At 35.5% G+C, this 60948-nt stretch overlaps 5 protein-coding genes across 5 annotated transcripts; 1 reads left to right on the forward strand and 4 right to left on the reverse strand.

Moving 5' to 3' along the window:
* Nucleotides 1-3910: 3910 nt before the first annotated feature.
* On the reverse strand, nucleotides 3911-4855 carry LOC100757681 (olfactory receptor 8B3). Its single transcript, XM_027412249.1, has one exon. It carries the CDS (start codon nucleotides 4841-4843, stop codon nucleotides 3911-3913), a length of 933 nt encoding a protein of 310 aa, XP_027268050.1. The 5' UTR covers nucleotides 4844-4855.
* Nucleotides 4856-15883: 11028 nt separating this feature from the next.
* LOC100771730 (olfactory receptor 8B3) lies at nucleotides 15884-16816 on the reverse strand. Its single transcript, XM_027412250.1, has one exon. It carries the CDS (start codon nucleotides 16814-16816, stop codon nucleotides 15884-15886), a length of 933 nt encoding a protein of 310 aa, XP_027268051.1.
* Nucleotides 16817-28080: 11264 nt separating this feature from the next.
* On the forward strand, nucleotides 28081-29028 carry LOC100772019 (olfactory receptor 145). Its single transcript, XM_027412251.1, has one exon. The coding sequence runs from the start codon at nucleotides 28081-28083 to the stop codon at nucleotides 29026-29028; it is 948 nt and encodes a 315-aa protein (XP_027268052.1).
* A 9280-nt stretch (nucleotides 29029-38308) lies between these two features.
* LOC100772302 (olfactory receptor 8B3-like) lies at nucleotides 38309-39241 on the reverse strand. The gene has a single exon (XM_027412252.1). It carries the CDS (start codon nucleotides 39239-39241, stop codon nucleotides 38309-38311), a length of 933 nt encoding a protein of 310 aa, XP_027268053.1.
* Nucleotides 39242-50914: 11673 nt separating this feature from the next.
* On the reverse strand, nucleotides 50915-51879 carry LOC100772889 (olfactory receptor 147). Its single transcript, XM_027412253.1, is given in 2 exon segments — nucleotides 50915-51504; nucleotides 51507-51879. Coding segments are annotated over 2 exon segments (945 nt in total). The 5' UTR covers nucleotides 51862-51879.
* Between the last annotated feature and the right edge of the window lie 9069 nt (nucleotides 51880-60948).

Consider the following 60948-nt stretch of genomic DNA (forward strand, 5'->3'; position numbering starts at 1 on the left):
TGTATAATAACATTTTTAAACATTTTTACAGGAAAATGTTTATAGGTGACACAATATCACATACATAGATAATACATAATGAAAATTTGAAAAAATTACTTTCTTAAATACATTTCAAATAAAATATCAGACTTCAGTTTTTTAATCTGAATAATCTCAATAGCTACTCAAAGTTCCCTACTCATTTTAATTTGTTAAGGAAAATTTAGTTGATCAAATGTCCTGGATGTCACCAGGACAAATGTCAAAGAACCTAGGAGTTTTCTCTCAAGATTCTGGGATGACAGACTGAAGAAGGATTAGGCCACCTCCATCAGTCTCTCCCAATCTTGTTTCCACATTTCAGTTAGGGAAGAAATCCTTCAAGATACTTACAGGTGACCCACTGACTTGCCTGCTGCAGAAATGGAGCAAATTCAACCCTCTTGTACTTAACAAGAGATCATTAGTCTATTTTATAAACCTGTGTATGGGTAAATACCTTCTAGATCATAAGGAAAAGTGGTCCCAGCCTTTTACTTCAATGTAGATATATTAAAAGATGATAGATACAAAGGTAATGTTTTTTTATAGTTTTATTTCTATTACACAGTTTTCATTCTTGGTGGTCAGTAGTAGTTGAAAATATATCCAATATTCAAAAGTAAAAAGATAAATCCAATGTGAAGACCCATAAGTTTTAAATGCCTAATCTAACTGGATAGAAGTATATTGAGATATCTAGACTTTGGGTTTGGTTAATTTAAGTATGTTTTTTTTCCCAAGTTTTTATGATAAAGCTATTATTTTTAATTTTTAAAAATAAAAATTGATGGTAGAGGGTAATTATGGTAGAGACATGATAGATATGTAGTAAAATAAATAATTATGGCTTCGTAAAAAGAGTTTGACAATGTCCCTTCTTCTTCTATTGTGTGGAACAATTTGAAGAGTACTGGCATTAGCTCTTGTTTGAATTCCTGGTTGCATTACACACTGAAGCCATCTGGCCCTTGGCTTATTTCTAATTTGAACTAACAAAAAGTAATTTCTTGGAAAAATAATAGTTATGTCATTTTATAAATGTCTGTAGACTCTAACAAAATACCTTCAATTCAAAATCTACTTTCCCCACAAATATCAAAGTACAAAACTCTTTAGGGAATGCTATGACAATACCTTCACTGTGTGTACCTAGTAGTTGTGGGATTCCAACTAGATAATGTAAAAATAATAGTTCTGTTAATAATTCAGATTTTTCAGTTAACATCGCTTCTCATTATTATTGTCTGTCCTGCCTAAAATGAGTTAAAAATTCTTTACTCCATTTGCTTATCCATTCTTTTTGTGTGTTGGGGGGTTGGAACATTCCTTTTGTCCATTTTCCTTTTTTGACTAGTCTTCAGAATTTCTCTCTATAAATACATAAAGGACAATTCCCTTAAAAAGAATTAGATTTCAGCTGAACTTTAGTCACATGTACAACACACATATCAATTAATATCTATCACTTCATTTATTCTTTTTATTTGCAGGAGGAGTTGAAACGAAAACTTAAGGGCGTTTTTCTTTTCTTCCCTAAACATGAATCATTCAAGTAAAACCAACTTAACTATAGAAATTAGCAAAGTAAGGGGAAGTAGCACTCTTTTCATTCCACATGGGGGAGGAGACATGATTCAATTGTTGAAAACATTTACTGCTTTTGCAGAAGACCTGGGTCCAGGTCAGTTAACCCACATGGATGCTCATATAAACTTAAGTAACTCTAGCCCTGTACTTCTCATGCCCTCTTCTGGTCTCTGTGGGCTCTTGAATGCCCATAGTGCACCTAAATTCAAACAAGCACATAAAAATACTTTTAAAAATAAAAATGATAAACAAAATAAAACACCAAACAATATTTTCCTATATTCATTTCATATCTAATATATGTAAATATATGCATGAAAAAATTGTTAAGGAAAAATCAAGCAGGTTAATATTTGTTTCAGGTGGATAACTGGATGGTTTTTCTGAAGTATAAATCAAGAATTTAAAAATGACAAGAGACAGACAGAATAGAGGAGTGGATTGCTTATGTTAAAATTCAAAATGTCAAAATACATGTAAGGGTTAAGGGAACCTACTCCAGCCCTACCCAGTGTTCCACAGGTGAAATGGTTCTCAGGAGCAAAGGAGGGGGTAAAAGATATCTATAGTAACTTCACAAACAATCTGAGGGTCATTCTTTTATGTCATGTGCTCTTTGTTGTTCTCTTTCAACTTTAATAATCCTGACCTACCTCTAACTTCTCTATGCTTCTACTTCTAGCTTCTTCTGCTCTAAAAACTCTTCGCCTTCAGGAGCCTTGAAGTGATAAAGAAATTTTATTCATTAGTCAAAAGCAATTCCTAGAGCAAAGGATAAGGAGCTGAACTATTTATGATGGCAACACAAGGGTCCAAGGTCATAGGAACAAAACCATGACCACACAGAAAGGGCATGATGCCAATGATAACTTTAAGACACAGACCTACTGCTAATAGCCTGGCATGTGAAGAATTACCATGCTTTTCTTAGTAACCTTGCTAGAAATCTGTAACTCTGACCTTGTGCAAGTTGTAAAATTTTCTTTGTACAAAAAGACTTTAGTTTAGTTTGAACTTGCTCGGAGGTAAAAGTGAACTAATTGTATGTAGCAGTCTGAGCGAGAGAACAAGGCAAGGCCTTAAGAGTCCATAGTCCTTGTGGGACAAATAGATCTAACTATAAAGTGTGCCACAGTATATATTCTATATATCAAAGCTACAATTCTAAATGAAAATTAATCTTCCAGACCATCCACAGAATATGTGCTCAGTAAACAAATAACACACTGCAGTGCTGTGGGAAGAATCCCCAAGCTGTAATGTGAAGAAAAGTACTCTCCACACAAGACTCTGCAAGGGGGACAGCTGGCACATTCAGAAGACAATATTCTTTATTGACTTGCAGCAAAGGTTGAGATATGCAGACCTGGTTGACAATATTCCTCATTGCCTTGCTAAATGAATTTTGTCCTTCAAGAGATAAACAGTCTCTGATGGATTGACCCCTGAAGTATGAGCTGAATTCTCACTGCATAATTTTGTGTTGCCTAGCAATATGTAATGAAATTTAGAAAAATGAAATGATAGCAAAATATTTACAAATCATCTTTAAAATGTTTAAATTGAAGTTTGATAACATCAAATTTATTCTCTTAAGGTAGCAATGTTTTTCCCTTTTAAGAGTAAGAATTAAGCATCCTATTCTATGAAAAATATCATCATAGATTAGCTTATTCTCCAAATATTTTTTTCAAGTTTAAACTCCCCATTTTGTCCATCATTTCAAAACTTTTCTGGCTCAAAACTACTCCAGAAAACTACTCCAGAAAAAAAAGAACAGATTAACTAAGTGAGCTCTTTGCTGAAAGATGTTTAGTTAATGGTGTTTACATATATGAGTGAGCAACTTGAATTCTACTGTGGATATGTTCATTTGTGATCTGTATAGGGGATGGAATGACCAGAGAACAAACATACTGTAACTGAATACTTCTGAAGGTCACTAACATGTGAACCACCACTCAATGTGTCATCCTTGATACATTGCAAAATGTAGTCATTATCAAACATTAATCTCTCTACAAAGGAAAAAAGGTGAATATGATAATATTTTCAGATACCTAGATTTCTCCACTAAAATTCTTAATACATATGTGAAAGAAGAGAGATAAATTATGCATGCCAATGCTAAGGAATGAAAGTCATTATCTTTAAAAAGCAGAAATAAATTGAGATTCATATTTTCTTCACCCTATTAGCAGCAAAAACAAAAATGAGCAAGAAAATGGACACACAAATGAAACTAATGAAACTGACTTTCCAAGTCCTGTCACTATGTGGCAAAGGACAGTCTTTCAGATCAACACTTTCTGTTACTCAGTGTCTTTCTCAAGGCAACTTTAACATCTTTGTTCCTCAAGCTGTATATTAAGGGATTCAGCAGAGGAACTGTATTGGTATAAAAAACTGAAGAGATTTTACCTTCATCCATTGACATGGCATCAGATGGTTTGAGGTACATAAATGCACCGGATCCAAAGAATAGAGAAAGAGCAATTATGTGGGAACTGCAGGTGTTGAAGGCCTTGGACCTACCCTCAGCAGAGCTGATATGGAAAATACTGGAGAGGATGAAGCCATAAGAAATAAAGATGGTGATGCTGGGCACAATGATGTTGATGCCAACAACAACAAAAACTTCCAGCTCGTTGACATAGGTGCTGGTGCAGGAAAGCTGAAGCAAAGGGAGGATGTCACAGAAGTAGTGATTTATGGTGTTTGCATCACAGAAGGTCAGTCTCAGCATACATCCTGTATGAGCCAGTGCACCAAAAAATGCAATCATATATGAGCCAAGCATAAGGTTCAAACATAATTTAGGAGACATGACAATATTATACATGAGTGGATTACAGATGGCCACATAGCGATCATAGGCCATTGCAGTCAGCACATAACACTCAGAAATGCCGAAAAAACTGAAAAAGAAAAGCTGGGTCATGCATCCTCTATAGGAAATAATGTTCTTCTCTGATATAAAGCTCATCAGCATTTTTGGTGAGAACACAGAAGAATAACAGAGGTCGACAAAGGACAAGTTACAGAGGAAAAAGTACATGGGGGTGTGAAGGTGAGAATTCAGTCCAATCAAGATGATCAAACCAAGATTTCCCAACACAGTGACCACATACATCACCAGAAATAGGATGAAGAGTGGACACTGGAGATTCGGCTGCTTTGTTAATCCCACCAGAATGAATTCAGTCACTGAAGAGCCATTTTCAGGGACCATTCTTTAAAGGGAAGCCAAAGAGGAATCATGTTAGAGAAAAATACAGCCATTCCAACAACAGCCTTTGATGAACATAGACTGTCACTAACAGAATTTATTCCTTTCAATTGATGATTCTCTTATCTAAATTCTTCTTTCTCACACACATATAACATTATTTCATATGTGTTTTATTCATACCCCCCTCACCTGCCTACTCTAATTTGTGCTTTTTACAATTCCTTATCAGACTAAAATCTGTTTCCTATACATTCTCAGAAGTGTGGCCTTCCATTGGAGACTACCCTCTTAGAAAGACAGACTCTCCCTCTCCCAACAGCTTATGCTTGATAACAGCTCTTAGTCAAGGGCTGGACTTCTTGACACACTCCCCTTTCTATGCTAGGATTTATTCTGGGTTAGTTTTGTACAGGTCCTATGCATGTTGTCGCAACTACTTTAAGCTTGTATGTATAACTCTCCTGTTGTGTTCAGAAGACACTTTTCCTTTGTATTCATCCATGCTCTGACACTTATTCTCTTTCTGTTCAATAATCAACAAGACAAGTAAAAAAGTACAATATCAAGTCCATCCCATATATGACTGTCAATACTCTTCTATGAAAACACGATTACTGAAAACCAAGGGAAAAGAAAGGAGAGAGCTGAACCATGAGAGCATGATCATCTCCATTACTGTTTTTTCTTTGTGTTGAATCTTCCAAGTAGTGATGAGATTGGAGCTATGTATCTTGGCAAAATATGTTGACCTCTAATACAAGTTAGACTATGATTAATTGAAATCAGCATAGAGTTCTAAAACAATTTGGAATGACTTCAGAATGTTATAGATAACTCTCTTATCATAAAAACTAGCTGTGAATGGAGAATGGAGGTTCTGTTTTAGGAAAAAGTACTGCTTAAAGCTTCCTTTGCCTTCTCTAATTTTCCCAATGTCTCCTTACCACACTTTGAACATATTCTTATACCATTTTCACTTGAGTCTCAATACTGAACAATATGGAAAATTATGACTTATACCTTAGATCTCTGGAATTTAGTTTCAAAGGAAGATAATAATGTAAATTGATTTCACAATTTCTCATTTATTACATAAAAATACAATGTTTCCTCATTGATTACCTACTTAGAAGGTCCTCGAAGAGTGATTACATCACAGATACATTTCTGGTATCTTCAGCCAGTATCATCAAACTGGAAATCATAATTTATTAATATAACTTAAAGCTATTTCAAGCAGCAGAGTGAAATTTTTATCACATAGATTTTTGATAAGAGTTTTAATATGCAACTAATATTATATTCTCAGTTATAAACAAGATACATGATCGCTCAAACTCCTCTAGGGAATAGTTTCTATGTGTAATAGGGAGATAATTGGTTTACAGTTACACGTTGGACAATAATTATCATTATTTCCTTAAGGGCTTGATGTTTTACTCAAGTATTCCTTCCCTTTAGGAATTGGACATCCTACAGGGAGAATGAAAACTAAATTATTTCTAATTCATCAAGATGATGAAGTAGGAAATACAGAATCCTACTTCATTAACATAACAACTGAGCTATGATTATGAATTCACTCAATCCATGAGGAATCTGTCAGGAATCTGAAAATTAGGCATGAGGTCAGAGGCATCCTGATCTGCTATGAAAACATCTTCACTGTCTGATAGTGAAAACAATCTACCTTTTTATCATGCACTATTCTTGACATAGCAACACAGAATAAGGATGAAATCCTACCTCTGGAAAATGAATTCCATGCACATACACATATCCAATACCCTATTTTATTCAGGAGTTATCTATAAGGTTATTTTCTATGTAGCTTATACACAGGTTTTTTCAGGACAACGTAGCATATATGCTGATCCTAAATGCCAGTGAGAAAAGGATGGTGGCTGAGACTGGCAGTCTACATAGTTAATACTCTCAGGTCAATATAGGGGTAAGAGTTGAAAATACTACTCTCCCCTGGTTTCTCCCTATAGAAGAAAGAGGTACATGGTACTTCCAATGCTCTACTTTCTATGGGGGTTAACCAGATATTTAGCTACTCTCTAGAGTGCTATGCTATGGCAAAGTGTTGAAACAAATACTTAGTCAGGTTTTCAGTCCCAGCAGGAATAGACATGTAGATGTGGACTGGTGATCACCACAGCTCCTATCTCCCAAAAGACATAAGACATGAAAAGTCTTAGCCGTATTACCCCTATCATGTATGTCATCATGTCATCATGCAATTTATCTTAATATAGATGTATGGTCTGTCTTGTATCAGAAAACTGACTTTGCCATATTCTGAACACATGGCAGGCACCTGTCATAAAACAAAACAGTGAATGTTAAATTCAAACATACACAAATAATTAATACCATTATTTTTCAAACATTCCTATAAGTTGAATATGAAGAGAAGCAAAGACATCAGAATTCATTTTAGAAGTCAAATGTTACTAAGGTCAAACAAAAAGAAATCCTCCCATGGACATCTTTTAATATTTTCTTGAACTCAGATAAGCATGTATAGGTTAATTTGGACATGGTTGTTTTATAAATATTGTTCTTCACTTGTTTGGATAACATTGGCCCAAGATATTTTATGTTGTTTGTAGCTATTGTAAAGGGTGGTATTTCTCTGACATCATTTTTCAGGGCATTTTTCATCTATATATAGCAGGGCTACTGATTTTTTAGTTAATCTTGTATCCCACTAATTTTTGGAAAGTGTTTATCAGCTGTAGAAGTTCCCTGGTAGACTTATTCTGGTCAATTATGTAAACTAACATATCATCTGGAAATAGTGAAATTTTGAGTTCTTCTTTTCCAATTTTGTATTCCCTTGATCTCCTTTTGTTGTTTATTGTTCTAGCTAGAAACTCAAGTTCAATACTGAAGAGAAATGGAGAGAGTGGACAGCCTTGTCTTGTTCCTGATTTTAGAGGAATAGTTTTGAGTTTTTCTCCATTTAGTTTGATTTTGACTGTTGGCTTACTGCATATTGTTTTTATTATGTTCAGGAATGTTCCTGTTATTCCTGATCTCTCCAGGACCTTTATCATGAAGGGGCGTTAGATTTTGTCAAAGGCTTTTTTGGCATCTAGTGAGATGACTGTGTGGTTTTTATTCTGTTGCTTTATATGGTGAATTACATTGATAGATTTTTTGAATGTTGAACCAACCCTGCATCCCTGGGATGAAGCCTATTTGATCATGGTGGATGAATTTTCTGATATGATTTTGGATTTGGTTTGCCAACATTTTATTGCATTTTTGTATTTTTGCATCTATGTTCATGAGGGATATTAGTGTACAGTTCTCTTTCTTAGTTGTGTCTTTGTGTGGCCTGGGTACCAAGGTAATTGTAGCCTCATAAAAAGAGTTTGGCAATGAACCTTCTGCTTCTATTGTGTGGAACAATTTGAGTAGTATTGGTATTAGCTCTTCTTTGAATTTATGGTACAATTCTGCATTGAAGCCATCTGGCCCTGGGCTTTTTTTGGTTGGGAACTTCTGATAACTGCTTCTATTTCCTTAGAGGTTATAGGTCTGTTTATGTTACTTAACTGTTCTTGATTCAATTTTATTTAGTGATATCTGTCCAGAAAATTGTCCATTTCCTTAAAATTTCAAACTTTGTGGAGTATATGTTTTCAAAGTATGACCTGAAGATTCTCTGAATTTCCTCATTGTCCATTGTTATGTCCCCCTTTTCATTTCTGATTTTGTTAATTGACATGTTCTCTTTCTGCCTTTTGGTTAGTTTGGATAAAGGTTTGTCTATCTTGTTGATTTTCTCAAAGAACAAACTCTTTGTTCCATTGATTCTTTGAATTGTTTTCTTTGTTGCAACTTCATTTATTTCTGCCTTCAGTTTGATTATTTCCTGGCGCCTACTCCTCCAGTGTTAATTTGCTTCCATTTGCTCTACAGCTTTCAGTTGTGATGTCAACTCTCTGGTGTGGCTATTCTCTAGTTTCTTCATGTGAGCACTTAGAGCTATGAATTTTCCTCTTTGTACTGCTTTCAAAGTGTCCCATAAATTTGGGTATGTTGTGTCTTCATTTTCATTGAATTCTAGGAAGTCTTTGATTTCTTTCTTTATTCGTCCTTGACCCAGGAATGGTGCAATTGCGCGTTGTTCAATTTCCATGAGTTGGTAGGTTTTCTGCAATTTGTGTTGTTTTGAATTCTAATTTTAAAGCATGGTGATCTGATAAGACACAGGAGGTTATTCCAATTTTTTGTACCTGTTGAGGTTTGCTATATTGCCAAGTACGTGGTTGATTTTAGAGAAGGTTTCATGTGATGTTGGAAAGAAGGTATATTCTTTTGTGTTTGATGGAAAGTTCAATAGATGTTTGTTAATCCTAATTGGGTCATAACTTCCATAGGCATCACCATCCCTGATTTCAAGCTCCATTATAGAGTTATAGTCCTGAAAACAGCTTGGTATTTGGCAGAAAAATAGACAGGTAGACCAATGGAATAAAGTTGAAAACCCTGATATTAACCTGCACACCTATGAACACCTGATATTTGACAAAGAAGCTAAAGCTATACAATGGAATAAAGAAAGCATCTTCACCAAATAGTGCTGGCATAACTGGATGCTGGTATGGAGAAGACTGCAGATAGAACCATGTCTATCGCCATGCACAAAACATAAGTTGAAACAAATCAATGACCTCAACATAAACCCAGCCACACTGAACTTATTACAAGAGTAAGTAGGAAATACCCTTGAATGAAATGGTGCAGGAGACAGCTTCCTTACCATAACACTAGTACCACAGACACTGAAATCAATAATTAATAAATGGGACCTCCTGCAACTGAGAAGCTTCTCTAAGGCAAAGAACACAAAAAGAAGACAAAATGACATCCCACAGATGTGGGAAAAGATATTCACCAACCCCACATCCAACAGAGAGCTGATCTCCAAAATTTTCAAAGAACTCAAGAAGCCAGTTTCCAAAACACCAAATAATCCAATTAAAAAGTGGGGTACAGAACTAAGCACACAAATCAATAGAGGAATCTAAAATGGCTGAAAGACAGATAAGAAAGTGTTCAACATCCTTAGCCATTAGGGAAATGTAAATCAAAACAACTCTGAGATACCATCTTACACCTGTCAGAATGGCTAAAAGCAAAAACACCAATGACAGTTTATGCTGGAGAGGATATGGAGAAAGGGAAAACTCATCCACTGTTGGTGGGAGTGCCAAATCATACAGCCACTTTGGAAATCTGTATGGTGATGCCTCAGGAAAATGGGAATCAGTCTTCCAAAAGATCCAGCAATACCAATCTTAGGCATATACCCCAAAGAAGCACATTTATACAACAAGGATATCTGTTCAATGAAGTTCATTTCAGTATTATTTGTAATAGCCAGAACCTGGAAACAACCTAGATGCCCCTCAACCAAAGAATGGATAGAGAAAATGTGGTACATTTACACAATGGAGTACAACTCAGTAGGGAAAAACAATGGAATATTGAAATTTGCAAGAAAATGGATGGAACTAGAAGAAACCATTCTGAGTGAGGTAACCAAATCACAAAAAGAGAAACATGGTATGTACTCACTCATATGTGTATTTTAGACATAGAGTAAAGGATTGCAAGCCTGCAGTCCACACTGACAGAGAAGCTAGAAAACAAGGAGGACCCTAACAGAGACATACATGGTCCCCTGGAGAAGGGGAAAGGGACAAGATCTCCTGAGCAAATTGAGAGCACGGGAAGAGGGGGGAGGGAACTAGGAGAATGAGAAGGAGAGAAGAAAAAGGGTGAGGAAGACATGATGGGGCAGGGATGTTGAGTTGGGGAATAACAGAAGAGAGCAAGGTAAGAGATAATATAATAGAGGGAGACATTATAGGTTTAAAGAGAAATCAGGCACTAGGGAAATGTCTAGAGAGCTACAAAGATGACGCCAACTAACAATCTAAGCAACAGAGGAGAGGCTACCTTAACTGCCCTCTCCTGATAATGAGATTGATGACTTATTCATATTCCAGAGTATAGCCTTCATCCAGCAGCTGGTGGAAGTAGAAGCAGATACCCACAGCTAAACCTTGAACTGAACTGAAATACAGTTGCAGAGAAGGAGGACTGATGAGCAAAGGGGTCCTTACCAGGCTGGTGAAACCCACAGAAACAGCTGACCTGTAAACCTAAATGACTCCCTCTATTATGGTATCTCCATTCTTGTTACCTTCTAATCTTCCCCTGACTCAACCTTTCTGCTCCTCTGCATCCCTCCTCTTTTCCCCCTCTTATTCTCCTAACTCCTTCCCCCCTCTTCCCGTTCTCCCAATTTGCTCAGCACATCTTGACCCTTTTCCCTTCTCCAGGGGACCATGTATGTCTTTCTTAGGGTCCTCCTTGTTTTCTAGCTTCTCTGACAGTGTGAATTGTAGGCTGGTAATCATTTATTCTATGTCTACAATCCGCATATGAGTGAGTACATACCATGTTTCTCTTTTTGTGATTGGGTTACCTCACTCAGAATTGTTTCTTCTAGTGCCATCCATTTTCCTTCGAATTTCAAGATTCCATTGTTTTTCCCCACTGAGTTGTACTCCATTGTGTAAATATACCACATTTTCTCTATCCATTCTTCAGTTGAGGGACATCTAGGCTGCTTCCAGTTTCTGGCTATTACAAATAGTTCTGTTATGAACATCGTTGAACAGATGTCCTTGTTGTATGCATCATTGAACAGATGTCCTTGTTGTATGAATGTGCTTCTTTTGGGTACATTTCTAAGAGTGGAATTGCTGGATCTTTTGGTAGACTGATTCCCATTTTCTTGAGGAGTCACCATACTGATTTCCATAGTGACTGTACAAATTGGCACTCCCAACAACAGTGGAGGATTGTTCCCCTTTCTCCACATCCTGTCCAGCATGAACTGTCATTGCTGTTTTTGATTTTGGCCATTCTGACAGGAGTAAGATGGTATCTCAGAGTTGTTTTGATTTGCATTTCCCTGATGGCCAAAGATGTTGAGCACTTTCTTATGTGGCTTTCAGCCATTTTAGATGCCTCTATTGAGAATTGTCTATTTAGTTCTGTACCCCACTTTTTAATTGGATTGTTTGGTGTTTGGGGGACTAGCTTCTTGAGTTCTTTGTATATTTTGGAGATCAGCCCCCTGTCAGATGTGGGGTTGGTAAATATTCAAGTTACATCTTCAGCTCTGATGTTAAACTTTTGTGTAGCTTCTCAGCTTTCTAGTGACTGCATGAAATTTATATTCTTGTAAATGTGGATGTGAAGTTCTAATATGCTGAATTATTACCAATACTTGTTTTGTCTGTTTTGTTTTGTTTTTACCAAGATCTGTAGAATTGACCTTTGATTGTACCTTTGGTTTAAATGTTCATAGTGACTAATTATCGTGAGCACTGTTCACTGAATATTAATATGTTTCTCTGTAGACATGTATATACAATCCAAGTCTCTTTTCATTAGCAGGTTGTCATTGTTGGGTGCTAAGACTTATCTGTATATTCTATGATCATGAAATATTTTCTTCTCCTCAGGGCTATACCAGTTACTTTTCTCACTGCTGTGACATAATATATGATAATAACAATGTAAAGAAAAGGAGGTTAATATTTGGCTCACAGACCAAGATAATGTGTGTCATGGGAATCAAAGGGGAAGAAGTGACAGGCAGCTGGCCTAACTGTGTCCACAGTCAGGAATGAGAGAAGATTTCAGTCTAGAAAGACAGCCCATGGAATAGTGCACCCTAGAGCCAGGCTATACCTTTCTTACTCTACTAAATTGATCTAGAAACTCCTGGACATCATGACCAGGAGGTTGACTCTCTGGTGATTACAGGCCAGCTCATGTTGATGATATTAACGCCAATAAATGGAAAATTTTAGCCATGCTGAGACTGCTCTATTTTCTATGGCTGCCTGTGTTTTCCATGTCACTGTACAGAAGTCATCACCACATGTGGGGCTATGAATTTTTGGCAGTGTAAATACTCTTATTTTTAAATCTTTTCTCTGTGTATTTGACCCACTTGGAGTAAGGGATATAGAGTATCTATAAGGGTCCAATATATCTTTTTAATGTCTACATTCTTCAATTAGGATAATAGTTATCCTAATTGAAGAAAGTATCATCCACCCCCCCCAACAGATGGTCTTAGGAAGTTCTTCAAAACCTTTATTTTTAAACCTTTATCTGAGCCCTTGTTTCTGGGCTCCCTTATATCATTTATATGATTATCTACCCTTATTTTCATTCTACACTGTTTTGATTATCAGGTTTCTAAAGAGTTTTGAAATTTGGATGTGGGAGTAATCAAGATTGCCTTGCATATTCAGAATCTAATGATATTCTATATGAATACTAATATTAAATTGTAACTAGGATGTGATAAGGACAGCACTGACACTACAGATGTCTATGGAAATTATTGATACCCTAATAGTGTAAGCTTTCTGAGCAGTCAAGAAAGGTTTTGCCTTTGGGTGATTATATCTCAATTTCTTTAAGTAGTGCTTTGTTATTTTCTTCAACAATGTTTTCAGCTGTATGGTTAATTCTTCAGTATTTACTTTTTGTATGGGGAGTGGATTTGCATGGGTGCACAACTGTATGCAGACACACAAAGATTTGTAACAGTGTTTAATGAGAAAATATATATATATGTATATATTATAATGGTTATATAAAGCATGCAGTATAGAAAATTTTGTTGAAATAGGAAGTTTATAATAATCACCTGATTATGTAAATAAAATATGGCTAGTATTCTCCTTATTTTTTTTCTTCAATTTTTGTGGTACTCAGGTTTTACCCAAAGGAATAACACATATTAAGCAAAAACCCACCACCAACAGCATTTCCTCAGTTTTCCTTATGTATTTTGCAAAATAACCCATGTTGGCCTTGACCTACTAAGTGCTTTCTTTATGAAACATGAACACATATAGCTTTTGATGATTATCCCATCCAGCAACCTTTAATCTGATGTTTAAACAACTTTCTGGCTTCCTTTACAGCTTCAGGGACGAAGTGATACCTCATTATCTCCATATTGCAAAAGCAAGGACAAAGAAATAGTAAAAAGGGCAAAATCTTGTGTTAGAATGGTGTTTGTGTTGTCTTAACCTCTCATGGGACATATCACTGCAACTAACACTGGCAAATGCCTGTTCTGCAGAAGTGTACACAGTCATCTCTGCCTGATGTCATAGGAGTTTGGACCATGGATTTGTTTTACTACTGTTCATTAATGCTACACTGATATGTGTAATATCATCATTCCCCTTAGACAGTGGGAAACTTATTTTTAAAAACTCACAGGATTCTACTGTCCTCCCACACAGTGTGGGGGGACTATATCCATAATGAAAACTCATGTCATTGTCATTGAAATATTTTATGTTTCAGATGAATAATTTAAAATGACTTATAACTACAAATACTTCATCTACTCTTGTTGATTTACAGAAGAGAAAAAGCCAGCTCTCCAAGAGTTATGCGGCAATAGCATCTGTCCTTGATCCCTTTATTGTGGCAATAAAGTCCATTTTGGTGATATTATGTTCATTTAGCAGAGAAATTCCATGTTGGTAATCACATATGAAAGTCAACCACAACAGAATGATTTTCTCATCCCCAGATATAACTTTAGGTTAAACTCTTCTTTATTGTAAACTATCTTGAGATTTTTTACCCTCTTGAGAGAGGTGCTTCACTCCTCACAATATTCCCAGCTAGTTACATAAAAAGTAAAATAAGATATAGAAAGAGACTTCCACTACCTGCCATTCACTGTTTGAAGCCTTCTTCCTAACTAGTGTCACAATGACTGCTTGCTCTTTATTCCTTGACCTTCTCTCCTTACTCTACTTGGACCCAACAAATATAGCCTGTATCAATTGATTTCCTAATAAAACAATCTTCATTACTCAAAAGCACTACTAATGCACAGTTATGGTGGGTATGAATTATATATGATATTAATAAAGCAAGGGAATATTTACAGTGCTATAAATAAGAAAGTTAGATTCAGACAGTAATGTGATTTTCAGAACCCCTCTGAGATTCTTTGCAATGAAAGACTCTTATTTCCTCAGTGTGTGTCTTCTTGGATCCCAATTTAATAACTATTGTTGGCAATATTTCTGTCTCATATGTTCTTTTTCTTTAATTACCAAGCCCTTAAAACATTCATATTATTCTATTTTTTGATTTTGTAAATGAACTCCAATTTCTACCAAAAAATAAAAAATAAAAACAAAAAATCCAAAATAAAGTAACCACTGCAAAACATGAGGCACATGTGTATCCCACAGATAAACAAAGTTTAAACATACTATTATGTTCATACTTTGTAAATAATAACAGTAAAATATGTAAAATATATGTGAATTAATAGCATGCTTGAATCTTGGAACCATTAGGTAAGTCTTCCCTTCTCATTAAGCTACTGATTGCCAAAAAATCATATCTGTCACATTGGCAGCTGAAAAAGATGTTAATAGGTTGCTTTCCACTGGAAGATGTATAGAAAACAACAGAATCAAATGTTTGAATTACACACTCAAAGATACTCAAAATGAGAAAACCACATAGAGTGGATAATGACATCCTAATGTAACTTCATTTGTCATTTTAAAAATCTATTTTAATTTATTAGAGGCAAAAGTAAGTTTGTAATGAATGGGCATAATAGGTAAGCCCTATTAGTGGAATTATTTTTAAATAAATAGAATAGAAAATGTTGGAAGTGACTAAAAAGAGAGTAAAGTATGAAAATATTAACATAAAATCTAGAAGATTCAAATTTCTTTTTATGATTGAAAGGGGATCAGATTAATTTTCATAATTAAGACAAGGGTTTCTGTCTGTACAAATCAAAAAAAGAACATAAAATAACAAAGTAGAATGTTTTCTACACAAGAAGAGGTAAAGTCTTCTGCTGAAATATTTTCCATTAATAGAAACTATCTCTGTGCCCAAAATAAGAGCCATAAAGACAACCCCATATAATCAAAGGTTCCTACTGTTCAGGCTTTTCATCAGAGCAACTTTAATATCTTTATTCCTCAAGCTGTAGATTAAGGGATTCAACATGGGAACCACATTGGTATAAAAGACAGAAGAGATTTTTCCTTCATTCATATACACAGCTGAAGAGGGTTTGAAATACACAAGAGCACCTGAACCAAAGAACAGAGAAACAGCAATGATGTGGGAGCTGCAGGTGCTGAAGGCTTTGGACCTGCCCTCAGAAGAACTGATGTGGAAGATGCTGGAAAGGATGAAGCCATATGAGACTAAGATAGTTGAAGTAGGAACGATGATATTGATGCTTGCAAAAACAAAAATTACAAGCTTGTTGACATACGTGCTAGTACAGGAGAGCTGGAGCAAAGGAGGAATGTCACAGAAGTAGTGGTTGATGATGTTAGTATCACAGAAGGTCAGTCTCAGCATGCATACAGTGTGAGCTACAGCATTAGAAAATCCAATAAAATAGGAACCAAACATAAGGTTCAAGCATAAATTAGGAGACATGACAACATTATACAACAGTGGATTATATATGGCCATGTAGCGATCATAGGCCATTGAAGTCAACACATAACACTCAGAAACAACAAAGAAGCAAAAGAAAAAGACTTGGGCCATACATTCCATGTAAGAAATGATGTTCTCCCTTAATATAAAGTTCATCAGCATTTGGGGAGTGAACACAGAGCAATAGCAGATGTCTATAAAAGACAAGTTAAAGAGAAAAAAGTACATAGGAGTGTGGAGGTTAGAATTTAGCACAGTTAGAATGATCAAACACAAATTTCCCAATGCAGTGATCAGATACACTGCTAGAAACAGAAAGAACAAGGGCATTTGGAGTTCAGGCTGGTCTGTTAATCCTACCAGAAAGAATTCAGTCACCAAGGAGATATTTACAAAGTCCATTCTTCTCTAAGAAAATCTGTGGACACAGAAAATAGAGCTGCATTAGACGATGATCCACACTAGTCTTGAGTACTTTCCATTCATGATGTTGGGAATATTTTTGGTAGCCTCTACTTATTGTGTAGAATCAGCTAGTGCATCCACAAACTATGTTATATAAGAAGGCAATTGATATTGAATTTCATTGTGATTTCTGAAAAATATCACAAGATAAAGAATGCACTAAGAAGGATTCAAACTTCTCCCATCTCCTGGTTTCCTTCTCTAGAGCTCTCCCTACAACAATAAAATTAGAAGTAGATATCTGAAAAGTACAGTGCTGGTTGCTGCTGTAGATTCACCTTTGCTTTGATATGAATGAGAAACATGTGCCTGATCTGAACTAAAAGAAAGAGAAGGGCACTGAGAGAATGTTTCTTGTCCCCATGTCACAGTGTCATGAATCTGAAAGGTTTGAGTTCCAACCATGCAGAAGAACTCCATTGATGATGCTGCAACTCCAGTGGCCAACACCTCCTAACACACTCTGATCTCTCTGAATGTTATCTAATTCTGCATTTACTTGAACCTTATTTTGCCCAGGAAAAGGAAGAAATTGCTGAAGCACATCATATATTGATATATTGAGGAACATAAAGGGTGTGGATGCAAATGCAGAGGGAATGCCAAAGATCTCAGAGGAACGTGGGGGACAGTAAACTGTAATGAGAATATATTATGTGAAAAATGTCTTCAATAAAATAAAAATAAGTGAATATTCATCAAAAAGAAACAAAGACAGAGGAAAGAAGGAGAGCTATTAGTATACCTGGAATTCAGACCTCATACTTGTCAGTCTAAACCTTAGCGCAATCTTATCTTCCTACTTACCTGTTTATCTCTTTAAATATTACAGATTAAAATGTGTCAGATCTTTCAATTTATAGAAGATATACACAACACTTAATTTTCATGGACCAATTTATGAACTGCAGAACATTATTTGTTATTAAGACTTTTGAGTCTTTTCTGGAGGTAGAGAAAATCTCTTTAAATGTAGGATGTGTGTGATCATAAGCAGAGCAGTAGAATGTCCACACTCTTCCTCTGAGGAAAGGGTTTATATTGAAGAAGGAACTGAGGAAATTGTATTACACCCTGGATCAAGATTCTAATTTCCTGAGAGACCCACAATTATACTCACCCTTTCCATTCACTCTAGAGAATGTATAAGCCCCAGTGTAGATTGAGAGATAGACTGTTGCCTCCCCAATTATCTTTAGATCTGAAGGGAAATCTGAATTCGGGGTTCTTCCTCTCCTGCTTCCTGCAGTTAAGTGAGAATTGCCCACAGGTCCTGACTAAATTCTATGTTTGGAAGTCATAGAATGTTGTATTGAGTCATCTGCAGTTCTGAACTTTCAGAAATATCACAGATGCTATTTAAAAATACATTCCCAAACAAAGGTGACACCAGGAGACATGCTAACATAGAAGGTAGAAAACCCAAGTGGCCTCAACCCCTGACAAAGAACTGAAGATAATTAAAGACTACTGGGCTGATCTCCAAAATATACAAAGAACTCAAGAAGCTAGTCCCCCAAACACCAAACAATCCAATTAAAAAGTGGGGTACAGAACTAAATAGACAATTCTCAAAAGAGGAATCTAAAATGGCTGAAAGACACATGAGAAAGTGTTCAACATGCTTAGTCATCAGGGAAATGCAAATCAAACAACTTTGAGATACCATCTTACTCCTGTCAGAATGGCTAAAATCAAAAATACCAATGACAGTTTATGCTGGAGAGGATGCGGAGAAAGAGGAACACTGCTGGTGGGACTGACAACTTGTACAGCCACTGTGGAAATCAGCATGGCGACTCCTCAAGACAATGGGAATCAGTTTACCACAATATCCAGCAATTCCACTCCTAGACATATACCCAAAAGAAGCACATTCATATAACAAGGACATATGTTCAACCATGTTCATAGCAGCATTATTTGTAATAGCCAGAAACTGGAAGCAGCCTAGATGCCCCTCAACCAAAGAATGGATAGAGGAAATGTGGTATATTTACACAATGGAGTACTAGTCAGCAGAAAAAACAATGGCATCTTGAAATTTGCAGGAAAATGGATGGAAGTCAAAGAAACCATTTTGAGCGAGGTAACCCAATCACAAAAAGACAAACATGATATGTACTCACTCATATGTGGACCTGCTTTATGATACATAGTAGTGACCATGCATTATCAGAGCTGTTTTTAATGATATTGCTCAAAATGGTTTCCTCCCAGATGATGACTGAGAGCTAATTTAAAAAAAAATGGTGCCAAGTACCACAAGAGTAATAGAACTGCGCTGTTTTTCAGGATTTCGTTTTGTAATTTTGTTGTTATTGTCTTGTTTTTTTTTTTGTTTTGTTTTTGTTTTTTTTGTTTTTGTTTTTTAAATGGAGTGTGCTGAATGTCTCTACAATTTTGTTCAAATGACTGCAGAACCTGGAAAAGCTGTTGCTGCTATTGATGTATAACATATTGCCATTATTGATATATATATATATATATATATATATATATATATATATATGCTAATTGAAACTCAAATATGTGATGAATCCAAGGTGTTTCAGTGAGTGCTCACCTGTGCATGCAAATTTGGATTAATCTTTAGTAAGTAGTAAAGTTATATGCTTGCCAAAAAAAAAATAAGTGACACACTGGAAGACAAATGTCACACAATTTCAATTTTATGTGTAACCTAGAAATGATGAACTTATGGGAATAGAGAGCAGAATTGTGGCTTTTAGGCTTCAATGTGGATCTTTTAACAATGGGGAAACAATTGGTTTAAATATATAAAACTGCAGTTGGATAAGAGGCATGGACTCTCTGAAGTCTTGAGGTCTACTGAGAGCATGATAAATATGGTTGATAACAATATGCTATATTTTAAAAGTTGTGAGATAGAATACTTCAAGTGTCCTCAAAACAAAAATGATGAATATGTGTGATATAATATGTTAATTGGTTTAATTTAGCCATGCCATTGTGAACATACTGTATTTTGTATCATAATTGTGCATGACTTTATTTATGAGCTAAATAAATGAATGGAAAAAAAAGAATATTGGAAGTTCTACAATTGGTCTTATTTAGCCAGGAAAAACACTGTAGGTGGTTAATGAAAAAAAAAATAATGCAGTGGTCAGTCATGATCTCATAAAAGCAAGTAAGTAATTACAGGCACTGAGAGGTTGTATTTACATATTTAGTAATATATATGAATAATATATAAAACAATTAAGGAAATAGAAACCCTGAACTTTAGAGAAAACAAGGAGGTGTGCATGGGAAGGGTTACATGCCAGAAAGGAAAATGAAAAAAATATGTTATTGTATTTTAAGTTTTAAAATAAAAATAAATAGTAACTCTAAAAAGCTTTAATAAAAAGAAAAAATACAGTATAAATGAATCGTTTCATGTTTACTTTCCTTATTCCAAGCATTCCTCTGTTCACCAACTAACTTCTCTCCAAATTAATTAAATTAGTGACCTCTTTTTTTATTTTTATTGATACATGTTGCAAAAATGTGTAAATCAGTCTGGTCTCAGTAAGACTAACACCATTTTTCCTCCTGGTTGTTAATAGATTTTATGCAAATGCATGAAATTTCAAATGTAAATATTATATTAATGTACGAGAACAAAGATGCCTAATAAACACTGGGGTGTAGATATGAAAAATGAAATGTGAACAGGTTTGGTGGAAATACGATCAATGAGTTCGTTTTTTTATGAAAATATTCTTATGTTACATTACTAAATGTTACATTACATTAATAAATGGTTACATTATTACCATTTAAAATAAATATACACAATGCCAATTTTGAAGATTAATAATCTGATCCCAAGTTATATATTAAACAGCATTACACTTAATATTCATATATAAAATTTCAACAACTTTTATCTAATATAATATATCTAAGGTATTAAAAAATAAACCTTTCAACATTTGAAAAATAACAGAATTTCAAAATGTCTGTGTGTTCTACCAGGGAGTCTGGTAGACAAACATTTTATATTTGGAAACAAATACGAACAGAATGTATTAGAGGTTTACCCATCTCACATACAATAAAAAGTACGTTAATCAGGATATACAAGTGCTTGTATGTTCTAAGCTGAAGGACATTTTTGTCTCTACAGAATTAATAAAGCCATGACAGTTAAACTTGGCCTTTCCACTGAGAGGTAAATAATACAAAATTAATGATGACACTGGTTGACAGGTGGCTTGTCTATTTTATGAATCATTCCAGACTTCTTCAAGAAACTTTTATGTTTTCATTTATATTTTGAATAAAGCTTGCTCCCTGGTTATTGGCTGGACTGCTTGGCCAGTCCAACTGAGACTGAATTGAAATTAAGAGAGAATATGAAACATATGTTGGACTTCATTCATTATAAAGAGTATCTAAATTGCTTCAATTGTCGTACACATTTGGATGAAGCATTTTAAATAAAAACATATCCATTTGTGGATTATTGAGATATTCTTGGAAAATTGTATTACTACTTTAAAAGTAGTAACTTCAAAAGGTGTCCTTTCTTGTGCAATTATAACTGCATCCCAGTGAATGCTGCTGTGGTTAGAACGTACACCATTAGCCACCAAATGTTTGTCCTCTGTACTCACTTGTCCTGCACGAGACTCTTCTAGGGTTGCAAACTTTATAGATGTTCCAGGCAGAAAAATTAATAGTTTCAGCCAAATTGATCAGCTGCATTTGAAATGTGTTTGCTCCTTTTAAAGACTTATGAATCTTAATAGCTAATGAAGGTCCCTTACTAGTTTTACTGTGTAAAAGAGAATTAATTTGACCAAATCAAGACACCACCATCTTAAACTTGAAATCATAGAAGACTAAGAATTATTTGGGTTAACTGCAGTCCCAGACATTTTGTTCAATATAGATAAACAGAAACATTTATTGGTAACCAGATACAGAAACATATACACAGATAAATAGATATGAAGTTATATTATATCAGTTTATTAACATCTGGTAACTATCAAACTTAACATTGACTTTCTCTATATAGTCAATGTACACATCCTTTCCAGTATAGATAAGCCAATACCTGCACCTTTTAGGACTTTCTAGTATTTGTGGGTTTCCTACCCTATATAAGAAAGGTCAGGCGGATCTTCAGCATGCTCAGTCAGCGACTCCCACCATTCTCAATGAGGACATGTCTACCCTATTAAAAAGTAAAAAAGATATAAGATCTTCCTTGGTTTCATTGTTTTCTACAGTATCTTGAGAAACTATGGTACATTAGAGCATTGGTTTTTTTTGTTGTTGTTTGCTTCTAATAAATATATGCTCAGGTGTTCTCTGTATAAGTAATGAAGGTTCAGTCACTCAAATGATTTTCACAAGAATCAGCTTTCATTAGTACTTTATTCACTGTGACAAATCTGCATCAACACAATCTGTAATGCGGCCAGATGAAGTTACATCAAAACTTTGCCATTTCCACAAATTCCCATTCTATGTTACATTGGTAGTATTTTAGAATCATGTTAGTAAAATACTTGACTGTCTGTTTTCCCTCATTTTCATTAAGAACATGAATATATATTTTTGGCAAATAATGGAAAATAGTTCTTCAAATGATCAAGTAAATCCACACTAGAGTTGTATTTTCCATTGTTCATGTGGTTTCTTATTTTGTGCTGGTAATGTGTCTTCAAAAGTGTAATTTAGAACATCTGGTCTGTTCTGTAACCTTCCCCTGGAGTGCAACATATTTCCTTTTATTGCAAACTTAACAAATATGTCAGACTCATTAAAAAAATCTATCACAAATATCCAATTTTGCATCTGCATGCAATGCATTATATTTCTGTTGGGTGGGTTTTGCATGTCTAGATGCAACTATACCAGTATATGTTATACTGTTACCATCTGCTTAAAGTATGTGAGGAAAAAGGATGGGTATACAGGAGTTTTAGAGGAAAGGCAGGGAGGGGGAAATGATAAAATCATATTATAATATAAAAATAATTCTTAAAAATAAGTCTTCATATCTGCTGTGAAGAAGCCGAAGGAGATACGTTGACTTCAACAGGAAGTGTGCAGAATGGAAGAGCATCTGTTCCAAATGATGCTACGAAGATACATTACAAAGAAAATGGGAAACCATGCAGACAACATCAAAAGCTGCACTTCTGTTGTTTTACCTGGCCATTTGCAGGACTTATTTTCATTACTAGGGAAAGAAATATAAGTTTATAATTACATTATCTAAACAATGATATTTCTCTTTATAATTATTTTTAAATATTATATGATACAGGCATATAGCATTGTATAAATGGTAAAGAAGAAAAAAAATGACATACCCCAGAAGGATCATAAAGAAATTTTACAAGACAGTTATTTCCTCTATTCTGATAGAGAAGACATAAGGTTAGTTTTCATTACCACATGTATTTGTGTCTCAAAATATCATGTTTTATATTTTAAATGTCCTTCATAATACTATTGATTATGTAACTTGTAAATATTGAGAATTTAAAAGTAAAATGGATATAAAGAACAATGAATAGTGTCTGCGTCAGATTCATGGATGCTACCTGATTGTCCTTTTAGTCTCTGTGAGTCCTATGAACCCAAGTGAATTGATCCTGTGAGTTTTCTTGTGGTGTCCTTGACCCCTCTGGCTCCTACAATCCTTTCTTCACCTCTTCTGCTGGACTCTCCAAATTCCAGCTAATATTTTTTTATGGAACTTTATTTCCATCATATGCAAGATGAAGCCTGTCTATGACTATTGGACTAGACACCAATCTGGTCACATGAGATGGCCAGTTGAGGTTAAATATCTTCTATTGCTAGAAGTCTTAGATGGGGTCATCCTTGTAGATTCCAGGGAGATTCCCTTGTGCCAGGTTTGTAGCTGACTCCTAAATGCCCCACTTCTCAGTCTCTTTGAGTAATCTCCCCCTCCATGTCCCTCAACATGATTGCTTATGTTCCTATCCCCACCTGCCTTGAGTTAACTCACAAAATCTCTTCTATTTCCCTTTCCCACAGAAATCTGGAGCCCCCACGAACCCTCCTTGTTGCCTGATTTCTCTCAGTCTGAGGATTGTAGCATAGTTATCCTTTATTTTACAGTTAATATCCACTTATGAGTGAATATATACCATGTTTATCTTTCTGGTTCTAGGTACCTCTCAGGATGGTTTTGTTTCTGGTACTATCCATTTGCCATCAAATTTCCTGGTGTCTTTGTTTGTATTAACAATGAACAGTCTGAAAGGAAATTTAAAAAATAAGTCTATATACAAGAATACTAAAAATAATATAATACTGTGGCCAGAAAAATAACTTTCAGTAGTGTTTGCTTTGTCCTTTGCCTTCCGTGTTAGATGTGAAACCTGAACCAGCCATCTTTCATAGCATGTCAAGGTTTCCAGTGGATGGACTGGGACACCAGCAAAACTTGTGATTTATAAAGGGTCCTGTGTGGAATGGGTAAAGGTGGTGCAGAACTAGTAGGAGTGGCCAACCAGTGACTAATCCAAATTGAAACAGATGCCATAAGGCGGATTCAATTTCTTCCACTGTCTAGAGGCCAGGAACCAGAGATTACAAAGCCCATAGAGCCAGGATAAAACAAAACATGAGCTGGGAATACTGCCCTTGGAAGAAGGGAAAGGTGGAAAAGATGTGTGGGAGAGGGGATGTGGGGGAAAGGTAGTTAATAAATAAATAAATAAACAGATAGATAGATAGATAGATAGATAGATAGATAGATAGATAGGTAAATTAATAATAAAACACACAAAGTCAAAGAATGTTTGTATACCTAGTGAGACTCTTGGAAAAAACTAATTTCTCATCATAAATTATTATTAATTATAGATAAATTCTGAGTTAGGAATGGTGGCTTATATCTATTTCTGTATATGTTGGCACCCTAGATAGTACAAACCCATTAAGGCCCTGTGCATTTTACCGCAGTCTCTGAGTTCATATGGGAACTGGTCCTACTGTGTTTAAAAGGACTTGTTTCATTGGTGTTCTCCCATCCCTTTTTGATCTTAAAAATCTTTCTGCATTCTCTTCTGTAGGGTTTCCTGAGGCATAAGGGGAGAGAGTTGAATGAGACAGCCCAATGAGAACTGAGTGTTCCAATATCTCTCAAACTTTGCACCTTGTCCAGCTTCTACTCTTTTATTTCTTTTTCTGTCTCCTCTCAATTCAAGCTTTTAAATATTTCCCTGATATTTATTTTCTAATACTGCTTGCTCATATGTTTATACTTTGTATAACTTCTTGATAAATATATAATATCATTATGAAATTTCTCATTTTCAATTCATAGTCTTTGATTTAATGTCTACTTTGTCATCTATTCCTATAGCGTTTTATGCTCCTGTTTGTCTTCACATTCCTTCTATATGTGTCTGTAGGACTGAGGTTAGGCTCTTTTACATACAATATAACACATCTTGGTCCTGGTATTTGGATCATTCCAACTTCTCTATTTGAGGCATCAAGGGTATTCATTTTGTATGTTACTGACAAGTACAATATTTCACTACTATTAATATTTGACTCTCTTTGGGTGATTTGGCATCAATTTATATCATATAATTTAATGTCCAGCATGTTTTTCTGTTTCAATTATACTTGACAACAGCAACACTCTATTGTATACATTGAATTTAAATGCACTTTCTATATATTTTTTTATTTTCAATATATGAAGAATTAATATGGACCAAATCCTTTCATATATCTATGAGCACTGGTACTTTCAGGTGAGATTTTTCTGTTTTTAGTTTACAGGACTTTACTTTTTCCATTTTGCTTTCCTAAATTAATCACAAATATCAAATTAAGTGTATACTTTATCATCTCTGATTTTTAATAAGTAGAAGCTTTGTAGAGAAATATTAAGTAATTCTCCCTCATGTATTATATTAAGTATCCAACTCTTTTACTTCCATAATTTTCTATAAAAAGTATAAAAAATGTTGACTTGGATTGTTAAATATTGTGTTTAATGACTAAAAGCATTTGATATATAAGTGCTATTTTCAAGAAATATTAAAAGCAAAATATATGCATCATGTGAAAATTAATTTATAGGCCTGAGGAAAGCAATTCTATGTTTGAACTCTGGTATAATATTCATGTTGATTTATGATCATTGTACAGCAAACAAAAGTAAAACAAATTAAACATGATTTTGGAGAATTATCAGGGGAAATTATAACTGCAGTATTACTATACTCCTTGAACAATTTTTATGAAATAATAAGAAAGCCATTGGGCTTCTTTTGTGGTACTGTTCTGGGACAATTTGGGTAACAAGAAAGAAACAAACAATGGATTTCTGTGAAGAAGGTGATTAGGTAATGGGAGTTTCATTTTCCCTCAAGTACTAAGTATACACAATCCCAAAAGACCAGGGCAGGCATTAATTAAATCTCTAAGGCACTAAGGATACATATTGGTCTAACACATACAAGCCATCACTTCAGTCCTTTTTTATCTGTCTTCAGGCACTTGGAAGAGCTCAAGGAATCTCCTGGAGTATAATGAGAGTGCATTATGAATAAAATCCATAAGAAACTGGATTTTCAATTGGAAAATGTGAAAAAATAAAATTGGTTTATTTTCCTTTTGTTGTTTTAATGGGTTAAGAAATAGCATTAGAAACCTGGGGCAATAATTTAGAAAGATATCTGAGAAATGCATGAAAATGTCTATGTTAATCATTCTCATAGAATCAAAGCAATCAAGGACTCACTACCTGTTATAGGCTTTCTAAGACAGAAAGAATAAATAAAAATGACATTGAGTCCACCTTTTCCCTCTTCTAAATGGGTAAGTTTTAAAATTTATCTATATTAATATTTTAATTTTTATTTAATGAATTTGTAGAATTATTACTAATGTGAAAGATAGTATATATGTCATATAATCTTGGTGTTTAGGCCAAGAAATGCATTGCTGAAGTGACCCAGTGATAAAGCTAATTAATTCATCTATGCCTGCTGTACATTTTTTGTTTTTATGGGAATAGATGTGTATATATATGTGTATACATATACAATGCATATATATGTATGATGTATATATATGTGTGTATATATACAATGCATATATATATATATATACATATATATATATATATAAAGTGATAGTGTAATTTTTAAGCACACATAGAAATGCAGCACTAATAACTTGTTTATCATCGCTGCACATTTGAAATCAAGAACGTAATTTTGTTCGATAATTGAGTATTCTTAACTTGGCCAATCCTCACCTGTTTTACTTTCCTTTGGATTCCAATAAACATAGCTGTTTTTCTCTCAGATTATGAGCATTGCAAATTTCACATGCAGGGAAGATTATACCATTTCCTCTGGAATGTGTTTCCTTTTCTGTTTGCACAGTAGCTTCAGCTTGAGGCTAGTTCAAGTATCCATATTGTGCTCCTTCCTCTGTTTAGCAAAGGCTTATGACTCAGGTAAAATTCCAAGAAGAATGTGTGAGAAGGGTGAATTGACACTATGCAAAGATACAGTAGACAATTAAGTTGCAGTGTCTTTTTTAGTAATCTACTTCTCCATTACAGATTTAAGATTCCTCCAAATTGTGAAAGTTCCTGAGTATCTTAACTATTCTTAGATCTGGTTCTTTTGTTCTGTGTGGGAACAATGCTCATGATTTGCCCTCCACAGAACACAAACTGTGGTCACTACTAGGTTGTTATATCTTCCCTATATATTCCAAATGGGTAAGAAAATGAAGGATGAAAAGAGAGTTGAGAAATTCTGTCCTGTTTCATTCCACTCATTTTTTTTCTATGATTTTTTTCTAGGAGTTATGTTAGAATTAGAGTACTTACATCAGTTATATAGACTACTTGTGATTTTGAGGATGCTTGTCTGTGCATGTGTGTGTGTAAGGATGTGTCATTTTTTCATAATTCTGTAGACTAGGCTGACTTTACACTCAAAGAAGACTATCTGCTTCTGTTTTGCAATGCTAGGATTAAAGGCAGGCATTATATTTATTTATTGGGGATGAATGTCACTTTATATCATGGTAACATCGAATTTTGTTCCACTGTTTTCAAGTGGGTCACTGTATTCCCAGTACATTTCCCAACATTGTTATCAGTTGTGCTTTTTCCTGCAATTTTGCATTTTTGTCTCCTCAGATTTCCTTGGAGAACAATGGCTGTGAAAAATGGCTCTTTGGTTACGGAATTCATTCTCTTGGGGATAACAGAAGACCCTGATCTCCAAGTACCCCTCTTCTTCCTCTTTCTATTAATATACATGACAACCATATTAGGAAATTTGACTTTGATCATTCTAATTGTACTGAATTCTCACCTTCACAGCCCCATGTACTTTTTCCTTCTTAACCTGTCCCTCATAGACCTCTGTTATTCTTCAGTAATTACACCAAAAATGTTGATGAAGTTCTTTCTGAAGAAGAATTCTATCTCTTACATGGGTTGCATGTCCCAGCTCTTCTTGTTTTGCTCTTTTGGCATTACTGAATGTTACATGTTGACAGCAATGGCCTATGATCGTTATGTGGCTATCTGTAATCCACTCTTGTATAACATTTCTATGTCTCCTAAGGTATGCTTGTATCTTATGCTTGGCTCGTATTTGATGGGGCTTTCTGGTGCCATGGTCCACACCGGTTGCATGCTTCGGCTGACCTTTTGTGATGGAAATATCATCAATCACTACTTCTGTGACATTCGTCCTTTGTTACAGCTCTCCTGCACCAGCACCTACGTCAATGAGATAGGACTGTTTACTGTAGCAGGAAAAGACATCATTGTGCCCACAGTCATCATCTTTACCTCTTATGGCTTTATCATCTCTAGCATCCTTAAAATAAGATCCACTGAAGGCAGGTCCAAAGCCTTCAACACTTGCAGTTCCCACATAATTGCAGTTTCTCTGTTCTTTGGGTCATGTGCATTTATGTATCTTCAGCCCTCCTCAGCCTGGTCTATGGATGAGGGGAAAATTTCGTCCATCTTTTATACTATCGTGATTCCCATGATGAATCCCTTAATCTATAGCTTGAGGAACAAAGATGTTAAAGTTTCCCTGAGAAAAACCCTGAGTAGGAGAATTATTAATCAGAATTCCATTTAACCTTTGCTTGTAGTTAAACCTCAGAGAAGTTATCAGTGCCTAGTACTGTTTGAATGCAGCTTTTTTGTTGTGTTTCTACCTACTATGTATTCATAAGCTTGAAGTTAGATTGCTTGCATGCTCTGTATTTGTTTTTTCTTTTTTTGTTTTTTTGAGACAGGGTTTCTCTGTGTAGCTTTGGGGCCTATCCTGACACTCATTCTGTAGACAAGGCTGGCCTCAAACTCACAGAGTTTTGCCTGCTTCTGCCTCCCAAGTGTTGGGATTAAAAGCGTGAGCCACCAATGCCTGGTCTGCATGCTGTGTATTTTTAAGGTATGCTTTATTAACTTTTTAAACATGCTTTGTCCTATAATACAAAGATTATTTCTTCCATCTTTGAAAACAATGCTATCTATGTTGCTAGTATGCCTTTGTGGAACAACAGTCTTGCCTGCCTCCTGAAATAAAATATGAATCTACCATAAGCTTGTGCTTTTCCTTCCTCCCCTGGGCATGAATACATCATTTTCAAATTTTGGTGATTTATATATACAGCTATCAGTGCCTTGACTGTTGCAGGTGTAAAGAGTATGTCATTCATTCTTCAAGGTCTGAAATGTTTTAAAAGAAGCAATTGCATTGATTTAGTTATCACTTGATATCATATATTTAGGATCTTTTCAACAGTAGATAGCGAAGTCTGGGGTCCTTTACAGTTGGGAATTTCAAAATCTTTATTTTGTTGTTCATTGTGTGAATTGAAATAGAGAAAATATGAAGAAAAATGATTATGCTGAAGTTGTTCCAACTGAAAATTACATTAGAATTAAATTTACCTTTGACAAACTCTCCCATACACCTCTACCTGCTCTCCTTCAAATTCATAAGCTCTTTATTTGGCAATTGTTCATATATGTATGTTTGTGCTTGCATATATATAGATGATTATTTGGTTCTTTTAATTTGCATTTGGAGGATGGACCTGCATTTTTGTGGTATGATCTGTGAAGACAAGTACATTAACAGAGGTGGATGTTATAATTTATTGGGAAAATTTTGACTTCTTTTCAATAATAATATGAATTCTAAAGATGGTTTCCTAATAAAACTCTGGATTTGATTAATTTAATTTTTTTGATGTTAAAGCTGAATACCAGAGAAGCAAAGCAGCCAAGCTACCACAAACTTCTCACCTCTACCGATGTTTAGACTGAAGGGGCGATCCTCCAAAGCTCAGATTACATCTCCAGACTGCACTGCTCCTCACCAAATCTCAGACTGCTCCTGAATCCAGACTGCATGAGCCCTGTTTCCCTTTTATACCGATTCACTGAATTTTTAGAATGATTCTCTGCTCAAAATTAGTGTTGGAACCAGCAGATGTATTCTGCAAGAAGGCTGATTAAATAAGAATTAAACAGGTGTGAATGTTAGTCATGGTATTTTAAGACAGTGGTTTCTCTTAAGCCAGTAGAATCTTACAGATTGAAGGAATTGAGCCACAAATGACAAAAGAAAGAAAGAAAGAAAGAAAGAAAGAAAGAAAGAAAGAAAGAAGAAATTTAAAAGTTAGCCATGATGTGGAGAAAAGAGAACATTCATAACTTGGTTTTCAAATTGCAAAGTGACTATTGGTATACTTAGAATACTTATAAACTTGTCAAACTTTTATCATTGCATAATTTCAGAGTTTGTCATCATCAGTCAGATGCATTCCAGATTAATTTGATGTCATGACTTATTCTTCAACTCAAATCATCTACCAATTTGTAGCAAAGGTAAATTTTACTATTGTTTTATTTCAAAGTATTTTCTTACTGTGGAAAATCAATAAAGTTAAAAGATACAGGTTGGATTTAATCATTATTGTAGCAATATGTTTTCAAAGTTCATTCACCCTGATTGAGCACTTGTTGTTTTAAAGCAAAAATAAAATTCTTATGCACGACTATACCATAATTTTTTCATTCATTAACTTATGCATAATTGGATTAATTTTACTCTTTATACATTAGGAATGATCATCTTATAAACTCTATTGATTTGTGCTCCTATATGTTTGACTTCTTAGTTTATGCATAATTGCCATATCATGTGATAATTATATTTATACCCATTTATAGAGCTAAAGATTATTTCACAATCTTGTAGTAACATTGGCTGCTTCAAAAAGTGGCTCAAACATTTTTTATTCCTAGAGTTACCATCAAATAACCTAAAGTGACTCAAAATTTGTCCTTAGATAGAAGTAATAGTTAAAAACCTCCCAATTTAAACAGCCTAGAACCATACACAATCAGTGCATAATTCTACCTTACAATAAAAAACCAATCTAACACTAATGCTCTTCAAATTATTCCATAAAAAGAAATTCAAGGAATATTTCCAAATCCTTTTATGAAGCCAAATTATTTCCCTGATACCAAAATCACACAAAGGCTCCTGAAATGTAATATTATATACCAATATTATTCATGAAAATAGATAAAATTTCTCCATAAATATATTAAAACAAAACTCAAGAACACATAAAAATTATCAAATATGATCAAGTTGAATTCATCTCAGAAATTCAGGGATGGTTCAATATATATTAATCAATAATAATGCATGACAGAAACTAAACAGACTAAGAGTAAAGCAAACCAAAACAAAACCAAAACAAACACACATGATTGTCTCAGAAAATATAGAGAAGACCTTTGATGAAATCCAATGTTCTTTCATTACAAAAGTCCTAGAGAGACTGGGATATAATGTACATACCTCAGCATGATAAAGGAAATTTACAGAAACCCCACAACCAATATCATCCTAAGTGGAGAAAAATTCAAATCATATCCACTCAAATTATGAACAAGACCATAAATCCACTCTTTCCATACCTCTTTAATATAGTACTCAAAACCATAGCAATAGAACAATTAAAGAAGTTTAAGTTGCTAAAAATAGGAAAGCAAGAAGCCAAAATATCTTTATTTGCAGATAATATTTCATGCATAAATGACCCTGAATACTCCAAAAAAAAACTTCTGCACCTGATAAATAATTTGTGAATAAAAATTTGGCACACCATACCAGTGACTTTCATATATACAAATGATAAAAGGATGAGAAATGTTCAACATTTTAGTCATCGGGGAAATGCATATCAAAACAACTCTGAGATTCCATCTAACACCTGTCAGAATGGCTAATACCAAAATCACAAGTGACAGCTCATGTTTGAGAGGATATGGAGCAAGGGGGAACACTCCTCCATTGGTGGTGAGAATGCAAATTTGTACAGTATTTTAGCAATTAATGTGGTGGTTTCTCAGAATGTTGGGAATAGATCTACCTCAAGACCCAGCTAGACCATTTTTGGGCATATACCCAATGGGCACTTGCTCAACTATATTCATAGCAGCTTTATTCATAATAGCCAGAACCTGGAAACAGTGGAGATGTGGCTCAACTGAAGAATGGATTAAAAATATATAGTATATTTACACAGTGAAGTATCACTCAGCTTTTACACAGAATGTCAGTCTTGGTATCCATCCTGTGTGAGCCATGACATCAGAAAATGCCATTGCATATGTATCAAGCATAGGGTTCAATCACAAATTAAGGGACAGGGCAAGAGTGCACATAGAGATCAAATGCCATTGATGTCAGAACATAACATTCACATATGACAAAAATAGGGTTGGTTCAAATATCCCTTAAAAGAAATGACATTCTTACTTAACATAAAGTTCACTAACATTTTGGGAGTAAACAGAGAAAAATACAGAGGTCTATAAAGTGCCGTTTAGAGTACAAAGTATTTTGAGAATGTGTGAATTAAACACAATTGATTTATCAAATACATATTTCCAATGCAGTAATGATATACATTATTAGAAACACAAAGAATAGAGCTATTTGGAGATCAGGCTGGTTTTTAAATCTACCAGACTAAATTTAGTCAACAAAGAGACATTTTCAGGGGCCATGTATCTCTACAAGAATATGCAGATACACTAAGATGATCTCATTAGAAAATTATCCCCTCTTCCTATGATGATACCTTCCCCACAAGTGATGTGTGGGTCAAGAAAACATGAGACTATCCACATCTGAGCACATAAAATCAAGCTGTACAGAGAAGGAACAAATTATCTCATGCAAAGATGGACAGTGTTTAAAATATGCAAATATAATTTGTAGGAAAAATGATAAATGAGAATAGATGAAGATAGAAGTACTATTTTCTCATGTAATCTGTTCCTTCACTGGAGTTATCCCCACAGAAGTAAAATGGGTCTTGACCACTTAAGGCTGGCCATAATACAGATTTATCTGTGGTACAGCCAGGAATGAGGCTAGTAGATTATTTTTTTAGTGCCCCAAATCACAAAGAAAATCATGAACGTACTAGAGTATAAGTCTTATCCAAGAAGAGGTGATCCTGCAACTTGTGTGGCCACTGTAGCTCTTAACAGTCTCTGTTTTCCCTACATACTTCTACTTGAGTTCATGGATCATAAAGATAGAAAAGAAATGGCATGTTGTAGCCTCGCATATTAAGAATAAAGTTCATACATGGGGGATTCAGGAAATGTATGCTTCAGTAGAACTCCAGAAATTCCTTTTCTTTGTTATTTAGTTAGTACTGAAGAGAAATTTTGGATTCCAAGGTTTTAGATACTTTGATTCTAGGAAGAGAATATAGTTAAGAGTTAATTCCTGATATACTCTAGAAATATTTCTGAACTACAGAAGATATTTTGTGATTACAACTTTCAGTATTCTCCAACAGCAGAGGAAATGACTTTACCATGATCCCCCATACTGCCACTAGATAGACAATTTGGCTTTCTTAATTTCATTTTTAATTGACATTTTTATTTATTTTATATACTGCCTATACTTTCCCTTTTTTCTCTTCTCCAGTTTTCTCCCCCTGACTCCCATCTACTCTTCTCCTCTACTCCTCCTCTGTCTCCATTCAGAAAGGAATAGGCTTCTCATGGACTTGAACAAAATATGGCACATCAAGTTGAGGTAGGACCAATCTCCTCCCTCTGTATCAAAGCTGGGAAAGAAAATACAGCACAGGAAATGAGTTCCCAGTGGTTATAATGTGACTTGAATTGTTTAACCTACTTGCTTATAAATAGGGTAGAAGTATAGTTACTCCATTCACAAAAGAATAGCATTTGAATATCAAAAGGAGTTGAGATTGTTGTATTTATAACTTGGATCATGGCATGCCTTTAGTTCTCTAGATACTCAAAATATTATGCAAGTTTTTCTTTAGGTAAAATACCCCCTCTTGTGAAGATGGAAATATAACCTCCCAACTTATCCAATTATCTTTTAAAACTTATTTGTGCATGTATATTATATATATTTCTTTATTTTTCTCTCATGTAATGCATCTTGACTGTAGTCTCCCATACTTCCTTTCCTCCTGGTCAGAATGGTACTCCCCTACCTCTCTCTGGTAGAAAGTCCTGAATACAAAGGACAACAAATGCTTGGGTGAGTGTGGGGAAGGGAAAATCCTTGTAAACCATTGTTGGGAGTATAGACTAGCTCAGTCAATATGGAAACCTCAGCAAACCAGAAACATATCTACCATATGATGTCTTATATACTGTACTGAGGGATGTCCTCAAAGGAGTTTACATCTTTCTAATGTAATACTTGCATGCTCACATCCATTCCTCTTCTATTCACAAAGGACAGGGAACAGAATCAACCTAGATGTCCATTACTTTAATGTGCTGGGGGTATAGGTCAGTGGTAGAGTTCTCACTAGGTCACATGAGGCCCCGGTTTTGACACTATCATGTAGAAATTATAACAATCCTTCTAAGAAATATTTGAAGAATTTCATTCAGCGATATTTATTGAGATAATAGAAGAGGTTAAAATGAAGTTCTATAAATTTGAATGGGAATACACTCTCTTTAAAACAGTATTAATATTAAAATAATTTTTCCCCAAGTCAACCTTCTGTTGCATGGATGTGCTTCTGTTGGGTATATGCCTAAGAGTGGAATTGCTGGATCTTGTGGTAGACTGATTCCCATTTTCCTGAGGGATCACCATACTGATTTCCAAAGTGGCTGTATGAGTTGGCACTCCCACCAGAAGTGGAGGAGTGTTCCCCTTTCTCCCATCATCTCCAGCATAAACTGTCATTGGTGTTTTTGATTTTAGCCATTCTGACAGGTGTAAGATTGTATCTCAGAGTTGTTTTGATTTGCATTTCCCTGATACCTAAGGATGTTGAACACTTTCTTATGTGTCTTTCAGCCATTTTAGATTCCTCTATTGAGAACTGTGTATTTAGTTCTGTACCCCTCTCTTTAATTGGATTATTTGGTGTTTTAGAGATTAGCTTCTTGAGTTCTTTGTAAATTTTGAAGATCAGTCCTCTGTCAGATGTGGGGTTGATGAATATCTGTTCCTAATCCATGGGCTGATGCTTGGTCTTGTTGATTGTGTCCTTTCCCTTACAAAAGCTTCTCAGTTTCAGGAGGTCCTATTTATTAATTGTTGATCTCAGTGTCTGTGCTACTGGTGTTATGTTCAGGAAGTCTCCTATACCAATTCGTTGAAGGGTATTTCCTACTTTCTCTTCTAATAAGTTCAGTGTGGCTGGGTTTATGTTGAGGTCTTTGATCCACTTGACTTAAGTTTTGTGCATGTCAGTAGACATGGATGTATCTGCAGTCTTCTACATGCCAGCATCCAGTTATGCCAGCACCATTTGTTGAAGATGCTTTCTTTAATCTATTGTATACCTTTAGCTTCTTTGTCAAAAATCAGGTGTTCATAAGTGTGAGTTAACATCAGGGTTTTCAATTCACTGACTCTGAACTGACAGCAGGGGAACCTGCATAGGACCAAATTAGGCCCTCTGAATGTGGGTACCAGTTTTCTGGCTTGGGCAGTCTGTGGGGCCACTGATAGTGGGACCAGGATTTATCTCTAGTACTTGAACTGGCTTTTTGTAACCATTCCTTATGGAGCAATACCTTGCTCTGTCTAGACAGAGGAGGGAGGGCCTTGGTTTTGCCTCAAAGAAATGTGCCAGCCTTCAATGACTAACCATGGGAAGCCTTCCACTTTCTGAAGAGTGGATCATGGTGGGGTGGGGGAAACATGGGTAGAGCAGGAGAAGGGGGATTGGGAACTGGTATATAAAATAAGAAAAGATTTTTTTAATATAAAAATGTTCAAAAAAAGAGTATAAGAACCATAGGGGATGGAGGACACTGGGAGAACAAGGGCCTCAAATTTTCTATAAACTTGCAGTGACTGAAGTTATATGGGCCTGCATTAGGGTCTCTGCACATGTATGACAGATTTCAGTTTGTATTTCTATGGGAATCCTGAGTGTGTGAACAAGTGGGTCTATGACTCTTGTGCCTAATTTGGGCTCTTTTCATTTTTTTTTTGCTCATTTGCCTTGCCCTAGTACATTGTGATGGTATTTGTTTTATATTATTATTTTTATTTTGTAATGTTCTGTTGCTACCAAAAGGCTGTTCTTTTCCAATTAGAGAGAAAGAGAGTGGATATGAACAGAGGTGGAAAGAGAAATAAAGAGAAGGGGAAACTGTATTCAAGGTATATTGTGTGAGAATCAATTAAAGGAAATAAATAAATAAAATAAAATAAAAATAAATGTATTAGTACCTATAAAAATCATGAACTCATGGACAATTGTAAATGCAGATGTTTTAGTCTGAATGCAACATTGATGGGAAAAAGATAAAACTAAAGATTCATAAAAATGCACATGATTCCACTGCCCTCCCATACACTGTGTAGGAAAATCTCGATCTAGAATGGAAAGTCTTGCCATAGTTATTACATTTTTTTAATGTTTTAAGTGGATAAACTAAAATGACTCTTGACTATAAATACTTCATCTACTCACATTGATTTACAGAATAGAAAAACTCAGATGATCAGGAGTAATGTGCAAATAATATCTATGCCCAGGATTCCTTGACTGTGCAAAAAAAGTCAACTTTGGTGACGTTTTGTTTATATTGCAGATAAAATCCATATGGGAATCTCATATGAAAGTCAACCATGATTCAATGATTCACATGTCTCTGGATCTTTCATTGAAGCAAAATTTTCTTTATTGTCAGTTCACTTAAGCTTTTTAGCCTATGCAGAGACATGTTTCAGTCCTCACAATATTTTCAGGAAGTTCCAGAAAAGATAAAAGAAGCCATGGAAAGAAGCTTCCACTGGCTGCCCTTTACAGCCTGAAGCCTTATTCACTCTTTACTCCTTGATTTATCTGTTCCCAGTCTACTTGGACCCAAAAATGTAAACTGTCTTCATTTCTCGATAAAGCAATCTTCATTAATTGAAACACTATTAATGCATAGTCACTGTGAGTGTGAAAGATCATGTGAGATTAATAAAGCAAGAGAATTATTTGCAATGCTCTAGAGAAGAAAGTTAAGATTCAGATAGTAATATGAATTTCAGAATGCCTCATTGGGTCTTTATAGGAAAAGGCTGTTATTTACACACTGTCTGTCTTCTTGGCTTTTTCATGACTGTTAATGGCCCTCTTTTTCCCAGATCTTCTTCTTTTGAATCACTAGACTCTTAAAACATTCAAATTGTTCCATTTTTAATTTTGTAGATGAACTCAACTTCCTATTGCAAAAATCGTGATCATAAAGGAAACCTGGAACCATTATGAAATGCTACACTTTCACTAAGCTATTGATTACCAATAAATAATATCTATTGCATTGACAGTTGAAAGGGATATGTTGCTTCCCAATGGACAAAATACAGAAAAACAATTGAATCAGTAGTTTGAGTTACACATTCATGAAACTACTTCAAATGAGACAGTCCCAACATAGAGTGGTAACTGGCATCCTAGTGTTACTTCAGTTGATCATTGGAGGAACTGTTTTTGATCATGAAAAGAAGAAAGATAAATTTGTAATGAATTGGGGGAAATGAGTAAACTGTTTCATTGGTATAATTTTTAAATAAGAAAGAGGTGACAGAATGTTAGATATGACAAAATTGAAGAAGGCAAACTCTCAAAATATTAAACAAAATGTAGAAGACTCAAATTTATTTTCATAGTACAAAAGAAAACCTAGGTTTCATAATTATTCCAAGGATTTCTACCTGCTCAAAACAGGAAAGAAAGGTAGAATATTTTCTAGAATAGAAAAAAAACAAAGGTAAAATCTACAGCTGAAATATTACCCATTAAAGGAAACTATTCCTGTACCCAAATATGAGGTATAAAGACAAACCTATCTAGTCAAAATTTCCAGCTGCTCAGGGTTTTCCTAAGGGCAAATTTAATATCTTTGTTTCTCAAGCTGTATACTAAGGGATTCAACATAGGAACAACATTCGTGTAAGTGACAGAAGAGATTTTTGCTTCATTCATAGACCCAGCTGAGGAGGGTTTGAAATACACAAATGCACCTGAACCAAAGAACAGAAAAACAGCAAAGACATGGGAGCTGCAGGTGCTAAAGGCTTTGGACCTGCCCTCAGAGGAACTGATGTGGAAGATGCTGGAAAGGATAAAACCATAGGAGACAAAGATAGTTGAAGTAGGAACAATGATGCTGATGCCCCCAAGAACAAAAATTACGAGTTTGTTGACATAGGTGCTTGTGCAGGAGAGCTGGAGCAAAGGAGGAATATCACAGAAGTAGTGGTTGATGGTGTTGCCATCACAGAAGGTCAGTCTCAGCATGCATACAGTGTGAGCTACAGCATTGGAAAATGCAATAAAGTAGCAACCAAGCATGAGATTCAAACATAATTTAGGAGACATAACAACATTATACAACAGTGGATTACATATGGCCATGTAGCAATCATAGGCCATTGAAGTCAACACATAACACTCAGAAACAACAAAGAAGGAAAAGAAGAAAACTTGGGTCATACATTCCATATAAGAAATTACTTTCTTCCTTAATATAAAGTTCATCAGCATTTGGAGAGTAAACACAGAACAATAAAAAAGGTCTACAAAGGACAAGTTAAAGAGAAAGAAATACATAGGCGTGTGGAGGTTAGAATTCACCACAGTTAGAATGATCAAACACAAATTTCCCAATGCAGTGACCACATACATTGTCAGAAACACAAAGAACAAGGGCATTTGGAGTTCAGGCCGGTCTGTTAATCCTACCAGGATGAATTCAGTCACCAAGGAGACATTTACTGAGTCCATTCTTCTCTAAGGGAATCTGTGAACATACAAAATAGAGCTGCAATAAAGGATGATCCACACCAGTCATGGATTCTTCCTAACTATCGGTGCATGTTGAAAATGTTTCTTCTAGCCCAGACTAATCATGTAGAATCAGCTGCTTCAGCCACAGAAAATGATCTGAAGTGAGAAAGCCAATGGTAATGAATTTAAGTATCATTTATTAAAAGGAATACACTAAGAAGTACTTAAACTTCTCCCGTCTCCTGCCATTCTTCATAGCATTCTCCTTACAAAAATAAAATTGGAAGCTGATGCCTGGAAATTAGAGTACAGGTTGGTGACACAGATTCAACTTTGCTGTGGTGTGAATGAAAAACATGCACCTGAACTAAACTAAAGGAACAAGAATGGGACAGGTAGAAAAGTTTTCCTGTTCTCATGTCACAAAGTCACGCATCTGGAAGATGTGAGTTGAGATCAAGCAGGAGAACTGTAGTGGAGATGTTGCAACTTCATTAGCTATTAATGATTAATGCCTCTTAGCCCTCTCTGATCCACCTTAATGCTTTATTCTGCAAGTTTCACTTGAGTCTCATTGAGCACAGAAAAAGGAAGACATGTGCTGAACCCATCACATATTAAGAAGATTTAAAGTATATGGATTCAGAAGGGAAATGAGGTGGAGAGGATCTCTGAGGAGCTGGGAAAGAGGAAAATGCAATTACAATATATATGTGAACTACATATTTTCTACAAAATAAAAATTAAAGCAAATATTAAGTTAAAGATAGAGAGAAATAGATCTGTTACTCCACCCGAAATTCAGATACTCACCCATTTTACTTGTAACCTTGAAGCTTAATGACTTTTCCATTTACTTCTGTTCATATGTATAAATAATTCAAATTCAAAGGATTCAGATATTTCAATTCAAAGAAGATAGACCTAAAACTTAATTTTCCTGGGCCAATTTCTGAATTGGATAACATAATTTGTGATTAAGACTTTGCGTCTTTTCTGTAAGCAGAGAAAGGCCCTTTAACTGCAGGATGTGTGTGTTTATAAGCAGGGCAGAAGAAGGTCCAGGCTTTTCCTCAGATGAGATCATTTATATTGAAGAAGGAGCTGAGGAAATTGTATTACACCCTGCATCACAATCCTAGTTTCCTGAGGGACCCACAATTATACTTATCCTTTCTATTCTCTAAAGAGAAAGTCCACCGCCAGTGCTGAGAGAGATAGACTCTGGCCTCCACAATTATCTTGAGATCTGAAAGGAAGTCTGAGTTTGGGGTTCTTTCTCTATTGCTTCCTGAAGTTAAGTTAGAATTATCCTCAGGTTCTGCTGCCGACTTACTCAGTTTTGTGCCTGAAAGTTATAGATTATTATCACAAATCACCTCCATTGCTGTGCTACCAGCATCATCAAAGATTATATCTAAAAAAGTATATTCCTGAAAAAAGAATATAAGAGGAGAAATACTAACATGGTGAGGGGGCACTGTTAAGATGGACTCGACCAAAGATGAAGAACTGAAGACAGCTGAAGAATGTTGAGAAAGTTATAAGTAACAATATTTAGGGAAAAAACACATACCAGATGCTTATTCAATATCAAATGGTTAGCCATGAACTCTTATAGAATTTAATGAGAATGAAGACACAACATACTCAAACCTATCAGGTACTTAGAAACCAGTGCTAAGAGGAAAGTTCATAGCACTAAATGCCCACATGAAAAAAAAAAAAAAAAACAACAACTGGAGAATAGTTACAATAGAGAATTAACAGCACAATTGAAAGCTCTAGAACACATGGCAGCAAACTCACCATGGAGGAGTAGACACCAAGAAATAATCAAGCTGAGGGCTGAAATCAATAAAGTAGAAACTAGGAAAACATTACAAAGACTCAATGAAACAAATTGTTTGTTCTTCTAGAAAGTCAACAAGTAGACAAACCTTTATCCAAACTAACCAAAAGGCAGAGAGAGAGCATGCTAATTAGCAAAATCAGAAGTGAAAAGAGGGACATAACAATGGACACTGAGGAAATCAAGAGAATCATCAGGTAATATTTTGAAAACCTGTACAACACAAAATTCGAAAATCAAAAGGAAATGGAAAATTTTTTAGATAGGTATCACTTACCAAAATTAAATCAGGAAAGGCAAGGCAGCCCACTCTCACCATATCTCTTCAATATTGTACTTGAAGTTCTAGCTAGAGCAATAAGACAAAAAAAGGAGATCAAGGGGATACAAATTGGAAAGGAAGATGTCAAACTTTCACTATTTGCAGATGATATGATAGTCTACATAAGTGACTAAAAAAAACTGTACCAGGGAACTCCAACAGCTGATAAACACCTTCAGCAAAGTGTCAGGATACAAGATTAACTAAAAAACAAAATCAGTAGCCCTACTATATACAAATGATAAATGGGCTGAGAAAGAAGTCAGAGAACCATCACCATTTACAATAGCAACAAACAACATCTTGGAGTATCGCTAACCAAAAAACATGAAAGACCTGCATAGTAAGAACTTTGAGTCTTTAAAGGAAGAAATTAAAGAGGATACCAGAAAATGGGCAGATCTATGCTCTTGGATAGATAGGATCAACATATTAAAAACGGCAATCTTGCCAAAAGCAATCTACAGATTCAATGCAATTCCCATCACAATCCCAACACAATACTTCACAGACCTTGAAAGAACAATACTCAACTTCATATGGAAAAACAAAAGAACTAGGATAGCCAAAACAACCCAGCACAATTTTTTTAGGAACTTCCGGAGGCATGACAACCTCTGACTTCAAGCTCTATTATAGAGCCATAGTCCTGAAAACAGCTTGGTATTAGCACAAAAATAGACAGATAGACCCATGAAATCTAATTGAAAACCCTGATATTAACCCACACACCTATGAACACCTGATTTTTGACAACAAAGCAAAAGATATACAATGGAAAAAAGAAAGCATCTTCAACAAATGATGTTGGCATAACTGGATTCAGACATGTAGAAGATTGAAATTATATCCATATCTATCACCATGCACAAAACTTAAGTCCAAATGGATCAAGGACCTCATCATAAATTCAGCCATAGTCAACTTCCTAGAAGAGAAGTTAGGTGGTACCCTCAAACAAATTGGTACAGGAGACTGCTTTCTGAATATAACACCAGTAGCACAAACACTGAGATCAACAATTAATGAATGGGACCTCCTGAAACTGACAACCTCCTGTAAAGCAAAGGACACAGTCAGCAAGACAAAACTCCAGCCCACAGAATGGGAAAAGATATTCATCAACCCCACATCTGACAGAGGGATGATATCAAAAATATACAATGAACTCAAGAAGCTAGCCACCAAAACACCAAACAATGCAATTAAAAGTTGGGGTGCAGAACTAAATAGAGAATTTTCAACAGAGGAATCCAAAATGGCTGAAAGACACTTGAGAAAGGGGTCACCATTCTTAGCCATTAGGAAAATGCAAGTCAAACCACTCTGAGATACCATCTTACTCCTGTCAGAATGGCTAAAATCAATAACACCAATGAAAATCTGTGCTGGAGAGGATGTGGAGAAAGTGGAACTCTTCTGCCTTGCTGGTGCGAGTGCAAACTTGTACAACCACTTTGGAAATCATTATGGAGGTTTCTCAGGCAAATGGGAATCAGTCTACCTCAAGATCCAGCAATTCCTCTCTTGGGCATATTCCCAAAGAATGCACACTCATACAATAAGGACATATGTTCAACTATGTTCATCGCAGCATCATTTGTAATAGCCAGAACCTGTAAGCAATCTAGATGCCCCTCAACGAAGAATGGATAGTGAAAATGTGGTAAATTTACACAATGGAGTACTACCCAGCAGAAAAACAAACAAACAAACAAACAAACAAACAAAAAAACAGAATCTTGAAATTCACAGGCAAATGGATGGAACTAGAAGAAACCATCCTGAGTGAGGTAACCCAATCACAAAAATATAAACATGGTATGTACTCACACATATATGACTTTTAGACATACAGCAAAGGATTACCACTCTACAATCCACACTGCCAGAGGAGCTAGGAAACAAGGAGGACCGCAAGAGAAGATTGCAGAGACCCTTGAAGAAGGGATGGGGACAAGAACCCCTGACCAAAGTGGCAGCCTGGGGGGAGAGGAAGGAGGTGGGAAGGGAAGAAGGAAATGGGGGAGAACAAGAGCACTGGGATAGGGGAGGAATAGAGGAGAGCAAGAAGGGAGCTGCCTTGATAAAGGGAGACAGTACAGGTTTGGAGAGAGGTCTGGCACAGTGAAAATGTTAGGGGATTCACAGAGATGACCCCAACTACGTATCCAGGAAGTGGTGGAGAGGATGCCATTTATGCCCTTCCCCTATAATGAGACTGATGTCTACCTTGGTTACCATTCCTAAAGCCTTCATCCAGTCGTTGTTCAAAGTAGAAACAAGCACTCAGAGCTAAGCACTGAACCATACACCTGGAACCCGTTGTGGAGATTGAGGAGGGATGAGCAAAGGAGCTAAGATGGGGCTGGAGAAACCCGCAGAAACAGTTGACCTGACCTAGTGAGAGCATGGAGAACATAGTCATAAATCTGGAGAAAGAGCTTTGGACCAAACCAAGACCTCTGAATGTGGGTGCCAGCTAGGAGGCAAAGACAGTCTACGGGACCTTTAACAGTGGAGCCAATCTTTAACCCTAGAGCACAAATGGACTTTGGGAGCCTATTCACTATGGAGGGATAGATACTATTGCAGCCTAGGTACAGCAAAGAGGTCCTAGGCCCTCCCCCAAATGATATGACGGACATTGAAGGTCCCCATGGAGGGCCTCACTATCCCTGGGGAGGAGTTGGTGGGTGGGTTGTGGGGGGTTGGTGGGGAACATGTGAGAATGGGGGGATGGATATGTAAGTATGTGTAGTAAATTAAAGAATAAAAAAGAAGTAACATATGGACTAAAGGGTTCTATTTATGTATTTAGGAATACATATGAATATATGTAACAACAAGTAAGGAAATAGAAGTCTTGAATTTTAGAGAGTCAATGGGGTGTACATGGGAAGATAGAAAATATTAAATAAATAGAAACCCTAAAAAGTTTTAATAAAAAAGAATAAAATAAAATATAAATGAATCACTTTTCCAATACCCATTCTTTATTCCAAGCATTACCCTATTCACCAACAAGCCTCCTCTAAATCAACAAAATTAATCACCTTTTTTACTTTTATTTTTGTTGATACATGCATATATGCAAAAATATGAAAATCAATCCAGGATCTATAGGGCAAGCATCATGTTTTTGCCTCCTTGTTGTTAATTTTAAAAACACACATGTAATTTTATATGTATGTATGAGATTAATGTAATGGAAATAAAGAGGGCTAATAAACAGTTGGTTGTAGGGCCAAAAAATGAAGTGTGAGCAGATAAGCAGGAAATTTGATCATTGTGTCCTAGGATTTTACATGGAAATCTTAAGTCACATATTACTATTTAAAAATAAATATATACAATGCTAAATTTTAAAGATTAATAATCTTGATCTTGAGTTATACATTTAATAGAATTACATGATAAATATTCCTTTATAAAAACTTCAAGTGCTTTTCTGAAATATAAGACATCTAAGGTAATCTAAAGTAATTATTTCAATATTTGAAAAGGTAGAATGGCATAACATTTGTATTCTATTAGGAAGACTGCAGACAAACATTAAACACTTGGAAACATACAAACAGAATGTATTAAATATTTATATAGCTCACATCATGCAATAAAAGTACATTAATTATACAAGCTTTTGTATGTTCTAACCTGAAGGACATTTTCTTTTGTTTCTGCAGAATCAAGAAAACTGTGATAGTTAAACTTGGCATTTCTACTGAAATGTAAGTTATACACAACAATGATGAAGCAGATTGACAGGAGGCTTGTCTAGTTTATGAACCACTGCAGACGTCTTCAAGGAACTCTGATGCTTTCAATTTTTTTTTTGAACAAAGCTTAATTCCTTACTATTTGCTGGACTGTTTGGCTTTAGTTCCTACAACTGAGACTGGAATAAATTTGAGAGTATACAACATATGTCAGGCTTCATTCATTCTAAAGAGTATCTAAACATACCCCCATGGGTATACAGATTTACAAAAAGCATTCTTAGTAAAAACTTAACTAGTGGGGTTTATTTAGATACTCTGAAAACTGTATTACTAATTTTAAAGTACTATCTTCAAAATTTCTCCCTTCTGTCCAACAATAACTGAACCCCAGTGAATGCTGCTGTTCTTAAGATACTGCACCACTAATCCCCAAGGGTATGTCCTCTTATATGCAATTGAAATCCTGAATGAGACTCTTCTAGCATTGCAAATTTTATACCTGTTTCATGCTGAAACATTAATAATTTCAACTTAAACTTATTTGTTCCATTTGAAATGTATGAGCTCCTTTTTAAAACATGAATTTTAGTAGCTATTCAAGGTTCCTTACATTTTTAATATATAAAAGAAAATTAAGTTGACCAAATGAAGACATCACCATCTTAAACTTAAAATAACAGAAGGGCTAACTGGCAGCCCAAGCCATTTCATTCAATATAGACAGACAGAAAGACGGATCAGTAGCTAGATACAGAAACAGACAGACAGACAGATAGATATGAAGATATGGTTATATCAGTTTATTAATTGAACCATAAAAGTCAACATTGACTTTCTTCATGATATCAATATACATATCCTTTCCATTATAGCTAAACGAGTATCTGTACCATTTGGAACCTGCCAATATTGGTGGGTTTCCTACCCTATGTAAGAAAGGTCAGGTTTGGTGGACTTCTCAGAATGCTCAGTCAACACCTTCCACCATTCTCAGTGTGGCTGTGTCTGCCCTGTTAAAAAGAAAAAAAACTGTAAGATCTTTGTCTTCATTGTCTTCTACACTAACTTAAAGTAAAAATGTGACATGACATTGCAACACTGTTTTCTTTCATTTTCCTTATTTGCTTTTAATTAATATACTCAAATATTTTCAGTATAAATTACAAACGTCCATTTACTTTAAGTGTATCTAATGAATCAACTTTCATTAGCACTTTATTCCCATTGACAAATCTGCAGAAAGAGAATCTGTAGTACAGCTGCTTGAAGTTACAACAGAACTTTATCATTTCCACAATTTCACATCCTATGGGACATGTGTACTATTCTAGAATAATATTAACATAATCCTTGGCTGTTTTCACTCACTTTCATTAAGAATATTCATATATACATATGAATATATATATATATATATAATATATATATATATATGAAAATACTTCTTCAAATGATCAAGTAAATCCACACTAGAGTTGCATTTTCATTTTTAATTTGGTTTCTAATTCACACTGGTAACATGTCTTTGAAATTGTAATTTAGGACATCTGGTCTCTTCTGTACATCCTCCAATGTAAAGTATCTTCTTCATTTGCCAGTATAACAGATATGTCAGGCTCCTTAAAGACTATCACAAATACCTCATTTTGTACCAGCATACAATGTATTATGTTCCTGTTGGGTGGGTTTTGCATATATAGATGCAAGTATACCAGCACAAATGCACTGTTACCATCTGTTTACTGTATGTGCAGGACACCAGTGCAATGAGATATTCAAGGCACTGAATTAGAAATGAAGATACTAAGTGATGTAAAGTCCTCCAATGTTTGTGCTTTGGTAATTTTAATATTGTGAAAGTGGTCATCATACCAAAAAAAAAAAATCTACAGATTCAGTGAAATTCCCATTAAAATCCCACTGCAATTCTTCATAGAAGTGGAAAACTCATGAACACATCTCCCTTATAGAAACATATAAAGTAACTCAAGTGAATATTGACTTGTATTCTGGTATAATTTATAAGGATTTCTGAAATAGCCTTGAATAGTGTAATTTACACAAAGAGCTGATTATTATAAAATAAAAATATTCATGAACTCTGAAGGGTTAAACATTCCCTTGCCTAGAATAGTAAACCTTCATTTAAGATATGATCTGTTATATGATAATAAATAAGCACACATTTGTCATAAGTATATGAATTTTCCCTTTAAAAACTGAAAAAAAATTCATATTTCAGAAAACTGCTTCAGAACTTCAGTGGGTAATGACTTTGCTTCACAAGCGTTAGGACCTGAGTGAAGAACCCGAGAATCCATACAAAGATGAATGTGCTGGCTAAAATCTATCATCTCAATGCTTCAAAGTTGAGAGGAGAAGAGGAGAGGAGAGGAGAGGAGAGGGGAGGGGAGGGGAGGAGAGAGGAGGAGAGGGAGTAATTCTGCAAAGTGAATGGACATGTGCCAGGAGCCTGGGAAACACATTATCCTTTCCCTAAAACCAGATGGAAAAGGAGGTCTGACACCCAAATTATCCACTGATTTCCACATGTACTTTGTGGTACACACACACACACACACACACACACACACACACACACACACACACTTTGTTTTTCTCTCTAAACCCCATACACTACAAACTTACACAAAGCGACAAATCATATTAAAATAAATTTCTTTAAATTATTACCAGTACTTCTACAGCAATTCTTCTTTAATTATATTTTTTATATCTATATGTCTATGGTTGTATAAAAAGTTTCTCAGTTAAAACATTGTTGAAAGGGGAGAAGCTTAAGAATCCCAGATCTAGTCCATGGTTGGGTAAGTAGAGTCTATACAGAGGGTAAGTAAATACTGATGTAATTGATATAGGTTGGTTAATTTTGTCAACTTGACACAAACTAAAGTCACCTGAGGAGGGGAATCTTAACTGAGGGAGTGCTTTCATCAGATTGGCTTACTTGATTTTGGAGGTAATTTCTTGGGGAGCATTAGTTCTGTATAATGCTGCAAAGAAGGATTACAAATAAAATGAATAACCACACAGACAACAGCAAAGCCACTCAAGTGTTGCTTTTCCTGGACATTACAGGAAATATTTTCATTACTGGAGAAAGAAACATAAATTTATATTTATATCAGGAAAGCAATGAAGATTTCTTTAGAATTATTCTTAAATATGACGTTACTAGCTTAGTGCATGTATAAATGATAAAGAAGAAAAAAGACATACTCCTAAAGGATCATTGAAGTAGTCCCTCCAGGTGTGATACAAAGAAGCAAACCACACAAAGAGATAAGAATGAACACCCAGTACACATTCACTTCATTAACCAGGATCAGACTTTCCAGGCATCTAATAACAGATGGTTCATTACTGATATATTTAAATCCAGTATAATTTGGAAAAAAAAATTTACAGGTCTAATAAATTGCCTTGCACAAGGAATCATAATTGCACTGAGGTTCAACTCAGAGTACATGTCATTTATTCCAAGGAATGGGTTCTAGGCTACCTATACTAGCTTAAGGGCCTAAGGTCTGGCCTGGTCATACACACAGTGTTGAGATCTTAGCCAGCTCTGGTCCTAATTGTGAGAGCCTACAGAGGCTGGGATAGAGGGATCTGGCTATAATGGTTGTGTAGATTATTCTCCACTTCTGGTCCTGGTTGTAGCAACTTTATATGTTCTGGACCAACAGCTAACACATATCATGAGGAAGTTAAGCATTTACAATTCTTAGCTTTCTGGATGGAAAAGTAGGTTTTCACTTTTGCCACTGGAAAAATAATCCTGTGTGCTTAATATTCCTGGTTTCTCTGGAGATCTATGGGCACAGGGACCTTCATGCTATGCGCCCAACAGATCATAAAGACATTTTACAAGACTCATATGTCCTCTATTTTGCTACAGAAGACACAAAGTTAATTTTTTTTTCAAGAGAGGGTTTCTACGTGGCTTTGGAGACTGTTCTGGCACACACTCTATAGACCAGAATGGTCTCGAACTCACAGAGATCTGCCTGCCTCTGTCTCCAGAGTGCTGGGATTAAAGGCATGTGCCACCAACACCAGGCTCAAAGTTAATTTTATACAGCATGTATATGTATTTCAGGTTATTGCATTTTATATTTTAAATATTCCTAATAATTATATTAATTCAATAAATTGAAATTATAAAAATAGATATGTATAAAATTGTAAAGAAAATAAGTAGAATAAACTGTCACTGCTGAAGTACTGTAATTGAATACAAACTATCTCTGTGCCCAAACAAAAGGCACCCAACATATATGTGTTTTCTCTTGATAAACATTTTATCAGGGCAACTTTAATATATTTGTTTCTCAAACTATTGATTCATGAATTTATCCTGATTGGGACCCACACTTAACACTTATTGACTTACTGGTGGACACCCAACTAAAACTATGCTGCCCTGTATCCCAGGATACCACATTTTTCTATGTTTATTGGCCATTTGCAAGGTCTTCCATTGCATGTATTTTGAGACATTTGCCCACTTATTAAATGGTCTTTAATTTTTACATATTTTGTTATCTCTATAATCTGGACATGGCTTTATTTGGTATATGTCCTACAATTATTCTTCCAGTCTGATACACCTAAAATATTTTATTGATATAAAGTACTCACTTTAATGATTTTATTTGCTTTTTCTTCTATATTTTATGTTTTTTGAAAGATGACACTTAGCCTGCCCAATCATATATTCCAAAGAATTATATTTAAGTTTTTATGTATGATTTTGGCCCATTTTAGAGGAATCAACATAGTGCATGCTTTCTTTATGGGTATTTCTGATTTCAGAAGAAATTATTTAAATTATTTTCTTTTCCTTATGAAATCAGTATGTTGATTTGTTGTAAGTCAATGAAATACTTCCATGAAAATCTGAGTATTCTATTCCACTCTGTGGATTTGTGTATTTTTACAATTAAAGCAATCTGTTGTGAGTATATCATCCCCATTTTGCATTTATTCCAGGAATTATCTGTGAAATGCAGCGAGGCAGAATCAGTGGGAAAAACCTCAGCTCAGAGTGAAAAATCTTATATGTAAAAGAGACATGGGGGAATTATGTGGGGAGAGTTCATAATGAAGACAGTTCTGAAATCGTTATTAGAAGGATCATAAGAAGTCTCCAAAGAAGCATTTCCTGTTAGAAGGGGCTCACTATGTGGAGATGCTGGTCAGCTGGTTAATACATACCAGAAAATGAACTGATTCATTTGAATAAGACTGTGTGAACTCTGGTGCTTTTGAGACATAACAAAGTGAGCAGAGTCTATGTGAAGGAGACTTGGCTACAGATTTACAGCCAGAAATGCTTTCCATAGTTGCCTCCCTGGATGGGCAGCGGAGTAGATTCTATAAGGCACAGTTGTTTATATCCAAAGTTAAATTATTTATTATATTTTATTATTACTTCCAGTTGTTAAAGTTTTCTGTGTTATCCAAACAAGATATATTGTTTCTATAGATACTTCCTTATCTCATCATTACCTAAAATCTTAAGAGTATGGTTGGGAAATTTATCAAAGAACAGAAGAATATGGCATAGCTTCTGTGCTAAATATGATTGTTATGATACAAGGAATAAGAATATCAGTAACAAATTTAAACACAAAAACAAAACACATAAATGCCACATTAGTATTAGCAAAGTATCTCACTAAAGACAGTAGCAAAAACTAAGATTCTTTAAATTTAAATTTTAGTTCTTTCTATTCTGATATTTCTAATTAGGATATGAATCTGCTATGAACTTTTATCACAACTTTCTTCAATGCTATTTTGACATCCTTGTTCCTCAAGCTGTAGATCAGAGGGTTGAGCATGGGAACCATATTAGTGTAGAAAACTGAAGAAACTTTTCCCTGCTCCATAGATTCAGAACGATTGAGGTACATGAATGCTCCTGATCCGAAAAACAAAGAAATGGCCATGACATGAGAACTACTGGTACTGAAGGCTTTTGATTTTCCTTGTGTGGATTTGATATTGAGAATGTTGGCAAGAATCAAAACATAGGAAATGAGGATGGTAAAGCTGGGGACTGTGATGTTAATACCCACAACTATGAGAACTACAACCTTGTTGACAAAGGTGCTGGTGCAAGAAAGTTGGAGGAGGGGCAGAATGTCACACAAGTAATGATTGATGACATTGTCATTGCAAAAGGTCAGTCTGAGCATGCACCCTGTGTGGGCAGAGGCTTCAGCAAATGCCATACCATAAGAAGCAGAAGATAACACAGAACATACCTGAGGGGACATGGTAACATTATACAGCAATGGATTACATATGGCCACATATCGATCATAGGCCATTATGTCAACATGTAGCCTTCAGAGATGACAAAAAAGAGAAGGAAAAACAGCTGAGTCATGCACCCAGCATAAAAGATGTTATTCTTCTTAGAGACAAAGTTCATCAGCATTTTTGGACTGAAGACAAAAGAGTAGCAGAGATCAATGAAGGAGAGTTTGAAGAGAAAATAGTACATGGGGGTGTGCAGGTGAGGATTGAGGCTAATCAGGGTGACCAAGCCAAAGTTTCCCACTACTGTAACAATATAGATCATTAGAAACAGATAAAAGAGGGGCAGCTGGAGCTCTGGATGATCTGTCAACCCAGCAAGAACAAACTCAGTCACCAAGGAGCCATTTCCAGCCAACATGCTTATCATTGCAAATCTGGAGAGACAGAAAAATATTTCATTGGCACACATCCTTCTGGTCTGTTTCTAAGCTTTAATCCATGGTAAAAGGACTGAGATAATTGAAGTTCTCCTTTGTTTCATGGCATCCAAATGTACTTCCATACCCTATCATGTTTTAGATGAATATAACTTGTATCTACATGAGTTATTTTTCTCCTTACACAAAAATAAAGAGACAGAATAGTCCAATAATGCCTGCTGGAAAACCTAGTGGGGCTCCCTTCAAAGTTTTCAGGTTGTCCAACCTTTCACTTCCCATTCCCTATTTCTGCTTAAACTGCTTACTGAACAAATCACTTCTCCAGTAATTGCCAGGATGTGAGCTTTGTTGTTGAAGAGACCTGCTCTTTCTCTGATTCCCAGAAAAAAATCTGTACTAAACTATTGGGCTCCTAGACATCCTACTTCAAATGTCCAAGGAACCAATCTTCGATAATATGGATGGGGGAATATCTGTGTTACCTTAGATTCACATGAAACCACATATTCTATTCCTACACATTCTGTTCCAGTGTAGCTTAAATTAGAGAGTGAATGCAGTTCTAAACATGCCTCCAATGGTATATTTGAGAAGAAAAGTTAATGAACATTACAGTGCTTGATATTTGTAAATGAATTTGTAAACAATTTTTCCAAATGTATTCTTGTGTAATCTTTCTGTTTGCGTGGCACACATCAAAGTTTTATAAAAGAGATAATCTTTCCTTACTGGATGCCGATACCTTGTTGATGTGTCACCTGATGTGGCCATTCTTGTCATGCTACCAGAGTAAGAATGAAGCCAGATTCAAATGAGACACAGTTACGAAGTAGAGCAGGAGCCCTACTGGAATTTCTTGTTGATTATAATAGCTGCCATTTAACTGCATGGGTGAAGGGGAGAAATTGGGGCCAGAAAAATAACCTCTTTCATACAATTCAGTGCTGACTCTTCATGAGTCTCACCTCTGTTAACCTGGAAAAAATGGCTTGCAATTGTCACAGCTAAGCTGACACAGCTAAAGAATCTTCTTTTCTTTAATCAGGGTATCCCTCACAATTAGGATGTTATGGGAGTCACTATGAGATGTAGCTGAAATCTGTAGTCAAGAATCTACTGAGAGGATATGAAGGAAAGCAACATACCAGACCTCAGAGACACCACATCCTAGAGCACACTGAACTGGCTTCCAGGTTTTCAATCTTTTAGACCTCATTAGAAATGCATGTCCCTTATGCCATCTCTAAGGTGATCAAATAGGAAGAACAGAAATAATGATGTTTGTGTTTCTACCCCAATTCCTGCTAATAGAGTTGAATTATTCACTGGGGATGAAACAATCCCTAGGGTGCACAAATATGGCGTCTATAAAGTCATTCATAACTATATAGCTAAACTATTTTATAATTCTAATATGAACTATATTAGAATTATAATTCTACTCTATTACTTTTAGTGTACAAAGTAGTTTTTAATACTCTTTTATAATAAATTTAACATCTTGAATACCATTATTCAATATAATAATAACCCCGCTTATTTCATAAGCACAAAAATTTCCATTCAACTGTTTTCTTTTTTTTTTTGGTTTTTCAAGACAGGGGTTCTCTGTGTAGCTTTGGAGCCTATCCTGGCATTTGCTCTGGAGACCAGGCTGGCCTCGAACTCACAGAGTTCTGCCTGCCTCTGCCTCCCGATTGCTGGGATTAAAGGCATGTGCCACCAACGCCCAGCCCATTCAGCTATTTTTGATGACAAATATCACCAATACAAAATAGTGGACTTTGTATGACATTTCACATATACATATAGTGGACTTGCATCACAATTACCTTTTCAGTTGTGCTTTCTTGCCTCCCTTTCTATTTTTCCTTTCTACATACAAATAGTTCTCCCTTTCGTGTACCTGCTTTCAGTATTCTCCATGTGAACAGAAAGGTATGATTCTTACCTTTGTGAGAGTGACTTCTTTCACTTTTTAAATTCAGCTTTTTTTTGTCTTTTTCTTTTTTTATCCTGCAGATTTTTTATTTGAATTAGAAACAAGATTGTTTTACATGACAATCCCAGTTCCCTCTCCTTCCCCTCCTCCCCTACCATCTGCCCCCCAACTAAAACCCTACCTATCACATATCCTTTCTGCTCCACCTGGATGGTGAGGCCTTCCATACCATCTATTTTCTTACAAAGGACATTTTTATTCTACTATATAATTGAATAAAACTCTTGTTGTACAATATTTGAGAAATCATCTCACTATGTAACTGACGCTGGTCTGAAACTTGCTATTTAGTGAAAACTATCACTGTACTAAGAATCCCCCCACTTACCCTTCCATGTGCTGAGGGGACAAGCATCTACATCCATGCCCAGATCACTTCTCATCCACAGATTGGCATATAGACTGATTCTATAACATGGCTTTATGAACTGTGTTCCATTATGATCGATATCACACAGAAGTGACTTTTACTTTGGAGAACACATTCTCTGCAGAGATATTACTAGTTCATTAGTAAGTTCACTTTTCTTTTTTTACTTCATTGGAAATCTTCCTATATTGGTTTTCATGATGAGTGTACTAATTTATATTCCACCAACAAAGTAACAGGGTTCTTTTGGTAACATATACTCAATAAAGTTATAATGTTAATGTGTTTTCTTTTTTTTTTCTTGATGGTAGTATTTTTGGCTACAGTAAGTTGGAATCTTGATGTAATTTTGATTTATATTTCCTCATGCTTGAGAATACTGACAATATTTTCACAATTTAATTGATTGTTTGTGCATCATCTTTTGAGAATTTTGTTTATGTAGTTGGCCCATTTGCTGACTGGATTGGTTTTAGTGTATAATCATTGAATACTTTTCATACTTTAGATTGTAATCCCCTATCAGAAAAATAATGCCAAACACCTTGTTATATTCTAGTGGTGTATTTTGACACTCCAAAATGAAATAGCACACAGACACACACACACACACACACACACACACACACACACACACAAATATATATATATGTATATATATATATATATATATATATATATATTGTGTATATGAATTGTTCACTGACCCACAACAATTTAACTTTCATGTGTTTTCTAACTAAAAACATCTTTGCTCTTAAAAGATTAGGTCAGATATAAAAGAAAAATACTATGCACAGGCTATGATTTCTATGTAGACCCTGCAAGATGTTTCAGGGGATAAGGGGAGTTGTTGCTAAACCTGAAAACCTGAGGATGGAAGGAGAGAACTGACTGCAGCAAGTTGTCTTCTCCCTGCACTCCATATTAAAATACATTCTTCGCTCATAATATATCCTGATTATAGTTTTTTTCTCATCTATTTCTCCCACCTCTCTTCCCAACCAGATGTACTTCTTTTCATTCGCTCATTAAAAGAACATGTTTCTAAGAGATAATAACAAAATAATAATAATAATAATAATAATAATAATAATAACAATGACATTAGACAAAGAAAACAACAGAAGAAAAAGAGCCCAAGAGAAGGCACAAGAGTCAGAAACCCACTCATTCCTACACTCAGGATTGCAATAAAAATACTAAACTGAAAGCTACAATATTGATGCTGAAGACCTAATGTAGAACCATGGAAGACCTGTTCTTGCTGCTAGTATCTGTGAGTTCATATGAACTTTGCTCAGTTGATTTAGAGGAACTGTTTCTCCTGTTGTCTTCCATCTACTCTGAGTCTTATACTCCTCCACCTTCAGTTCTGAAGGAAGCGATTTCATGGAAACATCTCATATAGAGTTATGTGTTCCAAGGTCTTCCTTGCTCTCTGAAAAACATATGATTTCATATTGTTTCAAATCTGCTTCAGGAGGAAGTTTTTCTGATAATGGTTGATAAAGCCACTATTATTAGGAGTCATTTTATTACTCCAATTTTTTTTTTTTAAAGACCAGTAGTATTGTTTTACACTAGGTCTTTGGGCTTTCTACTCTCTGGTTCTTGTCACTCAAGCAATGTTGGGTGTGGGTTCCATCTCTTAGAATGGGCTTTAAGTTAAATCAGTTACTACCACAAGTTTTGTGTTACCATTGCCCTAGAATATCTTGCACTCAGTACACCATGGTAGAACAAAGGTTGTGTGATTCACTTGCAGTTTATATTTCTCTTTTTATGGAATGTAAAATAGCTTCCTGTACCAAAGATACTAGAATGTAGGAGTGAAGACTATATGTAGGCATCAGCTCAACACCTGCATATTAAATGAATTGTGTGGGTGCTGTCTTCAGCAGTGGGTGCTTGCTGTCAGTTTGTTGAGAGCAATCTATAGTCTTGGCATCAGCTAGGGATGTTTGGGGATTTCATGAGATCCTTTTATTCAACAACTCAATTATATGTAACCCAATCCTGGTACTGGAAACTTCATTTGTTGGTAAGAGATGGCCAGCTGGGACTCTGTGTCCCCATTATTTGGTGTTTTCCTTTAGATCATACAGATTAGGAAGTTTTTAATATTTGGGCTTCCATATTATTCCTCAAATATCCCTTAATGTTAGTTGTCTCTCCATGTATTCACTCTCACAACTACCCACTTCTCCTTTTCAGCCCCACCCATATATCCATATTATTTGTTCAATTTCCTTTTCCTAATACTATCTATGTATGAATATGAACATGTTCTCTCAGATATTTCTTAGCCTTTATTTTTCTTCTTTTGAGTATTCTCCATTCCAGTACCAGACCTATTGTTTTGAATGGGTCAAATTTTTGCGGGGGGGGGAGGTCTTTAATGTTCTGGATATAACTTACTTGTACTTTTGCAATTTTCTTCATTCCTTTCTTTTATCATATCTTTTCTTTTTCCTTAAAATTTTTCCTAATCTTTCAATATGTTTTAGGAAGTCCTCAGACATGGAATCTTCCAGTTTTAGCATCCATAGTCCTGGGAATATAGGCATACATCCATATATTTTGCTTGTAAAATTTGAATTGTATCTACTTTTTGCATAAAAGTATAATTTTAATTATTTTAATATACACTTCATGGAATAGAGTATATTAATATCAGTATACCACTATATAACTACCACCAGTAGCCAAGTATGAAAGTCTTTCAATTCTGTATCATTTACACATTCAACCCACAATTATTCTTACCCTGAAGTCCAAGACAAGCACTAATCTATTATTTGTCTTTGTCTTGGTTAGTGGCATTTTCTCATTTGGGATCTGTTTGCTAGAGGCAAGCAGAGGCACAACTCCTTTAAGGGAGTCTTCCTTATTCAGCATTAACTGCAAAAACTTCTCTGCTCTTTTAAGAGGCTCTGCTACCAAACAATTAAATGCTGTTCAGAAGCAGCCAGCAGCATGCTTCTTGGTGGTGGCATGGTCTGAGAAACTCCTCAGACTTGTAGCAATAAACATGCTCCTGCCAGTACCTCTGCCATGAAGCTAGATTCCCAAGAAATCAAAGAATGGGTCAGAGCCTGCTGCCAAAAGATTTAACACTAACCATACAGTTTAGCAGAATAATGACATTTGTCATCAGAAAAAGATAGAGATGTACAGTAAAGACTGATTCAGATGAAAAAAAAGTCCTCTCACAATTTACAGTGTGTTTAAAATATATAAGTAGACTTGCGAGAGAAAAGAAAAAGGATACAGAAATTCCTTTTCCCCCCTTTTTGAATTTAAATTAGAAACAAGCTTGTTTTACATGTCAATCCCAGTTCCCTCTCCTTCCCCTCCTCCCCTGCCCCCCACAGACTCCCTATCCCAAGCCCTTTCTGCTCCCCAGGAAGGACGAGGCCTTCCATGGGGGATCTTAATGATCTGTCAGATCATTTGGAGAAGGGCCTAAACCTTCCATCTTGCGTCTAGGTTGAGAGAGTATCCCTCTATGTGGAATGGGCTCCCAAAGTCCATTTGTGTGCTAGGGATAAATACTGATCCAATACCAGAGGCCAGACATCCAAACTGACATCCTCCTTCAGGGTTCTGGAATTGTCCTTTTCTGGTTTTCCAGCTATCAGTCTGGGGCCCATGAGCTCCCCCTTGTTCGGGTCAGCTGTTTCTGTGGGTTTCCCCAGTCTGGTCTTGACCCCTTTGCTCATCACTTTTCCTCCTCTGCAACTGGATTCCAGAGTTCAGTTCAGTGTATAGCTGTGCGTGTCTGCTTCTGGTTCAATCGGCTAATGGATGAAGGCTCTTGGATGGCATATAAGGTCGTCATCAATCTCATTGTCAGACAAGGGCATTTAAGCTAGCCTCTCTACTGTTGCTTAGATTGTTAGTTGGGGTCAGCCTTGTAGATCTTTGGACATTCCCTAGTGCCAGATTACTCTTTAAACCTATAATGGCTCCCTCTATTATGCTTTCTCTTATCTTGCTCTCCTCAGTTCTTCCCCCAACTCTATCTTCCTGCTCCCTCATGTCATCCTCTCCCATCCTCTTCTCCCCTCCTGTTTCTCCTAACTCCCTCTTCCCTCCCCCCTGCTCCCAATTATTAGCTCAGGAGATCTTGCCCCTCTCCCTTTCTCAGGGGGACCATGTATGTGTCTCCTAGGGTCCTACTTGTTTCCTAGTTTCTCTGGTGGTGCGATTGTAGGTTGGTAATACATCATTGATCCATGTCTAAAATCCATATATGAGTGAGTGCATACCATGTTTGTCCAGATTACTATATCCAGCAAAGCTTTCAATAACTACAAACAAAAAATTAAAAAAAAAGAAATAGAGTAGCTGGACAGGGTAGCACACACCTTTAATCCTAACACTTGGGAGGCAGAGACAGGAGGATTTCTGTGATTTCAAGGCCAGGCTGGTCTACAAAGTGAGTTCCAGGACAGACAAAAATACACCAAGAAATCCTGTCTCAAAAAATCAATAAATGACAAAATAAAAATAGAGTAATTAAAAAGCCATGTGAAGTTTAACAATATACAGAGAGTCTGGATACTTATGTTATTGTCTTGTCTTTGAATTGTTTGACTGCTGAGGAAGGAGTAAAGGCTGCCAAAAGACATTTGATTATAAATGCTGCTGGATTAATCCAACCTATATATTTTGAAATGCTTTGACTTCAAAATTGAAGTCTAATGACAGTTTACTTTGGAAAAGAGGTTCTGCTTTTGTTTCCACAGAATGATGAAAAGCTGTGGCTTCCTTCCAGACTAATACAGTTTGATCAACCAAGACCCCCTGAAGCAGTAGCCCAGGTGATCCACCATCCAAACAGCTGAGACCATGCAGCCTCACAGACTACTCCATCTAGGATTTGGCCATGGTTCTGCATTTTCTAAGGATCCCTATGGGATTGACAGTGCCCCCAAATAGCAGGAAGCAGTTTGGAGAGTACTACACTTAATTCCCAAATATTGTTTATAAATGATTTTTTCCATTTGAATAGGGTTGGTTATAAATGATTAATGATGACAATCAATCTCTGTCTAAAGAAAAAAGAATATGATATAGAAATGAATACTTTGCATTGGTATGCATTTTGGTTAATTAATACAAATTTAAGGTCTACATTGTTATATGTGTATTTCTCCTACTGTTTTGGTATTTTGTTTAAACAGCTCATTTAAAAACATAATGCATGATTAAATTCAGATTATAGATAGTTACCTTAGTAGTCAAAACATAGTTCATTTACTTAGTTTTTCTAGATACACAGAGATATATTCAGATGGATAAGTATTTTTCAAAACCTTTCAAAGATCTACAGAATATGACATTTAAAATGATTTATTAGGGTTTTTCATGACAATAAGACACAACAACACTAATTACATCAGAGATGAAGATGGGCATTAAATAAACTCATTTTAAAGTTTGTTTTCAATGGTTTGAAACTTGCCGATTGGGCAAAGAACTGCCCTTGCCTCAACTGCTTGACAGTACACTGTCCATATAGGAAAGTGACTGCTGAACTTTCCAAGAGACAGGATAGTCCTTCAGAGTTCCTGCTTTATGTAAGAAAGCAACTGATGAATTTTGACAATATAAGACAGGACAGATTTTCTAATTTCCTATTTAATTAAAAAGTCTGGCTGGGCATTGGTAGCACACACCTTTGATCCCAGCACTCCAGAGGCAGAGGCAGGTGGATCTCTGTGAGTTCAAGGCCAGCATGGTCTCCAGAGTGAGTGCCAGGATAGGCTCCAAAGCTACACAGAGAAACCCTGTCTCGAAAAACCAAAAAAAAAAAAAAAAAAATCTGCCAGACACTGTCACCTATGGGCTGAAGACAGATGCACCAATATTTCAGAGAAACTTTGGGTGACAGTCCAGGTAGCAAGATGTCTCTATAAATTCTAGAGTTTATATACTATCCTTCTGTGGTCTTTGATGGAGTTGAAGATAGATAGTTATGGTTATGTTTTTCCTTACTTATGATAAAAGATAGGATACAATTAAAACTTTAGACTCACAAAGATAGGATATATGATAAAATATTTTTTTAAAATTTTGCCAAATGCTAGTGGACTAAATACTGTTAACTATATTTCTTGCTTGATAACTGTTTTGATATATAATTTTACTATGTTAAAGTTCAAACTTCATTTTTTATTTAGTCAGAAAAGAGGAGATGATGGGGAAGGTAATATTGTATGCTATGAATATATGTTTCTCATAATTATTGGTTGATGATAAAGCTGTTTTGGCCAATGGACAGGCAAGATTTAGCCAGGAGAGAAATCCAAACAAAGATAGAGAAAGGGTGTAGGTGGAGTCAAGGAGAATCCATATAGCTACTGAGAAATCAAGAGACCTGGGCACCACCCATGAGCCAAGACCATATAGAGATACACAGATTGATAGAAATGGGTTAATAATTAAGATAGTGTTAGTCAGTAAGAATCCTGAGCCTTCAGCCAAACAGTTTATAAAATATAAGCTTCTATATGTTTATTTTGAACTAAATGGTTGTAGGACCTAGTGGGACAGAAACTTCCATTTATAGGTTTCTTGATATATCTTTAGTTTTGATTAGCTCTCATCCTTCATCCCAGCTTTTCCTCTGTCCCCACTCCTGTCCTTATAGTAAAGTGTTATAAACACTTTGTCCTGGATTATATCATATAG

The sequence above is a fragment of the Cricetulus griseus genome, chromosome 4 (assembly GCF_003668045.3).
Source record: "Cricetulus griseus strain 17A/GY chromosome 4, alternate assembly CriGri-PICRH-1.0, whole genome shotgun sequence".
NCBI lineage: Eukaryota > Metazoa > Chordata > Mammalia > Rodentia > Cricetidae > Cricetulus > Cricetulus griseus.

Bases quoted from the DNA above. Each gene is read 5' to 3' on its own strand.
- LOC100772302 (XM_027412252.1), bottom strand. From the start codon at position 39,241: ATGGACTCAGTAAATGTCTCCTTGGTGACTGAATTCATCCTGGTAGGA.
- LOC100772019 (XM_027412251.1), top strand. From the start codon at position 28,081: ATGGCTGTGAAAAATGGCTCTTTGGTTACGGAATTCATTCTCTTGGGG.
- LOC100757681 (XM_027412249.1), bottom strand. From the start codon at position 4,843: ATGGTCCCTGAAAATGGCTCTTCAGTGACTGAATTCATTCTGGTGGGA.
- LOC100771730 (XM_027412250.1), bottom strand. From the start codon at position 16,816: ATGGACTTTGTAAATATCTCCTTGGTGACTGAATTCTTTCTGGTAGGA.